Consider the following 67737-nt stretch of genomic DNA (forward strand, 5'->3'; position numbering starts at 1 on the left):
CCCCTCTATCTACACCTTGTTCGTAATATCTAATTCCCCAAAATTTTCCTACAAGCCAGAAGTCCTGACTAGGATCTTTTATGGTTATATTAATGCCTGTACATCCAATATCTTTATGATTACATGCACCATTATAGTAACTATCTGCGTAGCTCCAATTTCTCCTTTGACATATTTGTGGTGACCATTTAATTTCTAGATTTTGATCTCCAGATGCAGACCATTCAGAGGCCCATGTTTCGCATCCCCAGTATGCACAATAATAATGGTCTGGAGGATTACAGTATGATTTACCAGGGTTCGATGCTGGGCATATATAAATTGGCTTGCAATTCTTATCCGTTTCTCCATCGATTAAGTAACGCAAACTTATATTGAAACTAACTGTTCCCCCCTCCATAATTTGTGCTTGGATTGGCTTATTTGGATATTGTATGTTTGTTATTGTCCAGTTCATGGGTTCATGAGGGTTTCCTTTTCCATTTGCTTGGGCTATTATCAATAATAAAACTAACGATATACCAGGAAAAAGGGTGTCTGTCAATTTTTCCAATTTAAGTACACTTTTACCAGTCTTGGGGAAGTTCGACCATAGCTGCTGTCGCGTCCCATTGTTCTGGCTCTTTTCTCCACAGTTTGTTCCTCCTCTGCCTCGCCCGTCGACTCGGTTGCTTCGAGCCACGGGGTGTACCATCTTCTCGGCAGCAAGGGAAATCTTCAGGAGAACAGCTGTTTCGGGTTTTCTGCCTGTTTATATAGGCCTCCCACTTTGCAGCTTTGACTAATGGGACAAAGCAAGACACAGTTAGTCCTTCCCTTCTGCACTTTGTAGCCAAAATTTCAACTACAAAGGGGACTGGTTCGTTGGAATGGTAACAATAATACTGAGGGTTTATTCCTTTGGCAAAACTTTCCACCATTCATGGGATCCTCGAATAATTTCTTGTTCCAACTCTAATTGTTTTTAATTTCCACTCAGTGAGAGTTCTTTGGATTTTCCAACACTGTGTGCAAACTCTTATCGGAGGGTATCCATATTCACAGCGTGTCCACCATTTATCCTGGCATACCTTACACTTGCAACAAGCAAATGGATAACAATCGCAGTTCAAATGATTGCATCTGATTCGTATATCTAGAGTGCTTATTAGCTTTTCCTCTATATTCAATATTGTGTTACTACATAAGTTTAGCAATTTCCTTCAACACACTTTGTACGCTTCCATATATAATAGATTAAAAAAAGATAATTATAGCAAATATAAACAGCAATATACACTTTATACCAAAAGGTAATGCGGCAAAATAATCAACTAAAGTTCTTATCATTACGTTATCTTTTCAGAGTTATCTTGGTGTCACCTGGAGTACTGATTACTTTCCAGTGGGGTCTCGTCACTGGGCCTTTAATGCGACTGGCATGAGTCCATCCACGCTCAGCAGTCCGGACAGCTGTTTCTGTTGTAAGCAAAACAAGATAAGGTCCCTCCCAATTGGGTTTTAGGGTTTCTTCTTTCCACGTTTTAACCAATATCCAGTCCCCAGGTTTAAAATTGTGAATTTTTAAGTCCAACGGGGGTCGTTGCACAATCAGTCCATGTTCCCAAAGCTTGTTACGATGTTCTGCTAATTGTGAAACATATTCATTAATCACATGATCTCGAATTAAAACATTTGTTTGTGGACTTTCGACTCTATAGGGCATTCCATACACCAGTTCAAACGCTGATATCCCTACATCTGCTCGGGGCCTGGTTCTGAGAATTAATAGTGCCATGGGTAGGCACTTAACCCATGATAATTTGGTTTCTATCATTAATTTAGTCAAAATAGTTTTGATTTCTCCGTTCATCCTTTCAACTTTTCCCGAGCTTTGTGGATGCCATGGTGTATGGTATTCCCACTTAATACCCAAACTTCCTGTTAGATCTCTAACAATTTTTGACACAAAGTGTGTTCCTCTGTCCGAGTCGATTACATATCGAGGTATAATATGTTCAAGTAATACCTTAGTAACTTGGTTAGCAGTTGCCTTAGAGGTAGGAAAAGCCTCAACATAATGTGTTAAATGATCCACCATTACTAATAAATATTTGTAACGCCCTACCCTGGGCAGTTCAGTAAAATCCACTTGTATGTGTGAGAAAGGTCTGTATGCTGGGGAGCGTCCTCCAAGAGGTTTTTGTCTCGTGTTGTTTCGATTAACCTTTTGACAGGTCTCGCAGGCTGCCGTGACTGCCTTTGCTATGTTATATACGCTTATACAGGCAAACTGTTGATTGAAATGATCAACTAACGCCTGGGTTCCCCAGTGTGTTTTACTGTGTATTTTTGAAAAGATTTCGAGTGCTATGCCCTTCGGCAAGACTTCTCTCCCATCTGGCAATATGTACTTACCATCTTGTTCCTTAGCTCCCATTTGTTCTAGTTTTTCCTTTTCTGCAGACTCAAAACTCAAATTATTACTAACAGGTACTTGTTGCATAGTCAAAATCGTACTATAATTGCCTGCTACTTGTTTTGCTTCTGTATCGGCTGCATTATTTCCTCTAACTTGATAACTCGTGCCTCGCTGGTGTCCCTTTATATGTACAACTGCTATTTTATTTGGCATTTTCAATGCCCCCAGAACTCGCCGAATTAATTCTGGGTGTATCAGTTCTTTTCCCTGTGAGTTAACAAATCCTCTTTCCTCCCATATTTTCCCAAAGGTATGTACTACTCCGAACGCATAGCGTGAGTCTGTATATATAGTTCCATCCTTTCCCTTCAGTGACACTAAGGCTTTCCACAATGCGTACAGCTCACAGGCTTGAGCCGACCAGCTGGCACTCAGGGGGCCCGATTCTATTGTCTTAAATTCTCCTTTCTCCAACTTAACGATGGCATCCCCTGACAATCGTTTACCTTCCACTATTCGAGATGACCCATCTATAAAAATTATTTCTCCATGTTGTAATTCCTCTTCTTCTAGATCTGGTCAAATTCGTGTTTGTTGTTCAATCGTTTGGAGACAATCGTGTATTAACTCAGTACTTTCCCCTGGGTATAGAAATTCTGCAGGGTTAACCGCTCCGACAGTCCTTAGGGACAGTTTTGGAGATTCTATGAGTATTCCCTCATACTTTAGCAGTCGGCTATCTGTAAGCCATTTTTCTGCTTTTTGTTGAAGCACCCCCCTTATGTTATGAGGCGCATATAGGACAACTTCTCCATTGAAGGTAATACGATTCGTTTCTTCAAGTAATAAGGCAGCAGCAACAATGATTTGTAAACAACTTGGCCAACCCCTGCTCACAGGATCTAACAGCTTTGATAAGTATGCCACCGGTTTCTTTTGTCCAGCCCATTCCTGAGTTAATACTCCGAATGCTGTTCCTTCATGTATGTTAACGAATAAATGGAATGGCCGCTTTAGATCTGGGAGGCTTAAAACCGGTGCTTGACTTAACTCCCTTTTGAGGCTGGCAAACTGCTCTTGATCCTGAGGGGTCCACTTGGGTATTTTGTCTTTAGACAGTTGTTCATACAAAAATTTAACTTTAAAGCTGTAATTCTCTATCCACTGCCTACAATACCCAAATAGCCCTAATGCTTGCCGAATTTGCCTCTTAGTGACAGGCATAGGTAATTCTAGAATTCCCTTAATGCGCTCCGGATCCAATATCTTCTTGCCGTTAAACAAATAATGCCCCAAATATTTCACTTTTTCCTCCACAAATTGTAACTTTTCTTGTGATACCCGTAGTCCCTGTTGTGCAAGAAAGTTTAGAAGTCGAATGGTTTCTTTTCTTACATCCTTCTTATTATTCCCTGCTATGAGCAGATCATCTACATACTGTAACAGCACATTTCCCGTTTGTACCCGGTATTCTTTTAAGAGCTCTTCCAGGGCCTGTCCAAACAGATTAGGGGACTCAGTGAACCCTTGGGGGAGCACCGTCCATCTTAATTGCTGTCTACGGCCTGTCTCTATGTCTTCCCATTCAAAGGCAAAATAATCACGGCATTCTTCTGCCAGTGGACAGGCCCAAAAGGCATCCTTTAAATCAATCACACTATACCAGGAGTTATGGGGTCCTAGCTTGCTTAGCAGTGTGTATGGATTTGCTACTACAGGGAACCGGGTGATAGTTCTTTTGTTTATTTCCCTTAAATCATGTACGAGCCGATATTTCCCATTTGGCTTTCTCACAGGCAAAATGGGAGTGTTAAAGGGTGACATACAAGGCTCTAAGATTCCTTGTGCTAACAATCGATCAATTTCTGGCTTTAATCCTCTCCGTCCTTCTAGGGAGATGGGATATTGCCTTACCCTCACAGGTATGTGGGGTTCGGAAATTTGAATTTTAATCGGTGGGATTTCCAGTTTACTTATTGTGTCCGGAGAGTACCAGGCATCGGGGTTAATTTGTTTTTGATCATCCACGGTCAAAGGATAAGCAGACACCGTTAGCTCTTGATTTTTTACTTTAATTTCTAATTGCAATTCAACAATTAAATCCCGTCCTAACAGATTAAATTCTGCTTCAGGGACGAGCAAGAGTTCACCCATTCCAAATTTATTTTCAGTTTCGAACACTACATTTTTGATTTTGCTTACTTTAAAGGGTTCTCCTTTTGCCCCAATTACTTGTACTTTTTCAGGGGAAACTTTACATCCCTCAGGTATTTGCCTAATAGTCGATTTCTCAGCCCCAGTGTCTACTAAAAAGGTGAACTCTTGTTTATGGGGACCTATTTTTAATTTTATCAAGGGCTCATGATGACTCCGGTCCCCTAAGATATAGAGCCCCCGACTCTCCTATTCCGTTTTTAATATTTCCTCATCCCTGATCCTTTCTCTGCAATTCTTCTTTATATGTCCCTACTTTCCACAGTAAAAACAACATCTCTGTTCCTTCTTTACTACTACATTCCCTTGTTTCGCTCCAGCAGATCTGTGTTCACCAGTCTGCCCTTTGCGATCCTCTCTGACTGCTGCTACCATCATTTTTACTTGTCGCTTGCTGCTCTCTTCTTCCCGCCTTACGTAGACTTTCTGAGCTTCTCTCAATAATTCATCCAACCCTCTATTCTGCCAGTCTTCTAACTTTTCAATCTTCTTTCTGATATCTTCCCATGATTTTGCCACAAACGGAGTTTTGAGGAGCGCTTGCCCTAAAGGGTCGTCTGGATTTACCCCAGAGTACAGCTGAAGGGCTTTCCTCAGTCGTTCCAGCCACTCAGTAGGGCTCTCATTTTTCTTTTGCATTTCATTAAATGCTTTATTGATATTCTGGCCACGGGGTACTGCTTCTCTAATCCCTTGAATTACTAGAGTTCTCAGGTCCTGCATATGAGTTCTATGCACCGGATCCTGATTATCCCAATTAGGTCTTTGGAGTGGCCATTTAATATCTGCTTGGGGTCCCTGGGCATGCTGAGCATCCCACAGTTTCATTCCTGCTCGTCTGATCATATCTCTTTCCTCGGTAGTAAATAATTGACCAAGGATAGATTGCATCTCATCCCAAGTATAAAGGTTTGGTCCCAAAAATTGATCTAATCTTTCTGCCACTCCGAGTGGGTCCTCAATTAGGTTTCCCATCTCGGTTCTTTTAAAATCTCGTAGGTCAGCCGAGCTTAGGGGTACAGAAATATATCCAATCACAGGTTGGGGTCCCCCCATGGGCATTTCCCTTAGAGGATACATCTGAGCTGCCCCTTTTTGACTCCTAGTCATGCGTCTAGGAGGAGGGGGAGACCCTTGTTCCGATTCTGGTGGGGGGGTGGGCGCTCTGGGGACCTCTGGAGGGGCTGTGGGAGCAGGAGGAGGAATGTAAGGAGGGGGGGTTAGAAGGGTTTCATCTAACTCTTCCTTCTTTTTCTTTTGTTCAGTTTTTACTTCATTCAGTGGATAAAGTCTAGCTCTCGGTCTTTCTAGCCACGCTTCCGCATACTGACTCTCTTCCGGGTTAAGGGGTTTTTTATTGTTAACCCAGAGGTTTAATTGTTGTCTGACCCAATCCTCTTCTGACCCATAGACTGGCCAAACGACATCTTTAGAAATCTTCTTCCCTCCCCATATCCTAGTACAATATTCTATCATTTTCTGTTTATCTCTCCCTAGGGTTCCAGGGAAATATCTCCAATTGTCTAGGATATATGCCAGAGGGGTATTCTTAGGTACAGTGGGTACCCTTCCCATGGGAGTCGAAGGCTTGCTGCCCTTCGCCCCCATCTTCTGGAATATCCACAAACATACACTCACTCGTTCCCCTTGTTCCTGGCCCAGTCCCTCGCGGGAGATGGGAAACGCAGTACTTAAGGGTCCGCACTCGCCTGGTTCAATATAGCGAACCTCTCACTCGTTATATTCCAGGAAACCCAATCCCGCCCGAACGGCAAACCCGCGAACAAATTCGCCATATACTTACGCACCCTGCGTCTTCGTCCGGACTCCCGTGCACAGAATTTTTATGGGATTTTACCGGTTTCCCCTTTGCTCATCATTCTAGAATTTAGGTTCGTCGGTAAGGTTGAGGTAAGCTGTCGGTCGCGGGGCCGCGGATTGCCGCGGGGCGCCTCCCCGGAGGACAGAAGCTCACCGTTCCTTATCCGAGTCACGGCACCAAATTGTCATAAATTGAGACCACAATGGATCAGAATCCAATTAGAATTTTATTAATTGTAGCAAGTAGAATATGAGCAAATACAGCGCTGGACGGCAGGGGAGTCTGCGCTCCGCCAACTGCCGCACTGAGCAGTTCAAACAGTCTCTCTTTATACATCTTTACTTCCATGTTCAATGAGATAGTGGAGGTGCTCTTCGCATGCTTCAGTTGTTGTTAGGGGGTCGTTTCCTGCTTCCTGGTGAAATGGGGTTGCTTGTCCTATGTCTGTCGGTAAGTTTGGACATCTGATGGTTATCTTGCATAAGCACGCCTGGGAGGTATTCTTCGCATGCTTTACATTGAGCTTAACATAAGTCTTAATAAACAATACCTTAGTTCAGTTTCTCACACTGGGGGTGGGTCCGGGGGCGGGGGTCCGGGGGCGGGGGTCTCACCGACGCAGTCCAGCCGGGCGGGGTCCAGCCGATACCCCGCGTCGCAGTCGCAGGTGAAGCCGTCGGGCACCCGCACGCAGCGCCCGTGGTGGCACCCGCTGAGCACCCCGCACTCCTCCGCCCCCCCTGCGGCGGGGAGGGGGCGTCAGGGCGGGGGGTCGCCCCCTTCACCCCCCCCCCGCGCCCCGAAAACTCACCAGCATCCTCCTCCTCCTCCTCCTCCTCCTCCTCCTCCTCCTCCTCCTCCTCCTCCTCCTCCTCCTCCTCCTCGCTGAACCCCCCCATCCCGTGGGGTTGGTAGGACCAGGGGGAGCCGGGGTGGGGGTCGGGGGGCTCGTAGCGGGGTCCCCGGGGTCGGTGGGCGAGGGGGCGCCGGGGGTCCTCAAAATCCTCGCCTTCATAGCGGGGGGGGCGTAGAGAGCGTCCCCCCGGGGGTCGTAACCCCCCGCCAGCCCCCCGAAACCGTAAGGGTCGTAGTCGGAACGGAGAGCCGGGGGGGGCACGCGGGGCCCCCCGAAAACGTCAGGGCCGTAAGGGAGGCCGTAAGGGGGGGCGAAGTCGGGAGCGTATTCGTAGGAAGGGGGGGCGCGGGGGGGGCCGTAGCTGGGGGGGCGCAGCACGTTGCAGAGGAACTCGAAGTCATCTGGGGGGGGGGTAAAAGGAGAAGGTGGTTTTGGGGGACCCCCCCCCCGATGCAGGCTGCGGGGGGGATGGGGGTTCTCCATCACCTGGGACCCCCCCCCTCCAATAACCGGGGGGGGGCTACAAGGGAAAACTTCCCCCCCCATCCTTGTGGGGCTGTAGGGATGCAAAGGGGGCCCGTTATTGGGGGGCTACAAGGGGTCCCCCCATCACTGAGGGGCTACAAGGGGCCCCCCCCATCATTGAGGGGCTGTGGGGATACAGGGGGCCTCAATAATTGGGGGGGCTACGAGGGGTCCCCCCCATCATTGAGGGGATGTGGGGATACAGGGGGGCCTCAATAATTGGGGGGGCTACGAGGGGTCCCCCCCATCACTGAGGGGCTACAAGGGACCCCCCCCCATCATTGAGGGGCTGTGGGGATACAGGGGGGCCTCAATAATTGGGGGGGGCTACGAGGGGTCCCCCCCATCCTCACGCCCCCCATTCCCATGGGGTCAATGGGGCTGCAGGAAGGTCTCCCATCACAGAGCTGCTGGGCGGGGGGGGTCCCACACTGCAGGGAGGGGGATGCCACCCCGGCACCCACCAGTATGGGGGTGGGGGGGGTTCTGGGGTGCGGGGGGGGTCACCTGAGTGGCGGGCGGGGCAGAGGGCGCAGTCCATGCCCCAGGCCTGCCCGTACAGGCAGCAGCACTCGGTGTAGGTGACCTGCCTGTCCAGCCGGGGTCTGCCGCACACCAGGTCGACCCCCACCTCCTGCCAACACACCGCCTGCGCAGCATCTGTTTCGGGGGGGAGGGAGGGGGGCACAGTCAGGCCGGGTCCCACAGACACCCCCCCACCCCCCCCAAAGCCCACCCCGTGGGTGGCAGCCTCACCCCGGTGGGTGTCGTTGGCGACGCAGCGGCGCTGGGAGCCGTCCAGGACCAGGGGCGGGGGGCACGAGCAGTAGTAGGAGCCCACCGTGTTGACGCAGCGACCCCCCACGCAGGGCTCGGCATCCTCCGCCCCACACTCGTCGTTATCTGGGGGGCAGCGGTCAGGGGCAGGCAGGGGTCGGGGGGCAGGCAGGGGGTCGGGGGGCAGGCAGGGGTCGGGGGGCAGGCAGGGGCTCAGGGGCAGGCAGGGGCAGGCAGGGGCAGGCAGGGGCTCAGGGGCAGGCAGGGGCAGGCAGGGGCAGGCAGGGGCAGGCAGGGGCAGGCAGGGGCAGGCAGGGGCTCAGGGGCAGGCAGGGGCTCAGGGGCAGGCAGGGGCAGGCAGGGGCAGGCAGGGGCTCAGGGGCAGGCAGGGGCTCAGGGGCAGGCAGGGGCAGGCAGGGGCAGGCAGGGACAGGCAGGGGCAGGCAGGGGCTCAGGGGCAGGCAGGGGCTCAGGGGCAGGCAGGGGCTCAGGGGCAGGCAGGGACAGGCAGGGGCTCAGGGGCAGGCAGGGGCAGGCAGGGGCTCAGGGGCTCAGGGGCAGGCAGGGGCAGGCAGGGGCAGGCAGGGGCTCAGGGGCTCAGGGGCAGGCAGGGGCTCAGGGGCAGGCAGGGGCAGGCAGGGGCAGGCAGGGGCAGGCAGGGGCTCAGGGGCAGGCAGGGGCTCAGGGGCAGGCAGGGGCAGGCAGGGGCAGGCAGGGGCTCAGGGGCAGGCAGGGGCAGGCAGGGGCAGGCAGGGGCAGGCAGGGGCTCAGGGGCAGGCAGGGGCTCAGGGGCTGGCAGGGGCAGGCAGGGGCAGGCAGGGACAGGCAGGGGCAGGCAGGGACAGGCAGGGGCAGGCAGGGGCTCAGGGGCAGGCAGGGGCTCAGGGGCAGGCAGGGACAGGCAGGGGCTCAGGGGCAGGCAGGGGCAGGCAGGGGCTCAGGGGCTCAGGGGCAGGCAGGGGCAGGCAGGGGCAGGCAGGGGCAGGCAGGGGCTCAGGGGCAGGCAGGGGCTCAGGGGCAGGCAGGGGCAGGCAGGGGCAGGCAGGGGCAGGCAGGGGCAGGCAGGGGCAGGCAGGGGCAGGCAGGGGCAGGCAGGGGCTCACCCACGCACTGCAGGTGCTCCTGCTCGTAGTAGTAGCCGCTGGGGCAGTAGCAGCTGAAGCCGGGGGCGGCGTTGAGGCAAACCCCCCCCCGGCAGAGCTGGGGCCCGAAGAGCTGGCACTCGTCCACGTCTGGGGGCACGGGGGGCGTCAGGGGGGCCCCGCGGGACGGGGGGCCCCGGGGGGACCCCGGCGGGCGCGGGGGGGCCGCGGCGGGCAGCACTCACCTGCCGGCGAGCCCTGGGGACCCTCGGCGGTGCGGCCCTGCCCGTGCGGGCAGATGGCGAGGTGGGCCTCTGGGGTGGGGGGCGTCAGCGACGGGGGTCCTGCCGGGGCCCCCCCGAACCCTGCCGGCGGCCCCCGACCCCCGCCGTGCACCCCAAGCCATCAAGGGGCACCCCAAACCCTGCCGGGGCACCCTGACCCCTGCCCATGCACCCCATACCCTGCCCATGCACCCCATACCCTGCCGGGGGCCCCCGACCCCCGCCGTGCACCCCAAGCCATCAAGGGGCACCACGACCCCCGCCGTGCACCCCATACCCTTAATGGGCACCCCAAACCCTGCTGGGGCACCCTGACCCCTGCCCATGCACCCCATACCCTGCCGGGGGCCCCCGACCCCCGCCGTGCACCCCAAACCCTCTCGGGGCACCCTGACCCCCACTGTGCACCCCAATCCCCGCCCGAGCACCCCAATCCCCACCCGAGCACCCCAATCCCCGCCCAAGCACCCCAATCCCTGCCCGTGCCCCCCAATCCCTGCCCGAGCACCCTAAACCCTGCCCGTGACCCCCAACCCTGCCCGAGCACCCCAAACCCTGCCCGTACCCCCCAACCCTGCCCTAGCCCCCAACCCTGCCCGTGCCCTCCAATCCTGCCCGTGCCCCCCAACCCTGCCCAAGCACCCCCAACCCTGCCCGTGCCCCCCAATCCCGCCCGTGCCCCCCAACCCTGCCCAAGCACCCCAACCCTGCCCGTGCCCCCCAAACTCTCCCATGCACCCCCCAACCACGCCCGGGACCCCCCCCCAGCGCACCCATACATAGGGCCGAACCCCCCGGAGGCGCGGGGGCCGCCCCGCGGAGGGGCCGGCTGGGTGCGGGGCGGGGGCGCGGGGGGGTCCCGTACCGGTGCCGGGGGTCGGGCAGGGCCGCGCGGGGCAGTGGGTGCCCCACGCCCAGCCCAGGCTGCAGCAGCAGCGCTCCCGGCTGACGTTGGGTGCCAGCACCCCGCAAGCCCTGCTGAAGCAGGCGGCGCCTTCGGGGGGGGCCCGCGGCGGGCTTTGGGGGGCCGGGGGGGTCACGCATCGCCCCGGCACGGGGTCGAACTCGTCGCGGGTGTCGGGGCAGAGGCAGAGGAAGGAGCCTTCCACGTTCTCGCACCGTTCGGCCCCGCAGACGCCCCGCAGCGTCTCGCACTCGTCCACATCTCCAAAAACGCATCGGGGGTTTCTGTTAATTTTTTCTCTTTTTTGGGGGGCGGGGGCGGGATTTTGGGGGTCCCCCCCCGCCCCCCAGGACCCGCCCGCACCCACGCAGCCGTGGCCGTGGCGGGCGCTCTCGTAGCCGGGGTCGCAGACGCACTGGAAGGAGCCCGGCAGGTTGCGGCAGGCGGCGTGAGCCCCGCACAGCGTCCCGTTGGAGCGCTCGTCCGCGTCTGTGGGGCACAAACGGGGGGGGGGGTTGGGGAGGGGGGGGTCCCCCGGGGGTGACACACACGCCCCCCGCCCCCCCCGCAACACCCCAAATACCCGCAACACCCCGCCCCGGCGCGGGGCTCCGGGCTCTCTGCTCTGCTGTGCGATGGGGCAGTGGGGGTCTGCGCCCTCCGGCCCCCCCCCCGACCCACGGACACCCCGTGCCCCACGGACCCCCCGCGACCCATGGAACCCCTGCGCCCCACGGACCCCCCTGCGCCCCCCGGCCCCTCTGCGCCCCCCGGCTCCCCTGCACCCTCCAGCCCCTTTGAGCCCCCCGGCCACTCTGCGCCCCCCGGCTCCCCTGCGACCCTCGGCCCCCCGGCGACCCTTGGCCCCCTGTGCCCCAAGGATCCCCCTGCACCCCCAGGACCCCTCTGCACCCCCCAGCCCCTCTGCGCCCCCCGGCTCCCCTGCGACCCTCGGCCCCCCGGCGACCCTTGGCCCCCTGTGCCCCAAGGATCCCCCTGCACCCCCAGGACCCCCCTGCACCCCCCAGCCCCTTTGCGCCCCCCGGCTCCCCTGCGACCCTCGGCCCCCCGGCGACCCTTGGCCCCCTGTGCCCCAAGGACCCCCCTGCACCCCCCGGCCCCTCTGCGCCCCCCAGCCCCCCCTGCACCCCCCGGCCCCCCCTGCACCCCCCGGCCCCTCTGCGCCCCCCAGCCCCTCTGCGCCCCCCGGCCCCTCTGCGCCCCCCAGCCCCTTTGCGCCCCCCGGCTCCCCTGCGACCCTCGGCCCCCCGGCGACCCTTGGCCCCCTGTGCCCCCAGGACCCCCCTGCACCCCCCGGCCCCTCTGCGCCCCCCAGCCCCCCCTGCACCCCCCGGCCCCTCTGCGCCCCCCAGCCCCTCTGCGCCCCCCGGCCCCTCTGCGCCCCCCAGCCCCTTTGCGCCCCCCGGCTCCCCTGCGCCCCCCGGCCCCTCTGCGCCCCCCGGCCCCCCGGCCCCTTTGCGCACAGCGCAGGCGTGCAACCGCGGGCGTGCATCCTCGTGTGCAGGCGTGCAACGGTGTGCATGCATCATTGTGTGCAGGCGTGCAACCGCGGGCGTGCACCGTCGTGCGCAGGCGTGCAACCGCGGGCGTGCATCATTGTGTGCAACGATGTGCATGCACCTTCGTGTGCAGGTGTGCAACCGCGTGCATGCATCATTGTGTGCAGGCGTGCAACCATGTGCATGCATCGTCGTCTGCAGGCATGCACCATTGTGTGCATCGTCGTGTGCAGGTGTGCAACCGCGTGCGTGCATCGTTGCGTGCACACGTGCAATCACGTGCGTGCATCGTTGTGTGCAACTGTGTGCATGCATCATTGTGTGCAGGCGTGCAACCGCGTGCGTGCACCTTCGTGTGCAGGCGTGCAACCGCGTGCATGCACCTTCGTGTGCAGGTGTGCAACGGTGTGCGTGCACGCAACCATGTGCATGCATCATTGTGTGCAACGGTGTGCATGCACCTTTGTGTGCAGGCGTGCAACGGTGTGCGTGCACCTTCGTGTGCAGGCGTGCAACGGTGTGCATGCACCTTCGTGTGCAGGCGTGCAACGGTGTGCATGCACGCAACTGTGTGCATGCATCATTGTGTGCAGGCGTGCAACCGCGTGCGTGCACCGTCGCGTGCAGGCGTGCAACCGCGCGCGTGCATCATGGCATGCCGACACGCCGCGGCGCGTGCTTGCACCCCCACACGCACTCAGCCTTCCGTGCGACCACACGCGTGTGCACACCCCGCCCCGCCCCCACCCCCCTGCCCCAAACCCCCCCATACCTGGGCCTGGCCCCTCGCGGGGGGGCACGGTGGGGAGGGGGGCCAGCAGCCCCTGCGTGGGTCGTGGCGCCACAATGACCTCGGGGGCGGGGGGGCCTCTCGGGGACCGACGGTGGCCTCTCGGGGACCAGCGCCCCAATGGACTCTGCACCCCTAAACACAGCCGCTGTGACACTGGGGAGGGGCTCCCCGCTGTCCCACCCCCACCCCAAGTGGGGGCGTGCCCCCCCCCCAAAAAGTGGGGTAACACCCCCAAAAACGGGGTAATGCACCCCAAAAAAACAGGGTGCGGAGGCCAGGCATGCTCCCCGGGCAGCGTTTATTGAAGCAGCTGCGGGCAAAGGGAGGGTTGGGGAGGGGGGTAAAGGCGGGGGGGGTTTGGGGGGGTTTGGGGGGGGGTTTGGGGGAGCGGGGGGGGTTTGGGGGCCCCCCCTCACCTGAGCAGGTGGTAGGTGAGCCAGTACATGAGGAGGGGCTGGGCGGCGGCGATGGCCACGGTCAGGTACATCCGCAGCCGGTTTTTGGACCCTCGCACCAGCAACCCCTCGGCCACCACCTTCGAGAGCAGCTTCAGCCGCAGCGTCTTGATCTGGGGAGGGGGGACAGAAAAAAGGCGGTGAACCCCCCCCCCAAAAACCACACAGCCCCCCCCGCCCTTTTTTTCCCCCTTTTTCACTCTAGTTTTTACCATAAACACGAAAATGCTGAGGCAGCACCAGCTCAGCACCACGTAGTAAGCGCTGCGGCCGAAAACGAGCCCGGCGATGAGGCCCAGATTCATCCTGCCGGGAACAAGGGTGGGGGGATTATTGGGGTGCAAACCCCCCCCCTTTTTCTAACCCACCCCCCCTAAAAAAACCAACCCTCTCACCCCACATATTTGTAGCCAGCGAAGGCGATCAGGTCGATGGTGGTGAGGCTGGTGTTGACGGCGAGGAGGTAGAGGCTGAGGAGGATGGCCAGAACCTCCACGATGAGCCAGGCCAGCGCCGAGCTCGCCTGCAAGCCCAGGCTGTCGGGGGAGAACCTGGGGGGGGGCCGCGCCCCAAATTGGGTGGGGGGTGCCCCACAGCCTTGCCTGCACCCCCCACCCTTCGTTTTTAGGGTAGGGACCCGCCCCCCCCCCCCCGGCTGCCCCAGGGCGGGGAGAAGGGCCTGACCTGTTTTGGGTGCCCAGCACCAAGCAGGCGACGAGGATGTAGGTGATGAAGGCCATCGCTGCGGGGGGGGACACGGGGATGTCATTGGGGGGGGTCCCCCGGGGGGGAAATGGGGGGCTGGGGGGGGAAATGGGGGGCAACGGGGGCGGGACGTACTTGGGATGTAGAGATCGGGGGCGTTGACGTCGAAGCGGGGGGCGACGGGGGTGTCCTGCCGGTACCGCACCTGCCAGTCCTGGGGGGGGAGACACACTGTTAGGGACCCCCCACGCCCAACACCAGAGCCCCAGCCCCCCCAGTACTGCACCCCAAAACCCCCAAACCGGCCCCCCACGCCCCAATACTGCCCCCCCGACCCGCAATACCAGCCCCCCTACTCCAGTAGGAGCCCCCCAGGCTCCCATAGCACACCCCAAACCCCCAATACCGGCCCCCCCGACCCCCAAATCCCCAAAACCGGCCCCCCAGACCCCCACCCTCCAACCCCATAGAAGACCCCCGACACCGGACCCCCCCCCCCGCCCCCGATACCGGGGCCCCCCCTCACCTGATGCGCGAAGGGAAAGATGAGAATCCCCAGTTTCCTCCCCACGTACGCGGTGTCCACGGCGAAATAATACTTCAGCCGCCCCACGGGGATGAACCGGTCGAGCAACAGGCGGCGGAGAGTTAAAGGGCCGTGAGGGGTCCCGGTAACCGGCCACGGAGCCCCCCCGTGTCGCGTCCCCCCCCCACTCACGTTACGGTCCATGATGTCGCGGCCCTGGCTGGCCAAGCTGCTCCCGTAGGCCATGGCCAGGGACACCGGCTCGCCCAGGAAGGCCGCGGCCGGTGGGTCCCGGGAGGCGGCGGCGGCGGCCGGGGGAGCCCCGTAACCCCGGCCCGGTTGGGCCCCGCCGCCCCCCGCCGCGCTGGTATCACCGAAGAGAGGGTGCGGATCCGCCATACGAGGCGCCGTGGCCGGTAACCGGGCCCGAATGATTGGCAGGTAACGGGCAGGGGGGGGCTGCAACGGGGACGGGACGGGGCCGCTGCGCCCGCTCTTAGGCCGGCGTCGCCCGCCCGGCCTGGTGTTGCCATGGCGACGGAGGAGGCCCGGGCGGGGCCTGGTGTCATGGCCACGGGGACCGCGGTGTGCCCAGGGCCGCGGTGTGACAGCCATGGGGCTGGCTGTGGTGGCCATGGTGTCCCCAGGGTGTCCCCAGGGCCATGGTGTCACAGCCATGGGGCTGGCTGTGGTGGCCATGGTGTCCCCAGGGTGTCCCCAGGGCCGCGGTGTGACAGCCATGGGGCTGGCTGTGGTGGCCATGGTGTCCCCAGGGTGTCCCCAGGGCCATGGTGTCACAGCCATGGGTCTGGCTGTGGTGGCCATGGTGTCCCCAGGGTGTCCCCAGGGCCGCGGTGTCACAGCCATGGGCTGGCTGTGGTGGCCATGGTGTCCCCAGGGTGTCCCCAGGGCCATGGTGTCACAGCCATGGGGCTGGCTGTGGTGGCCATGGTGTCCCCAGGGTGTCCCCAGGGCCATGGTGTCACAGCCATGGGGCTGTTCGTGGTGCCCATGGTGTCCCCAGGGTGTCCCCAGGGCCATGGTGTCACAGCCATGGGGCTGGTCACGGTGGCCATGGTGTCCCCAGGGTGTCCCCAGGGCCGCGGTGTCACAGCCATGGGGCTGGCTGTGGTGGCCATGGTGTCCCCAGGGTGTCCCCAGGGCCGTGGTGTCACAGCCATGGGGCTGGCTGTGGTGGCCATGGTGTCCCCAGGGTGTCCCAGGGCCGTGGTGTCACAGCCATGGGCTGGTCACGGTGGCCATGGTGTCCCCAGGGTGTCCCCAGGGCCATGGTGTCACAGCCATGGGGCTGGCTGTGGTGGCCATGGTGTCCCCAGGGTGTCCCCAGGGCCATGGTGTCACAGCCATGGGCAGGTCACGGTGGCCATGGTGTCCCCAGGGTGTCCCCAGGGCCATGGTGTCACAGCCATGGGGCTGGTCACGGTGGCCATGGTGTCCCCAGGGTGTCCCCAGGGCCATGGTGTCACAGCCATGGACTGGTCACGGTGGCCATGGTGTCCCCAGGGTGTCCCCAGGGCCATGGTGTCACAGCCATGGGGCTGGCTGTGGTGGCCATGGTGTCCCCAGGGTGTCCCCAGGGCCGCGGTGTCACAGCCATGGGGCTGGCTGTGGTGGCCATGGTGTCCCCAGGGTGTCCCCAGGGCCGTGGTGTCATGGCCATGGGTCTGGCTGTGGTGGCCATGGTGTCCCCAGGGTGTCCCCAGGGCCGTGGTGTCACAGCCATGGGTCTGGCTGTGGTGGCCATGGTGTCCCCAGGGTGTCCCCAGGGCCATGGTGTCACAGCCATGGGGCTGGCTGTGGTGGCCATGGTGTCCCCAGGGTGTCCCCAGGGCCATGGTGTCACAGCCATGGGGCTGGCTGTGGTGGCCATGGTGTCCCCAGGGTGTCCCCAGGGCCATGGTGTCACAGCCATGGGTCTGGCTGTGGTGGCCATGGTGTCCCCAGGGTGTCCCCAGGGCCATGGTGTCACAGCCATGGGGCTGGCTGTGGTGGCCATGGTGTCCCCAGGGTGTCCCCAGATCCGCGGTGTCACAGCCATGGGGCTGGCTGTGGTGGCCATGGTGTCCCCAGGGTGTCCCCAGGGCCGCGGTGTCACAGCCATAGGGCTGGCTGTGATGGCCATGGTGTCCCCAGGGTGTCCCCAGGGCCATGGTGTCACAGCCATGGGTCTGGCTGTGGTGGCCATGGTGTCCCCAGGGTGTCCCCAGGGCCATGGTGTCACAGCCATGGGCTTGCTGTGGTGGCCATGGTGTCCCCAGGGTGTCCCCAGGGCCATGGTGTCACAGCCATGGGCTGGTCACGGTGGCCATGGTGTCCCCAGGGTGTCCCCAGGGCCATGGTGTCACAGCCATGGGGCTGGCTGTGGTGGCCATGGTGTCCCCAGGGTGTCCCCAGGGCCATGGTGTCACAGCCATGGGGCTGTTCGTGGTGCCCATGGTGTCCCCAGGGTGTCCCCAGGGCCATGGTGTCACAGCCATGGGGCTGGCTGTGGTGGCCATGGTGTCCCCAGGGTGTCCCCAGGGCCGTGGTGTCACAGCCATGGGGCTGGCTGTGGTGGCCATGGTGTCCCCAGGGTGTCTCCAGGGCCATGGTGTCACAGCCATGGGCTGGTCACGGTGGCCATGGTGTCCCCAGGGTGTCCCCAGGGCTGCGGTGTCACAGCCATGGGGCTGGCTGTGGTGGCCATGGTGTCCCCAGGGTGTCCCCAGGGCCGTGGTGTCACAGCCATGGGGCTGGTCACGGTGGCCATGGTGTCCCCAGGGTGTCCCCAGGGCCGTGGTGTCACAGCCATGGGGCTGGCTGTGGTGGCCATGGTGTCCCCAGGGTGTCCCCAGGGCCGTGGTGTCACAGCCATGGGGCTGGCTGTGGTGGCCATGGTGTCCCCAGGGTGTCCCCAGGGCCGTGGTGTCACAGCCATGGGGCTGGCTGTGGTGGCCATGGTGTCCCCAGGGTGTCCCCAGGGCCATGGTGTCACAGCCATGGGGCTGGCTGTGGTGGCCATGGTGTCCCCAGGGTGTCCCCAGGGCCATGGTGTCACAGCCATGGGTCTGGCTGTGGTGGCCATGGTGTCCCCAGGGTGTCCCCAGGGCCATGGTGTCACAGCCATGGGGCTGGCTGTGGTGGCCATGGTGTCCCCAGGGTGTCCCCAGATCCGCGGTGTCACAGCCATGGGGCTGGCTGTGGTGGCCATGGTGTCCCCAGGGTGTCCCCAGGGCCGCGGTGTCACAGCCATGGGGCTGGCTGTGGTGGCCATGGTGTCCCCAGGGTGTCCCCAGGGCCATGGTGTCACAGCCATGGGTCTGGCTGTGGTGGCCATGGTGTCCCCAGGGTGTCCCCAGGGCCATGGTGTCACAGCCATGGGCTTGCTGTGGTGGCCATGGTGTCCCCAGGGTGTCCCCAGGGCCATGGTGTCACAGCCATGGGCTGGTCACGGTGGCCATGGTGTCCCCAGGGTATCCCCAGGGCCATGGTGTCACAGCCATGGGGCTGGCTGTGGTGGCCATGGTGTCCCCAGGGTGTCCCCAGGGCCATGGTGTCACAGCCATGGGGCTGTTCGTGGTGCCCATGGTGTCCCCAGGGTGTCCCCAGGGCCATGGTGTCACAGCCATGGGGCTGGTCACGGTGGCCATGGTGTCCCCAGGGTGTCCCCAGGGCCGTGGTGTCACAGCCATGGGGCTGGCTGTGGTGGCCATGGTGTCCCCAGGGTATCCCCAGGGCCATGGTGTCACAGCCATGGGCTGGTCACGGTGGCCATGGTGTCCCCAGGGTGTCCCCAGGGCTGCGGTGTCACAGCCATGGGGCTGGCTGTGGTGGCCATGGTGTCCCCAGGGTGTCCCCAGGGCCGTGGTGTCACAGCCATGGGGCTGGTCACGGTGGCCATGGTGTCCCCAGGGTGTCCCCAGGGCCGTGGTGTCACAGCCATGGGGCTGGCTGTGGTGGCCATGGTGTCCCCAGGGTGTCCCCAGGGCCGCGGTGTCACAGCCATGGGGCTGGCTGTGATGGCCATGGTGTCCCCAGGGTGTCCCCAGGGCCATGGTGTCACAGCCATGGGGCTGGCTGTGGTGGCCATGGTGTCCCCAGGGTGTCCCCAGGGCCGCGGTGTCACAGCCATGGGGCTGGCTGTGGTGGCCATGGTGTCCCCAGGGTGTCCCCAGGGCCGTGGTGTCACAGCCATGGGGCTGTTCGTGGTGGCCATGGTGTCCCCAGGGTGTCCCCAGGGCCGTGGTGTCACAGCCATGGGGCTGGCTGTGGTGGCCATGGTGTCCCCAGGGTGTCCCCAGGGCCGTGGTGTCACAGCCATGGGGCTGGCTGTGGTGGCCATGGTGTCCCCAGGGTGTCCCCAGGGCCGTGGTATCACAGCCATGGGGCTGGCTGTGGTGGCCATGGTGTCCCCAGGGTGTCCCCAGGGCCGTGGTGTCACAGCCATGGGGCTGGCTGTGGTGGCCATGGTGTCCCCAGGGTGTCCCAGGGCCGTGGTGTCACAGCCATGGGGCTGGCTGTGGTGGCCATGGTGTCCCCAGGGTGTCCCCAGGGCCGCGGTGTCACAGCCATGGGGCTGGCTGTGGTGGCCATGGTGTCCCCAGGGTGTCCCCAGGGCCATGGTGTCACAGCCATGGGGCTGGCTGTGGTGGCCATGGTGTCCCCAGGGTGTCCCCAGGGCCATGGTGTCACAGCCATGGGCTGGTCACGGTGGCCATGGTGTCCCCAGGGTGTCCCCAGGGCCATGGTGTCACAGCCATGGGGCTGGCTGTGGTGGCCATGGTGTCCCCAGGGTGTCCCCAGGGCCATGGTGTCACAGCCATGGGCTGGTCACGGTGGCCATGGTGTCCCCAGGGTGTCCCCAGGGCCATGGTGTCACAGCCATGGGGCTGGTCACGGTGGCCATGGTGTCCCCAGGGTGTCCCCAGGGCCATGGTGTCACAGCCATGGACTGGTCACGGTGGCCATGGTGTCCCCAGGGTGTCCCCAGGGCCATGGTGTCACAGCCATGGGGCTGGCTGTGGTGGCCATGGTGTCCCCAGGGTGTCCCCAGGGCCGCGGTGTCACAGCCATGGGGCTGGCTGTGGTGGCCATGGTGTCCCCAGGGTGTCCCCAGGGCCGTGGTGTCACAGCCATGGGTCTGGCTGTGGTGGCCATGGTGTCCCCAGGGTGTCCCCAGGGCCGTGGTGTCACAGCCATGGGGCTGGCTGTGGTGGCCATGGTGTCCCCAGGGTGTCCCCAGGGCCGTGGTGTCACAGCCATGGGGCTGGCTGTGGTGGCCATGGTGTCCCCAGGGTGTCCCCAGGGCCATGGTGTCACAGCCATGGGGCTGGCTGTGGTGGCCATGGTGTCCCCAGGGTGTCCCCAGGGCCATGGTGTCACAGCCATGGGTCTGGCTGTGGTGGCCATGGTGTCCCCAGGGTGTCCCCAGGGCCATGGTGTCACAGCCATGGGGCTGGCTGTGGTGGCCATGGTGTCCCCAGGGTGTCCCCAGATCCGCGGTGTCACAGCCATGGGGCTGGCTGTGGTGGCCATGGTGTCCCCAGGGTGTCCCCAGGGCCGCGGTGTCACAGCCATGGGGCTGGCTGTGGTGGCCATGGTGTCCCCAGGGTGTCCCCAGGGCCATGGTGTCACAGCCATGGGTCTGGCTGTGGTGGCCATGGTGTCCCCAGGGTGTCCCCAGGGCCATGGTGTCACAGCCATGGGGCTGGCTGTGGTGGCCATGGTGTCCCCAGGGTGTCCCCAGGGCCATGGTGTCACAGCCATGGGCTGGTCACGGTGGCCATGGTGTCCCCAGGGTGTCCCCAGGGCCGCGGTGTCACAGCCATGGGGCTGGCTGTGGTGGCCATGGTGTCCCCAGGGTGTCCCCAGGGCCATGGTGTCACAGCCATGGGGCTGTTCGTGGTGCCCATGGTGTCCCCAGGGTGTCCCCAGGGCCATGGTGTCACAGCCATGGGGCTGGTCACGGTGGCCATGGTGTCCCCAGGGTGTCCCCAGGGCCGTGGTGTCACAGCCATGGGGCTGGCTGTGGTGGCCATGGTGTCCCCAGGGTATCCCCAGGGCCATGGTGTCACAGCCATGGGCTGGTCACGGTGGCCATGGTGTCCCCAGGGTGTCCCCAGGGCTGCGGTGTCACAGCCATGGGGCTGGCTGTGGTGGCCATGGTGTCCCCAGGGTGTCCCCAGGGCCGTGGTGTCACAGCCATGGGGCTGGTCACGGTGGCCATGGTGTCCCCAGGGTGTCCCCAGGGCCGTGGTGTCACAGCCATGGGGCTGGCTGTGGTGGCCATGGTGTCCCCAGGGTGTCCCCAGGGCCGCGGTGTCACAGCCATGGGGCTGGCTGTGATGGCCATGGTGTCCCCAGGGTGTCCCCAGGGCCATGGTGTCACAGCCATGGGTCTGGCTGTGGTGGCCATGGTGTCCCCAGGGTGTCCCCAGGGCCGCGGTGTCACAGCCATGGGGCTGGCTGTGGTGGCCATGGTGTCCCCAGGGTGTCCCCAGGGCCGTGGTGTCACAGCCATGGGGCTGTTCGTGGTGGCCATGGTGTCCCCAGGGTGTCCCCAGGGCCGTGGTGTCACAGCCATGGGGCTGGCTGTGGTGGCCATGGTGTCCCCAGGGTGTCCCCAGGGCCGTGGTGTCACAGCCATGGGGCTGGCTGTGGTGGCCATGGTGTCCCCAGGGTGTCCCCAGGGCCGTATTGTCACAGCCATGGGGCTGGCTGTGGTGGCCATGGTGTCCCCAGGGTGTCCCCAGGGCCATGGTGTCACAGCCATGGGCTGGTCGTGGTGGCCATGGTGTCCCCAGGGTGTCCCCAGGGCCATGGTGTCACAGCCATGGGGCTGGCTGTGGTGGCCATGGTGTCCCCAGGGTGTCCCCAGAGCCATGGTGTCACAGCCATGGGGCTGTTCGTGGTGCCCATGGTGTCCCCAGGGTGTCCCCAGGGTGTCCCCAGGGCCGTGGTGTCACAGCCATGGGCTGGTCACGGTGGCCATGGTGTCCCCAGGGTGTCCCCAGGGCCGCGGTGTCACAGCCATGGGGCTGGCTGTGGTGGCCATGGTGTCCCCAGGGTGTCCCCAGGGCTATGGTGTCCCAGCCATGGGGCTGGCTGTGGTGGCCATGGTGTCCCCAGGGTGTCCCCAGGGCCATGGTGTCACAGCCATGGGTCTGGCTCTGGTGGCCATGGTGTCCCCAGGGTGTCCCCAGGGCCGTGGTGTCATGGCCATGGGGCTGGCTGTGGTGGCCATGGTGTCCCCAGGGTGTCCCCAGGGCCATGGTGTCACAGCCATGGGTCTGGCTGTGGTGGCCATGGTGTCCCCAGGGTGTCCCCAGGGCCATGGTGTCACAGCCATGGGGTAGCTGTGGTGGCCATGGTGTCCCCAGGGTGTCCCCAGGGCCATGGTGTCACAGCCATGGGGCTGGCTGTGGTGGCCATGGTGTCCCCAGGGTGTCCCCAGATCCGCGGTGTCACAGCCATGGGGCTGGCTGTGGTGGCCATGGTGTCCCCAGGGTGTCCCCAGGGCCGCGGTGTCACAGCCATGGGGCTGGCTGTGGTGGCCATGGTGTCCCCAGGGTGTCCCTATGGCCATGGTGTCACAGCCATGGGGCTGGCTGTGGTGGCCATGGTGTCCCCAGGGTGTCCCCAGGGCCATGGTGTCACAGCCATGGGCTTGCTGTGGTGGCCATGGTGTCCCCAGGGTGTCCCCAGGGCCATGGTGTCACAGCCATGGGCTGGTCATGGTGGCCATGGTGTCCCGAGGGTGTCCCCAGGGCCATGGTGTCACAGCCATGGGGCTGGCTGTGGTGGCCATGGTGTCCCCAGGGTGTCCCCAGAGCCATGGTGTCAGAGCCATGGACTGTTCGTGGTGGCCAAGGTGTCCCCAGAGTGTCCCCAGGGCTACGGTGTCACAGCCATGGGCTGGTCATGGTGGCCATGGTGTCCCCAGGGTGTCCCCAGGGCCATGGTGTCACAGCCATGGGGCTGGCTGTGGTGGCCATGGTGTCCCCAGGGTGTCCCCAGGGCCATGGTGTCACAGCCATGGGGCTGTTCGTGGTGCCCATGGTGTCCCCAGGGTGTCCCCAGGGCCATGGTGTCACAGCCATGGGGCTGGTCACGGTGGCCATGGTGTCCCCAGGGTGTCCCCAGGGCCGTGGTGTCACAGCCATGGGGCTGGCTGTGGTGGCCATGGTGTCCCCAGGGTATCCCCAGGGCCATGGTGTCACAGCCATGGGCTGGTCACGGTGGCCATGGTGTCCCCAGGGTGTCCCCAGATCCGCGGTGTCACAGCCATGGGGCTGGCTGTGGTGGCCATGGTGTCCCCAGGGTGTCCCCAGGGCCGTGGTGTCACAGCCATGGGGCTGGTCACGGTGGCCATGGTGTCCCCAGGGTGTCCCCAGGGCCGTGGTGTCACAGCCATGGGGCTGGCTGTGGTGGCCATGGTGTCCCCAGGGTGTCCCCAGGGCCGCGGTGTCACAGCCATGGGGCTGGCTGTGATGGCCATGGTGTCCCCAGGGTGTCCCCAGGGCCATGGTGTCACAGCCATGGGGCTGGCTGTGGTGGCCATGGTGTCCCCAGGGTGTCCCCAGGGCCGCGGTGTCACAGCCATGGGGCTGGCTGTGGTGGCCATGGTGTCCCCAGGGTGTCCCCAGGGCCGTGGTGTCACAGCCATGGGGCTGGCTGTGGTGGCCATGGTGTCCCCAGGGTGTCCCCAGGGCCGTGGTGTCACAGCCATGGGGCTGGCTGTGGTGGCCATGGTGTCCCCAGGGTGTCCCCAGGGCCGTGGTGTCACAGCCATGGGTCTGGCTGTGGTGGCCATGGTGTCCCCAGGGTGTCCCCAGGGCCATGGTGTCACAGCCATGGGGCTGTTCGTGGTGGCCAAGGTGTCCCCAGAGTGTCCCCAGGGCTACGGTGTCACAGCCATGGGCTGGTCATGGTGGCCATGGTGTCCCCAGGGTGTCCCCAGGGCCATGGTGTCACAGCCATGGGGCTGGCTGTGGTGGCCATGGTGTCCCCAGGGTGTCCCCAGGGCCATGGTGTCACAGCCATGGGGCTGTTCGTGGTGCCCATGGTGTCCCCAGGGTGTCCCCAGGGCCATGGTGTCACAGCCATGGGGCTGGTCACGGTGGCCATGGTGTCCCCAGGGTGTCCCCAGGGCCGTGGTGTCACAGCCATGGGGCTGGCTGTGGTGGCCATGGTGTCCCCAGGGTATCCCCAGGGCCATGGTGTCACAGCCATGGGCTGGTCACGGTGGCCATGGTGTCCCCAGGGTGTCCCCAGATCCGCGGTGTCACAGCCATGGGGCTGGCTGTGGTGGCCATGGTGTCCCCAGGGTGTCCCCAGGGCCGTGGTGTCACAGCCATGGGGCTGGTCACGGTGGCCATGGTGTCCCCAGGGTGTCCCCAGGGCCGTGGTGTCACAGCCATGGGGCTGGCTGTGGTGGCCATGGTGTCCCCAGGGTGTCCCCAGGGCCGCGGTGTCACAGCCATGGGGCTGGCTGTGATGGCCATGGTGTCCCCAGGGTGTCCCCAGGGCCATGGTGTCACAGCCATGGGGCTGGCTGTGGTGGCCATGGTGTCCCCAGGGTGTCCCCAGGGCCGCGGTGTCACAGCCATGGGGCTGGCTGTGGTGGCCATGGTGTCCCCAGGGTGTCCCCAGGGCCGTGGTGTCACAGCCATGGGGCTGGCTGTGGTGGCCATGGTGTCCCCAGGGTGTCCCCAGGGCCGTGGTGTCACAGCCATGGGGCTGGCTGTGGTGGCCATGGTGTCCCCAGGGTGTCCCCAGGGCCGTGGTGTCACAGCCATGGGGCTGGCTGTGGTGGCCATGGTGTCCCCAGGGTGTCCCCAGGGCCATGGTGTCACAGCCATGGGGCTGTTCGTGGTGGCCATGGTGTCCCCAGGGTGTCCCCAGGGCCATGGTGTCACAGCCATGGGGCTGGTCACGGTGGCCATGGTGTCCCCAGGGTGTCCCCAGGGCCATGGTGTCACAGCCATGGACTGGTCACGGTGGCCATGGTGTCCCCAGGGTGTCCCCAGGGCCATGGTGTCACAGCCATGGGGCTGGCTGTGGTGGCCATGGTGTCCCCAGGGTGTCCCCAGGGCTGCGGTGTCACAGCCATGGGGCTGGCTGTGGTGGCCATGGTGTCCCCAGGGTGTCCCCTGGGCCGTGGTGTCACAGCCATGGGTCTGGCTGTGGTGGCCATGGTGTCCCCAGGGTGTCCCCAGGGCCGTGGTGTCACAGCCATGGGGCTGGCTGTGGTGGCCATGGTGTCCCCAGGGTGTCCCCAGGGCCGTGGTGTCACAGCCATGGGGCTGGCTGTGGTGGCCATGGTGTCCCCAGGGTGTCCCCAGGGCCGTGGTGTCACAGCCATGGGGCTGGCTGTGGTGGCCATGGTGTCCCCAGGGTGTCCCCAGGGCCATGGTGTCACAGCCATGGGGCTGTTCGTGGTGCCCATGGTGTCCCCAGGGTGTCCCCAGGGCCATGGTGTCACAGCCATGGGGCTGGCTGTGGTGGCCATGGTGTCCCCAGGGTGTCCCCAGGGCCGTGGTGTCACAGCCATGGGGCTGGCTGTGGTGGCCATGGTGTCCCCAGGGTGTCCCCAGGGCCGCGGTGTCACAGCCATGGGGCTGGCTGTGGTGGCCATGGTGTCCCCAGGGTGTCCCCAGGGCCATGGTGTCACAGCCATGGGGCTGGCTGTGGTGGCCATGGTGTCCCCAGGGTGTCCCCAGGGCCATGGTGTCACAGCCATGGGGCTGGTCACAGTGGCCATGGTGTCCCCAGGGTGTCCCCAGGGCTATGGTGTCACAGCCATGGGCTGGTCATGGTGGCCATGGTGTCCCCAGGGTGTCCCCAGGGCCATGGTGTCACAGCCATGGGGCTGGCTGTGGTGGCCATGGTGTCCCCAGGGTGTCCCCAGGGCCATGGTGTCACAGCCATGGGGCTGTTCGTGGTGCCCATGGTGTCCCCAGGGTGTCCCCAGGGCCATGGTGTCACAGCCATGGGGCTGGTCACGGTGGCCATGGTGTCCCCAGGGTGTCCCCAGGGCCATGGTGTCACAGCCATGGGGCTGGCTGTGGTGGCCATGGTGTCCCCAGGGTATCCCCAGGGCCATGGTGTCACAGCCATGGGCTGGTCACGGTGGCCATGGTGTCCCCAGGGTGTCCCCAGGGCTGCGGTGTCACAGCCATGGGGCTGGCTGTGGTGGCCATGGTGTCCCCAGCGTGTCCCCAGGGCCGTGGTGTCACAGCCATGGGGCTGGCTGTGGTGGCCATGGTGTCCCCAGGGTGTCCCCAGGGCCGTGGTGTCACAGCCATGGGGCTGGCTGTGGTGGCCATGGTGTCCCCAGGGTGTCCCCAGGGCCGCGGTGTCACAGCCATGGGGCTGGCTGTGATGGCCATGGTGTCCCCAGGGTGTCCCCAGGGCCATGGTGTCACAGCCATGGGGCTGGCTGTGGTGGCCATGGTGTCCCCAGGGTGTCCCCAGGGCCGCGGTGTCACAGCCATGGGTCTGGCTGTGGTGGCCATGGTGTCCCCAGGGTGTCCCCAGGGCCGTTGTGTCACAGCCATGGGGCTGGCTGTGGTGGCCATGGTGTCCCCAGGGTGTCCCCAGGGCCGTGGTGTCACAGCCTTGGGGCTGGCTGTGGTGGCCATGGTGTCCCCAGGGTGTCCCCAGGGCCGTGGTGTCACAGCCATGGGGCTGGCTGTGGTGGTCATGGTGTCCCCAGGGTGTCCCCAGGGCCGCGGTGTCACAGCCATGGGGCTGGCTGTGATGGCCATGGTGTCCCCAGGGTGTCCCCAGATCCGCGGTGTCACAGCCATGGGGCTGGCTGTGGTGGCCATGGTGTCCCCAGGGTGTCCCCAGGGCCGCGGTGTCACAGCCATGGGGCTGGCTGTGGTGGCCATGGTGTCCCCAGGGTGTCCCCAGAGCCATGGTGTCACAGCCATGGGGCTGTTCGTGGTGCCCATGGTGTCCCCAGGGTGTCCCCAGGGTGTCCCCAGGGCCGTGGTGTCACAGCCATGGGCTGGTCACGGTGGCCATGGTGTGCCCAGGGTGTCCCCAGGGCCGCGGTGTCACAGCCATGGGGCTGGCTGTGGTGGCCATGGTGTCCCCAGGGTGTCCCCAGGGCTATGGTGTCCCAGCCATGGGGCTGGCTGTCGTGGCCATGGTGTCCCCAGGGTGTCCCCAGGGCCATGGTGTCACAGCCATGGGGCTGGCTCTGGTGGCCATGGTGTCCCCAGGGTGTCCCCAGGGCCGTGGTGTCATGGCCATGGGGCTGGCTGTGGTGGCCATGGTGTCCCCAGGGTGTCCCCAGGGCCATGGTGTCACAGCCATGGGGCTGGCTGTGGTGGCCATGGTGTCCCCAGGGTGTCCCCAGGGCCATGGTGTCACAGCCATGGGGCTAGCTGTGGTGGCCATGGTGTCCCCAGGGTGTCCTCAGGGCCATGGTGTCACAGCCATGGGGCTGGCTGTGGTGGCCATGGTGTCCCCAGGGTGTCCCCAGGGCCATGGTGTCACAGCCATGGGCTGGTCATGGTGGCCATGGTGTCCCCAGGGTGTCCCCAGGGCCGTGGTGTCACAGCCATGGGGCTGGCTGTGGTGGCCATGGTGTCCCCAGGGTGTCCCCAGGGCCGCGGTGTCACAGCCATGGGGCTGGCTGTGATGGCCATGGTGTCCCCAGGGTGTCCCCAGGGCCATGGTGTCACAGCCATGGGGCTGGCTGTGGTGGCCATGGTGTCCCCAGGGTGTCCCCAGGGCCGCGGTGTCACAGCCATGGGGCTGGCTGTGGTGGCCATGGTGTCCCCAGGGTGTCCCCAGGGCCGTGGTGTCACAGCCATGGGGCTGGCTGTGGTGGCCATGGTGTCCCCAGGGTGTCCCCAGGGCCGTGGTGTCACAGCCATGGGGCTGGCTGTGGTGGCCATGGTGTCCCCAGGGTGTCCCCAGGGCCGTGGTGTCACAGCCATGGGGCTGGCTGTGGTGGCCATGGTGTCCCCAGGGTGTCCCCAGGGCCGTGGTGTCACAGCCATGGGGCTGGCTGTGGTGGCCATGGTGTCCCCAGGGTGTCCCCAGGGCCATGGTGTCACAGCCATGGGCTGGTCGTGGTGGCCATGGTGTCCCCAGGGTGTCCCCAGGGCCATGGTATCACAGCCATGGGGCTGGCTGTGGTGGCCATGGTGTCCCCAGGGTGTCCCCAGGGCCATGGTGTCACAGCCATGGGGCTGTTCGTGGTGCCCATGGTGTCCCCAGGGTGTCCCCAGGGTGTCCCCAGGGCCGTGGTGTCACAGCCATGGGCTGGTCACGGTGGCCGTGGTGTCCCCAGGGTGTCCCCAGGGCCGCGGTGTCACAGCCATGGGGCTGGTTGTGGTGGCCATGGTGTCCCCAGGGTGTCCCCAGGGCTATGGTGTCACAGCCATGGGGCTGGCTGTGGTGGCCATGGTGTCCCCAGGGTGTCCCCAGGGCCATGGTGTCACAGCCATGGGGCTGGCTCTGGTGGCCATGGTGTCCCCAGGGTGTCCCCAGGGCCGTGGTGTCATGGCCATGGGTCTGGCTGTGGTGGCCATGGTGTCCCCAGGGTGTCCCCAGGGCCATGGTGTCACAGCCATGGGTCTGGCTGTGGTGGCCATGGTGTCCCCAGGGTGTCCCCAGGGCCATGGTGTCACAGCCATGGGGCTGGCTGTGGTGGCCATGGTGTCCCCAGGGTGTCCCCAGGGCCATGGTGTCACAGCCATGGGGCTGGCTGTGGTGGCCATGGTGTCCCCAGGGTGTCCCCAGGGCCATGGTGTCACAGCCATGGGGCTGGCTGTGGTGGCCATGGTGTCCCCAGGGTGTCCCCAGGGCCATGGTGTCACAGCCATGGGGCTGGCTGTGGTGGCCATGGTGTCCCCAGGGTGTCCCCAGGGCCGTGGTGTCATGGCCATGGGGCTGGCTGTGGTGGCCATGGTGTCCCCAGGGTGTCCCCAGGGCCATGGTGTCACAGCCATGGGGCTGGCTGTGGTGGCCATGGTGTCCCCAGGGTGTCCCCAGGGCCATGGTGTCACAGCCATGGGGCTGGCTGTGGTGGCCATGGTGTCCCCAGGGTGTCCCCAGGGCCATGGTGTCACAGCCATGGGGCTGGCTGTGGTGGCCATGGTGTCCCCAGGGTGTCCCCAGGGCCATGGTGTCACAGCCATGGGGCTGGCTGTGGTGGCCATGGTGTCCCCAGGGTGTCCCCAGGGCCGCGGTGTCACAGCCATGGGCTGGCTGTGGTGGCCATGGTGTCCCCAGGGTGTCCCCAGGGCCATGGTGTCACAGCCATGGGTCTGGCTGTGGTGGCCATGGTGTCCCCAGGGTGTCCCCAGGGCCATGGTGTCACAGCCATGGGCTTGCTGTGGTGGCCATGGTGTCCCCAGGGTGTCCCCAGGGCCATGGTGTCACAGCCATGGGTCTGGCTGTGGTGGCCATGGTGTCCCCAGGGTGTCCCCAGGGCCATGGTGTCACAGCCATGGGGCTGGCTGTGGTGGCCATGGTGTCCCCAGGGTGTCCCCAGAGCCATGGTGTCACAGCCATGGACTGTTCGTGGTGGCCATGGTGTCCCCAGAGTGTCCCCAGGGCTATGGTGTCACAGCCATGGGCTGGTCATGGTGGCCATGGTGTCCCCAGGGTGTCCCCAGGGCCGTGGTGTCACAGCCATGGGCTGGTCACGGTGGCCATGGTGTCCCCAGGGCCATGGTGTCACAGCCATGGGGCTGGCTGTGGTGGCCATGGTGTCCCCAGGGTGTCCCCAGGGCCATGGTGTCACAGCCATGGGGCTGTTCGTGGTGCCCATGGTGTCCCCAGGGTGTCCCCAGGGCCATGGTGTCACAGCCATGGGGCTGGTCACGGTGGCCATGGTGTCCCCAGGGTGTCCCCAGGGCCGTGGTGTCACAGCCATGGGGCTGGCTGTGGTGGCCATGGTGTCCCCAGGGTGTCTCCAGGGCCATGGTGTCACAGCCATGGGCTGGTCACGGTGGCCATGGTGTCCCCAGGGTGTCCCCAGGGCCATGGTGTCACAGCCATGGGGCTGACTGTGGTGGCCATGGTGTCCCCAGGGTGTCCCCAGGGCCGTGGTGTCCCAGCCATGGGGCTGGTCACGGTGGCCATGGTGTCCCCAGGGTGTCCCCAGGGCCGTGGTATCACAGCCATGGGGCTGGCTGTGGTGGCCATGGTGTCCCCAGGGTGTCCCCAGGGCCGCGGTGTCACAGCCATGGGGCTGGCTGTGATGGCCATGGTGTCCCCAGGGTGTCCCCAGGGCCATGGTGTCACAGCCATGGGGCTGGCTGTGGTGGCCATGGTGTCCCCAGGGTGTCCCCAGGGCCGTGGTGTCACAGCCATGGGGCTGGCTGTGGTGGCCATGGTGTCCCCAGGGTGTCCCCAGGGCCGTGGTGTCACAGCCATGGGGCTGGCTGTGGTGGCCATGGTGTCCCCAGGGTGTCCCCAGGGCCGTGGTGTCATGGCCATGGGGCTGGCTGTGGTGGCCATGGTGTCCCCCAGGGTGTCCCCAGGGCCATGGTGTCACAGCCATGGGGCTGGCTGTGGTGGCCATGGTGTCCCCAGGGTGTCCCCAGGGCCATGGTGTCACAGCCATGGGGCTAGCTGTGGTGGCCATGGTGTCCCCAGGGTGTCCTCAGGGCCATGGTGTCACAGCCATGGGGCTGGCTGTGGTGGCCATGGTGTCCCCAGGGTGTCCCCAGGGCCATGGTGTCACAGCCATGGGCTGGTCATGGTGGCCATGGTGTCCCCAGGGTGTCCCCAGGGCCGTGGTGTCACAGCCATGGGGCTGGCTGTGGTGGCCATGGTGTCCCCAGGGTGTCCCCAGGGCCGCGGTGTCACAGCCATGGGGCTGGCTGTGATGGCCATGGTGTCCCCAGGGTGTCCCCAGGGCCATGGTGTCACAGCCATGGGGCTGGCTGTGGTGGCCATGGTGTCCCCAGGGTGTCCCCAGGGCCGCGGTGTCACAGCCATGGGGCTGGCTGTGGTGGCCATGGTGTCCCCAGGGTGTCCCCAGGGCCGTGGTGTCACAGCCATGGGGCTGGCTGTGGTGGCCATGGTGTCCCCAGGGTGTCCCCAGGGCCGTGGTGTCACAGCCATGGGGTTGGCTGTGGTGGCCATGGTGTCCCCAGGGTGTCCCCAGGGCCGTGGTGTCACAGCCATGGGGCTGGCTGTGGTGGCCATGGTGTCCCCAGGGTGTCCCCAGGGCCGTGGTGTCACAGCCATGGGGCTGGCTGTGGTGGCCATGGTGTCCCCAGGGTGTCCCCAGGGCCGTGGTGTCACAGCCATGGGGCTGGCTCTGGTGGCCATGGTGTCCCCAGGGTGTCCCCAGGGCCGTGGTGTCATGGCCATGGGCTGGTCACGGTGGCCATGGTGTCCCCAGGGTGTCCCCAGGGCCGTGGTGTCACAGCCATGGGCTGGTCACGGTGGCCATGGTGTCCCCAGGGTGTCCCCAGGGCCGTGGTGTCACAGCCATGGGGCTGGCTGTGGTGGCCATGGTGTCCCCAGGGTGTCCCCAGGGCCGTGGTGTCACAGCCATGGGCTGGTCACGGTGGCCATGGTGTCCCCAGGGTGTCCCCAGGGCCGTGGTGTCACAGCCATGGGTCTGGCTGTGGTGGCCATGGTGTCCCCAGGGTGTCCCCAGGGCCATGGTGTCACAGCCATGGGGCTGGCTGTGGTGGCCATGGTGTCCCCAGGGTGTCCCCAGGGCCATGGTGTCACAGCCATGGGGCTGGCTGTGGTGGCCATGGTGTCCCCAGGGTGTCCCCAGGGCCATGGTGTCACAGCCATGGGGCTGGCTGTGGTGGCCATGGTGTCCCCAGGGTGTCCCCAGGGCCATGGTGTCACAGCCATGGGGCTGGCTGTGGTGGCCATGGTGTCCCCAGGGTGTCCCCAGGGCCGTGGTGTCATGGCCATGGGGCTGGCTGTGGTGGCCATGGTGTCCCCAGGGTGTCCCCAGGGCCATGGTGTCACAGCCATGGGGCTGGCTGTGGTGGCCATGGTGTCCCCAGGGTGTCCCCAGGGCCATGGTGTCACAGCCATGGGGCTGGCTGTGGTGGCCATGGTGTCCCCAGGGTGTCCCCAGGGCCATGGTGTCACAGCCATGGGGCTGGCTGTGGTGGCCATGGTGTCCCCAGGGTGTCCCCAGGGCCATGGTGTCACAGCCATGGGGCTGGCTGTGGTGGCCATGGTGTCCCCAGGGTGTCCCCAGGGCCATGGTGTCACAGCCATGGGCTGGCTGTGGTGGCCATGGTGTCCCCAGGGTGTCCCCAGGGCCATGGTGTCACAGCCATGGGTCTGGCTGTGGTGGCCATGGTGTCCCCAGGGTGTCCCCAGGGCCATGGTGTCACAGCCATGGGCTTGCTGTGGTGGCCATGGTGTCCCCAGGGTGTCCCCAGGGCCATGGTGTCACAGCCATGGGCTGGTCATGGTGGCCATGGTGTCCCCAGGGTGTCCCCAGGGCCATGGTGTCACAGCCATGGGGCTGGCTGTGGTGGCCATGGTGTCCCCAGGGTGTCCCCAGAGCCATGGTGTCACAGCCATGGACTGTTCGTGGTGGCCATGGTGTCCCCAGAGTGTCCCCAGGGCTATGGTGTCACAGCCATGGGCTGGTCATGGTGGCCATGGTGTCCCCAGGGTGTCCCCAGGGCCGTGGTGTCACAGCCATGGGCTGGTCACGGTGGCCATGGTGTCCCCAGGGTGTCCCCAGGGCCATGGTGTCACAGCCATGGGGCTGGCTGTGGTGGCCATGGTGTCCCCAGGGTGTCCCCAGGGCCATGGTGTCACAGCCATGGGGCTGTTCGTGGTGCCCATGGTGTCCCCAGGGTGTCCCCAGGGCCATGGTGTCACAGCCATGGGGCTGGCTGTGGTGGCCATGGTGTCCCCAGGGTGTCCCCAGGGCCGCGGTGTCACAGCCATGGGGCTGGCTGTGATGGCCATGGTGTCCCCAGGGTGTCCCCAGGGCCATGGTGTCACAGCCATGGGGCTGGCTGTGGTGGCCATGGTGTCCCCAGGGTGTCCCCAGGGCCACGGTGTCACAGCCATGGGGCTGGCTGTGGTGGCCATGGTGTCCCCAGGGTGTCCCCAGGGCTGTGGTGTCACAGCCATGGGGCTGGCTGTGGTGGCCATGGTGTCCCCAGGGTGTCCCCAGGGCCGTGGTGTCACAGCCATGGGGCTGGCTGTGGTGGCCATGGTGTCCCCAGGGTGTCCCCAGGGCCGTGGTGTCACAGCCATGGGGCTGGCTGTGGTGGCCATGGTGTCCCCAGGGTGTCCCCAGGGCCGTGGTGTCACAGCCATGGGGCTGGCTGTGGTGGCCATGGTGTCCCCAGGGTGTCCCCAGGGCCATGGTGTCACAGCCATGGGCTGGTCGTGGTGGCCATGGTGTCCCCAGGGTGTCCCCAGGGCCATGGTGTCACAGCCATGGGGCTGGCTGTGGTGGCCATGGTGTCCCCAGGGTGTCCCCAGGGCCATGGTGTCACAGCCATGGGGCTGTTCGTGGTGCCCATGGTGTCCCCAGGGTGTCCCCAGGGTGTCCCCAGGGCCGTGGTGTCACAGCCATGGGCTGGTCACGGTGGCCCTGGTGTCCCCAGGGTGTCCCCAGGGCCGCGGTGTCACAGCCATGGGGCTGGCTGTGGTGGCCATGGTGTCCCCAGGGTGTCCCCAGGGCTATGGTGTCCCAGCTATGGGGCTGGCTGTGGTGGCCATGGTGTCCCCAGGGTGTCCCCAGGGCCATGGTGTCACAGCCATGGGGCTGGCTCTGGTGGCCATGGTGTCCCCAGGGTGTCCCCAGGGCCGTGGTGTCATGGCCATGGGGCTGGCTGTGGTGGCCATGGTGTCCCCAGGGTGTCCCCAGGGCCATGGTGTCACAGCCATGGGGCTGGCTGTGGTGGCCATGGTGTCCCCAGGGTGTCCCCAGGGCCATGGTGTCACAGCCATGGGGCTAGCTGTGGTGGCCATGGTGTCCCCAGGGTGTCCCCAGGGCCATGGTGTCACAGCCATGGGGCTGGCTGTGGTGGCCATGGTGTCCCCAGGGTGTCCCCAGGGCCATGGTGTCACAGCCATGGGGCTGGCTGTGGTGGCCATGGTGTTTCCAGGGTGTCCCCAGGGCCATGGTGTCACAGCCATGGGGCTGGCTCTGGTGGCCATGGTGTCCCCAGGGTGTCCCCAGTGCCGTGGTGTCATGGCCATGGGGCTGGCTGTGGTGGCCATGGTGTCCCCAGGGTGTCCCCAGGGCCATGGTGTCACAGCCATGGGGCTGGCTGTGGTGGCCATGGTGTCCCCAGGGTGTCCCCAGGGCCATGGTGTCACAGCCATGGGGCTAGCTGTGGTGGCCATGGTGTCCCCAGGGTGTCCCCAGGGCCATGGTGTCACAGCCATGGGGCTGGCTGTGGTGGCCATGTTGTCCCCAGGGTGTCCCCAGGGCCATGGTGTCACAGCCATGGGGCTGGCTGTGGTGGCCATGGTGTCCCCAGGGTGTCCCCAGGGCCATGGTGTCACAGCCATGGGGCTGGCTGTGGTGGCCATGGTGTCCCCAGGGTGTCCCCAGGGCCATGGTGTCACAGCCATGGGCTGGTCACGGTGGCCATGGTGTCCCCAGGGTGTCCCCAGACTAATGGTGTCACGGCCATGGGCTGGTCACGGTGGCCATGTTGTCCCCAGGGTGTCCCCAGGGCCGTGGTGTAACAGCCATAGGCTGGCTGTGGTGGCCATGGTGTCCCCAGGGTGTCCCCAGGGCCGTGGTGTCACAGCCATGGGCTGGTCACGGTGGCGATGGTGTCCCCAGGGTGTCCCCAGGGCCATGGTGTCACAGCCATGGGGCTGGTCGTGGTGGCCATGGTGTCCCCAGGGTGTCCCCACGGCCATGGTGTCAGAGCCATGGGCTGGTCATGGTGGCTGCGGTGTCCCCAGGGGTGTCCCCATGGCCATGGTGTCCCCAGGGTGTCCCCAGGGCCATGGTGTCACAGCCATGGGCTGGTCACGGTGGCCATGGTGTCCCCAGGGTGTCCCCAGGGCCATGGTGTCACAGCCATGGGGCTGGCTGTGGTGGCCAGGGAGTCCCCAGGGTGTCCCCAGGGCCATGGTGTCACAGCCATGGGCTGGTCACGGTGGCCATGGTGTCCCCAGGGTGTCCCCAGGGCCGTGGTGTCACAGCCATGGGGCTGGCTGTGGTGGCCATGGTGTCCCCAGGGTGTCCCCAGGGCCATGGTGTCACAGCCATGGGCTGGTCACGGTGGCGATGTTGTCCCCAGGGTGTCCCTAGGGTCGTGGTGTCACAGCCATGGGGCTGGCTGTGGTGGCCATGGTGTCCCCAGGGTGTCCCCAGGGCCGTGGTGTCACAGCCATGGGGCTGGCTGTGGTGGCCATGGTGTCCCCAGGGTGTCCCCAGGGCCGTGGTGTCACAGCCATGGGCTGGTCACGGTGGCCATGGTGTCCCCAGGGTGTCCCCAGGGCCATGGTGTCACAGATAAGGGCTGGTCGTGGTGGCCATGGTGTCCCCAGGGTGTCCCCAGGGCCATGGTGTCACAGCCATGGGGCTGGCTGTGGTGGCCATGGTGTCCCCAGGGTGTCCCCAGGGCCATGGTGTCACAGCCATGGGGCTGGCTGTGGTGCCCATGGTGTCCCCAGGGTGTCCCCAGGGTGTCCCCAGGGCCATGGTGTCACAGCCATGGGGCTGGTCACGGTGGCCATGGTGTGCCCAGGGTGTCCCCAGGGCCATGGTGTCACAGCCATGGGGCTAGCTGTGGTGGCCATGGTGTCCCCAGGGTGTCCCCAGGGCCGTGGTGTCACAGCCATGGGCTGGCTGTGGTGGCCATGGTGTCCCCAGGGTGTCCCCAGGGCCATGGTGTCACAGACATGGGCTGGTCGTGGTGGCCATGGTGTCCCCAGGGTGTCCCCAGGGCCGTGGTGTCACAGCCATGGGGCTGGCTGTGGTGGCCATGGTGTCCCCAGGGTGTCCCCAGGGCCATGGTGTCACAGCCATGGGCTGGTCACGGTGGCCATGGTGTCCCCAGGGTGTCCCCAGGGCCATGGTGTCACAGCCATGGGGCTGGCTGTGGAGGCCATGGTGTCCCCAGGGTGTCCCTATGGCCATGGTGTCACAGCCATGGGGCTGGCTGTGGTGGCCATGGTGTCCCCAGGGTGTCCCCAGGGCCATGGTGTCACAGCCATGGGGCTGGCTGTGGTGGCCATGGTGTCCCCAGGGTGTCCCCAGGGCCATGGTGTCACAGCCATGGGGCTGGCTGTGGTGGCCATGGTGTCCCCAGGGTGTCACCAGGACCATGGTGTCACAGCCATGGGGCTGGCTGTGGTGGCCATGGTGTCCCCAGGGTGTCCCCAGGGCCATGGTGTCACAGCCATGGGTCTGGCTGTGGTGGCCATGGTGTCCCCAGGGTGTCCCCAGGGCCATGGTGTCACAGCCATGGGGCTGGCTGTGGTGGCGATGGTGTCCCCAGGGTGTCCCCAGGGCCGTGGTGTCACAGCCATGGGCTGGTCACGGTGGCCATGGTGTCCCCAGGGTGTCCCCAGGGCCATGGTGTCACAGCCATGGGCTAGTCATGGTGTCCCCAGGGTGTTTCCAGGGTGTCCCCAGGGCCATGGTGTCACAGCCATGGGGCTGGCTGTGGTGGCCATGGTGTCCCCAGGGTGTCCCCAGGGCCATGGTGTCACAGCCATGGGGCTGGCTGTGGTGGCCATGGTGTCCCCAGGGTGTCCCCAGGGCCATGGTGTCACAGCCATGGGCTGGTCACGGTGGCCATGGTGTCCCCAGGGTGTCCCCAGGGCTATGGTGTCACAGCCATGGGCTGGTCATGGTGTCCCCAGGGTGTTTCCAGGGTGTCCCCAGGGCCATGGTGTCACAGCCATGGGCTTGCTGTGGTGGCCATGGTGTCCCCAGGGTGTCCCCAGGGCCATGGTGTCACAGCCATGGGGCTGGTCGTGGTGGCCATGGTGTCCCCAGGGTGTCCCCAGGGCCATGGTGTCACAGCCATGGGCTGGTCACGGTGGCCATGGTGTCCCCAGGGTGTCTCCAGGGTGTCCCCAGGGCCATGGTGTCACAGCAATGGGGCTGGCTGTGGTGGCCATGGTGTCCCCAGGGTGTTTCCAGGGTGTCCCCAGGGCCATGGTGTCACAGCCATGGGCTGGCTGTGGTGGCCGTGGTGTCCCCAGGGTGTCCCCAGGGCCATGGTGTCACAGCCATGGGCTGGTCACAGTGGCCATGGTGTCCCCAGGGTGTCCCCAGGGCCATGGTGTCACAGCCATGGGCTGGTCGTGGTGGCCATGGTGTCCCCAGGGTGTCCCCAGGGCCGTGGTGTCACAGCCATGGGCTGGTCACGGTGGCCATGGTGTCCCCAGGGTGTCCCCAGGGCCATGGTGTCACAGCCATGGGGCTGGCTGTGGTGGCCATGGTGTCCCCAGGGTGTCCCCAGGGCCATGGTGTCACAGCCATGGGCTGGTCACGGTGGCCATGGTGTCCCCAGGGTGTCCCCAGGGCCATGGTGTCACAACCATGGGCTGATCACGGTGCCCATGGTGTCCCCAGGGTGTCCCCAGTGCCGTGGTGTCACAGCCATGGGCTGGTCGTGGTGGCCATGGTGTCCCCAGGGTGTCCCCAGGGCCATGGTGTCACAGCCATGGGCTGGTCACGGTGGCCATGGTGTCCCCAGGGTGTCCCCAGGGCCATGGTGTCACAGCCATGGGGCTGGTCGTGGTGGCCATGGTGTCTCCAGGGTGTCCCCAGGGCCATGGTGTCACAGCCATGGGGCTGGCTGTGGTGGCCATGGTGTCCCCAGGGTGTCCCCAGGGCCATGGTGTCACAGCCATGGGCTGGCTGTGGTGGCCATGGTGTCCCCAGGGTGTCCCCAGGGCCATGGTGTCACAGCCATGGGCTGGTCACGGTGGCCATGGTGTCCCCAGGGTGTCCCCAGGGTGTCCCCAGGGCCATGGTGTCACAGCCATGGTTCTGGCTGTGGTGGCCATGGTGTCCCCAGGGTGTCCCCAGGGCCATGGTGTCACAGCCATGGGGCTGGCTGTGGTGGCCATGGTGTCCCCAGGGTGTCCCCAGGGCCGTGGTGTCACAGCCATGGGCTGGTCACGGTGGCCATGGTCTCCCCAGGGTGTCCCCAGGGCCGTGGTGTCACAGCAATGGGGCTGGCTGTGGTGGCCATGGTGTCCCCAGGGTGTCCCCAGGGCCGTGGTGTCACAGCCATGGGGCTGGCTGTGGTGGCCATGGTGTCCCCAGGGTGTCCCCAGGGCCATGGTGTCACAGCCATGGGCTGGTCACGGTGGCCATGGTGTCCCCAGGGTGTCCCCAGGGCCGTGGTGTCACAGCCACGGGGCTGGTCACTGTGGCCATGGTGTCCCCAGGGTGTCCCCAGGGCCGTGGTGTCACAGCCATGGGGCTGGCTGTGGTGGCCATGGTGTGCCCAGGGTGTCCCCTGGGCCGCGGTGTCACAGCCATGGGCTGGTCACGGTGGCCATGGTGTCCCCAGGGTGTCCCCAGGGCCGTGGTGTCACAGCCACGGGGCTCGTCACGGTGGCCATGGTGTCCCCAGGGTGTCCCCAGGGCCATGGTGTCACAGCCATGGGGCTGGCTGTGGTGGCCATGGTGTCCCCAGGGTGTCCCCAGGGCCATGGTGTCACAGCCATGGGCTGGTCACGGTGGCCATGGTGTCCCCAGGGTGTCCACAGGGCCGTGGTGTCACAGCCATGGGGCTGGCTGTGGTGGCCATTGTGTCCCCAGGGTGTCCCCAGGGCCATGGTGTCACAGCCACAGGACTGGTCACGGTGGCCATGGTGTCCCCAGGGTGTCCCCAGGGCCGTGGTGCCACAGCCATGGGGCTGGCTGTGGTGGCCATGGTGTCCCCAGGGTGTCCCCAGGGCCATGGTGTCACAGCCATGGGCTGGTTGTGGTGGCCATGGTGTCCCCAGTGTGTCCCAAGGGCTATGCTGTCACAACCATGGGCTGGTCATGGTGGCCATGGTGTCCCCAGGGTGTCCCCAGGGCCATGGTGTCACAGCCACGGGTTGGCTGTGGTGGCCATGATGTCCCCAGGGTGTCCCCAGGGCCATGGTGTCACAGCCATGGACTGTTCGTGGTGGCCATGGTGTCCCCAGGGTGTCCCCAGGGCCATGGTGTCACAGCCATGGGCTGGTCACGGTGGCCATGGTGTCCCCAGGGTGTCCCCAGGGCCGTGGTGTCACAGCCATGGGCTGGTCACGGTGGCCATGGTGTCCCCAGGGCCGTGGTGTCACAGCCATGGGCTGTTCACGGTGGCCATGGTGTCCCCAGGGTGTCTCCAGGGCCATGGTGTCACAGCCATGGGGCTGGCTGTGGTGGCCATGGTGTCCCCAGGGTGTCCCCAGGGCCATGGTGTCACAGCCATGGGGCTGGCTGTGGTGGCCATGGTGTCCCCAGGGTGTCCCCAGGGCCGTGGTGTCACAGCCATGGGCTGGTCATGGTGGCCATGGTGTCCCCAGGGTGTCCCCAGGGCCATGGTGTCACAGCCATGGGCTGGTCGTGGTGGCCATGGTGTCCCCAGGGTGTCCCCAGGGCCGTGGTGTCACAGCCATGGGGCTGGCTGTGGTGGCCATGGTGTCCCCAGGGTGTCCCCAGGGCCGTGGTGTCACAGCCATGGGCTGGTCACGGTGGCCATGGTGTCCCCAGGGTGTCCCCAGGGCCGTGGTGTCACAGCCATGGGCTGGTCACAGTGGCCATGGTGTCCCCAGGGTGTCCCCAGGGCCATGGTGTCACAGCCATGGGCTGGTCACGGTGGCCATGGTGTCCCCAGGGTGTCCCCAGGGCCGTGGTGTCACAGCCATGGGCTGGTCACGGTGGCCATGGTGTCCCCAGGGCCGTGGTGTCACAGCCATGGGCTGTTCACGGTGGCCATGGTGTCCCCAGGGTGTCCCCAGGGCCATGGTGTCACAGCCATGGGGCTGGCTGTGGTGGCCATGGTGTCCCCAGGGTGTCCCCAGGGCCATGGTGTCACAGCCATGGGCTGGCTGTGGTGGCCATGGTGTCCCCAGGGTGTCCCCAGGGCCATGGTGTCACAGCCATGGGGCTGGCTGTGGTGGCCATGGTGTCCCCAGGGTGTCCCCAGGGCCGTGGTGTCACAGCCATGGGGCTGGCTGTGGTGGCCATGGTGTCCCCAGGGTGTCCCCAGGGCCGTGGTGTCACAGCCATGGGCTGGTCACGGTGGCCATGGTGTCCCCAGGGTGTCCCCAGGGCCATGGTGTCACAGCCATGGGGCTGGCTGTGGTGGCCATGGTATCACCAGGGTGTCCCCAGGGCCATGGTGTCACAGCCATGGGGCTGGCTGTGGTGGCCATGGTGTCCCCAGGGTGTCCCCAGGGCCATGGTGTCACAGCCATGGGGCTGGCTGTGGTGGCCATGGTGTCCCCAGGGTGTCCCCAGGGCCGTGGTGTCACAGCCATGGGCTGGTCATGGTGGCCATGGTGTCCCCAGGGTGTCCCCAGGGCCGTGGTGTCACAGCCATGGGCTAGTCGTGGTGGCCATGGTGTCCCCAGGGTGTCCCCAGGGCCATGGTGTCACAGCCATGGGGCTGGCTGTGGTGGCCATGGTATCACCAGGGTGTCCCCAGGGCCATGGTGTCACAGCCATGGGGCTGGCTGTGGTGGCCATGGTGTCCCCAGGGTGTCCCCAGGGCCATGGTGTCACAGCCATGGGGCTGGCTGTGGTGGCCATGGTGTCCCCAGGGTGTCCCCAGGGCCGTGGTGTCACAGCCATGGGCTGGTCATGGTGGCCATGGTGTCCCCAGGGTGTCCCCAGGGCCATGGTGTCACAGCCATGGGCTGGTCACAGTGGCCATGGTGTCCCCAGGGTGTCCCCAGGGCCGTGATGTCACAGCCATGGGGCTGGCTGTGGTGGCCATGGTGTCCCCAGGGTGTCCCCAGGGCCGTGGTGTCACAGCCATGGGCTGGTCACGGTGGCCATGGTGTCCCCAGGGTGTCCCCAGGGCCGTGGTGTCACAGCCATGGGCTGGTCACAGTGGCCATGGTGTCCCCAGGGTGTCCCCAGGGCCATGGTGTCACAGCCATGGGCTGGTCACGGTGGCCATGGTGTCCCCAGGGTGTCCCCAGGTCCGTGGTGTCACAGCCATGGGCTGGTCACGGTGGCCATGGTGTCCCCAGGGCCGTGGTGTCACAGCCATGGGCTGTTCACGGTGGCCATGGTGTCCCCAGGGTGTCCCCAGGGCCATGGTGTCACAGCCATGGGGCTGGTCACGGTGGCCATGGTGTCCCCAGGGTGTCCCCAGGGCCATGGTGTCACAGCCATGGGTCTGGCTGTGGTGGCCATGGTGTCCCCAGGGTGTCCCCAGGGCCGTGGTGTCACAGCCATGGGCTGGTCACGGTGGCCATGGTGTCCCCAGGGTGTCCCCAGGGCCATGGTGTCACAGCTATGGGCTGGTCGTGGTGGCCATGGTGTCCCCAGGGTGTCCCCAGGGCCGTGGTGTCACAGCCATGGGGCTGGCTGTGGTGGCCATGGTGTCCCCAGGGTGTCCCCAGGGCCGTGGTGTCACAGCCATGGGCTGGTCACGGTGGCCATGGTGTCCCCAGGGTGTCCCCAGGGCCATGGTGTCACAGCCATGGGTTGGTCACGGTGGCCATGGTGGCCCCAGGGTGTCCCCAGGGCCATGGTGTCACAGCCATGGGCTGGTCACGGTGGCCATGGTGTCCCCAGGGTGTCCCCAGGGCCGTGGTGTCACAGCCATGGGCTGGTCACGGTGGCCATGGTGTCCCCAGGGTGTCCCCAGGGCCATGGTGTCACAGCCATGGGGCTGGCTGTGGTGGCCATGGTGTCTCCAGGGTGTCCCCAGGGCCGTGGTGTCACAGCCATGGGCTGGTCACGGTGGCCATGGTGTCCCCAGGGTGTCCCCAGGGCCATGGTGTCACAGCCATGGGCTGGTCGTGGTGGCCATGGTGTCCCCAGGGTGTCCCCAGGGCCGTGGTGTCACAGCCATGGGGCTGGCTGTGGTGGCCATGGTGTCCCCAGGGTGTCCCCAGGGCCATAGTGTCACAGCCATGGGCTGGTCACGGTGGCCATGGTGTCCCCAGGGTGTCCCCAGGGCCGTGGTGTCCCAGCCATGGGCTGGTCACGGTGGCCATGGTGTCCCCAGGGTGTCCCCAGGGCCGTGGTGTCACAGCCATGGGGCTGGCTGTGGTGGCCATGGTGTCCCCAGGGTGTCCCCAGGGCCGTGGTGTCACAGCCATGGGCTGGTCACGGTGGCCATGGTGTCCCCAGGGTGTCCCCAGGGCCATGGTGTCACAGCCATGGGGCTGGCTGTGGTGGCCATGGTATCACCAGGGTGTCCCCAGGGCCATGGTGTCACAGCCATGGGTCTGGCTGTGGTGGCCATGGTGTCCCCAGGGTGTCCCCAGGGCCATGGTGTCACAGCCATGGGGTTGGCTGTGGTGGCCATGGTGTCCCCAGGGTGTCCCCAGGGCCGTGGTGTCACAGCCATGGGCTGGTCATGGTGGCCATGGTGTCCCCAGGGTGTCCCCAGGGCCATGGTGTCACAGCCATGGGCTGGTCGTGGTGGCCATGGTGTCCCCAGGGTGTCCCCAGGGCCGTGGTGTCACAGCCATGGGGCTGGCTGTGGTGGCCATGGTGTCCCCAGGGTGTCCCCAGGGCCGTGGTGTCACAGCCATGGGCTGTTCACGGTGGCCATGGTGTCCCCAGGGTGTCCCCAGGTCCGTGGTGTCACAGCCATGGGCTGGTCACAGTGGCCATGGTGTCCCCAGGGTGTCCCCAGGGCCATGGTGTCACAGCCATGGGCTGGTCACGGTGGCCATGGTGTCCCCAGGGTGTCCCCAGGGCCGTGGTGTCACAGCCATGGGCTGGTCACGGTGGCCATGGTGTCCCCAGGGCCATGGTGTCACAGCCATGGGCTGTTCACGGTGGCCATGGTGTCCCCAGGGTGTCCCCAGGGCCATGGTGTCACAGCCATGGGGCTGGTCACGGTGGCCATGGTGTCCCCAGGGTGTCCCCAGGGCCATGGTGTCACAGCCATGGGTCTGGCTGTGGTGGCCATGGTGTCCCCAGGGTGTCCCCAGGGCCGTGGTGTCACAGCCATGGGCTGGTCATGGTGGCCATGGTGTCCCCAGGGTGTCCCCAGGGCCATGGTGTCACAGCCATGGGCTGGTCGTGGTGGCCATGGTGTCCCCAGGGTGTCCCCAGGGCCGTGGTGTCACAGCCATGGGGCTGGCTGTGGTGGCCATGGTGTCCCCAGGGTGTCCCCAGGGCCGTGGTGTCACAGCCATGGGCTGGTCACGGTGGCCATGGTGTCCCCAGGGTGTCCCCAGGGCCGTGGTGTCACAGCCATGGGCTGGTCACAGTGGCCATGGTGTCCCCAGGGTGTCCCCAGGGCCATGGTGTTACAGCCATGGGATGGCTGTGGTAGCCATGGTGTCCCCAGGACCATGGTGTCACAGCCATGGGTCTGGCTGTGGTGGCCATGGTGTCCCCAGGGCCATGGTGTCACAGCCATGGGCTGGTCACGGTGGCCATGGTGTCCCCAGGGTGTCCCCAGGGCCATGGTGTCACAGCCATGGGCTGGTCGTGGTGGCCATGGTGTCCCCAGGGTGTCCCCAGGGCCGTGGTGTCACAGCCATGGGGCTGGCTGTGGTGGCCATGGTGTCCCCAGGGTGTCCCCAGGGTCATGGTGTCACAGCCATGGGCTGGTCACGGTGGCCATGGTGTCCCCAGGGTGTCCCCAGGGCCATGGTGTGACAGCCATGGGCTGGTCACGGTGGCCATGGTGTCCCCAGGGCCGTGGTGTCACAGCCATGGGCTGTTCATGGTGGCCATGGTGTCCCCAGGGTGTCCCCAGGGCCATGGTGTCACAGCCATGGGGCTGGCTGTGGTGGCCATGGTGTCCCCAGGGTGTCCCCAGGGCCATGGTGTCACAGCCATGGGGCTGGCTGTGGTGGCCATGGTGTCCCCAGGGTGTCCCCAGGGCCGTGGTGTCACAGCCATGGGCTGGTCATGGTGGCCATGGTGTCCCCAGGGTGTCCCCAGGGCCATGGTGTCACAGCCATGTGCTGGTCGTGGTGGCCATGGTGTCCCCAGGGTGTCCCCAGGGCCGTGGTGTCACAGCAATGGGGCTGGCTGTGGTGGCCATGGTGTCCCCAGGGTGTCCCCAGGGCCGTGGTGTCACAGACATGGGCTGGTCACGGTGGCCATGGTGTCCCCAGGGTGTCCCCAGGGCCATGGTGTCACAGCCATGGGCTGGTCACGGTGGCCATGGTGTCCCCAGGGTGTCGCCAGGGCCATGGTGTCACAGCCATGGGCTGGCTGTGGTGGCCATGGTGTCCCCAGGGTGTCCCCAGGGCCATGGTGTCACAGCCATGGGGCTGGCTGTGGTGGCCATGGTGTCCCCAGGGTGTCCCCAGGGCCATGGTCTCACAACCATGGGCTGGTCGTGGTGCCCATGGTGTCCCCAGAGTGTCCCCAGGGCCATGGTGTCACAGCCATGGGGCTGTTCGTGATGGCCATGGTGTCCCCAGGGTGTCCCCAGGGCCGTGGTGTCACAGCCATGGGGCTGGCTGTGGTGGCCATGGTGTCCCCAGGGTGTCCCCAGGGCCGTGGTGTCACAGCCATGGGGCTGTTCGTGGTGGCCATGGTGTCCCCAGGGTGTCCCCAGGGCCATGGTGTCACAGCCATGGGGCTGGCTGTGGTGGCCATGGTGTCCCCAGGGTGTCCCCAGGGCCATGGTGTCACAGCCATGGGCTGGTCGTGGTGGCCATGGTGTCCCCAGGGTGTCCCCAGGGCCATGGTGTCACGGCCATGGGCTGGTCACGGTGGCCATGGTGTCCCCAGGGTGTCCCCAGGGCCATGGTGTTACAATAATCGGCTGGTCACGGTGGCCATGGTGTCCCCAGGGTGTCCCCAGGGCCATGGTGTCACAGCCATGGGCTGGTCACGGTGGCCATGGTGTCCCCAGGGTGTCCCCAGGGCCGTGGTGTCACAGCCATGGGCTGGTCACGGTGGCCATGGTGTCCCCAGGGTGTCCCCAGGGCCGTGGTGTCACAGCCGTGGGCTGGTCACGGTGGCCATGGTGTCCCCAGGGTGTCCCCAGGGCCATGGTGTCACAGCCATGGGCTGGTCGTGGTGGCCATGGTGTCCCCAGGGTGTCCCCAGGGCCGTGGTGTCACAGCCATGGGGCTGGCTGTGGTGGCCATGGTGTCCCCAGGGTGTCCCCAGGGCCGTGGTGTCACAGCCATGGGCTGGTCACGGTGGCCATGGTGTCCCCAGGGTGTCCCCAGGGCCGTGGTGTCACAGCCATGGGCTGGTCACGGTGGCCATGGTGTCCCCAGGGTGTCCCCAGGGCCATGGTGTCACAGCCATGGGCTGGTCACGGTGGCCATGGTGTCCCCAGGGTGTCCCCAGGGCCGTGGTGTCACAGCCATGGGGCTGTTCGTGGTGGCCATGGTGTCCCCAGGGTGTCCCCAGGGCCATGGTGTCACAGCCATGGGCTCGCTGTGGTGGCCATGGTGTCCCCAGGGTGTCCCCATGGCCATGGTGTCACAGCCATGGGCTGTTCACGGTGGCCATGGTGTCCCCAGGGTGTCCCCAGGGCCGTGGTGTTACAATAATCGGCTGGTCACGGTGGCCATGGTGTCCCCAGGGTGTCCCCAGGGCCGTGGTGTCACAGCCATGGGGCTGTTCGTGGTGGCCATGGTGTCCCCAGGGTGTCCACAGGGCCGTGGTGTCACAGCCATGGGGCTGGCTGTGGTGGCCATGGTGTCCCCAGGGTGTCCCCAGGGCCATGGTGTCACAGCCATGGGGCTGGCTGTGGTGGCCATGGTGTCCCCAGGGTGTCCCCATGGCCGTGGTGTCACAGCCATGGGTTGGTCACGGTGGCCATGGTGTCCCCAGGGTGTCCCCAGGGCCATGGTGTCACAGCCATGGGCTGGTCACGGTGGCCATGGTGTCCCCAGGGTGTCCCCAGGGCCGTGGTGTCACAGCCATGGGCTGGTCACGGTGGCCATGGTGTCCCCAGGGTGTCCCCAGGACCATGGTGTCACAGCCATGGGGCTGGCTGTGGTGGCCATGGTGTCCCCAGTGTGTCCCCTGGGCCGTGGTGTCACAGCCATGGGCTGGTCACGGTGGCCATGGTGTCCCCAGGGTGTCCCCAGGGCCATGGTGTCACAGCCATGGGCTGGTCGTGGTGGCGATGGTGTCCCCAGGGTGTCCCCAGGGCCATGGTGTCACAGCCATGGGGCTGGCTGTGGTGGCCATGGTGTCCCCAGGGTGTCCCCAGGGCCATGGTGTCACAGCCATGGGCTGGTCACGGTGGCCATGGTGTCCCCAGGGTGTCCCCAGGGCCGTGGTGTCACAGCCATGGGCTGGTCACGGTGGCCATGGTGTCCCCAGGGTGTCCCCAGGGCCATGGTGTCACAGCCATGGGGCTGTTCGTGGTGGCCATGGTGTCCCCAGGGTGTCCCCAGGGCCGTGGTGTCACAGCCATGGGCTGGTCATGGTGGCCATGGTGTCCCCAGGGTGTCCCCAGGGCCATGGTGTCACAGCCATGGGGCTGGTCGTGGTGGCCATGGTGTCCCCAGGGTGTCCCCAGGGCCGTGGTGTCACAGCCATGGGGCTGGCTGTGGTGGCCATGGTGTCCCCAGGGTGTCCCCAGGGCCGTGGTGTCACAGCCATGGGGCTGGCTGTGGTGGCCATGGTGTCCCCAGGGTGTCCCCAGGGCCATGGTGTCACAGCCATGGGGCTGGCTGTGGTGGCCATGGTGTCCCCAGGGTGTCCCCAGGGCCATGGTGTCACAGCCATGGGCTGGTCGTGGTGGCCATAGTGTCCCCAGGGTGTCCCCAGGGCCATGGTGTCACAGCCATGGGGCTGGCTGTGGTGGCCATGGTGTCCCCAGGGTGTCCCCAGGGCCATGGTGTTACAATAATCGGCTGGTCACGGTGGCCATGGTGTCCCCAGGGTGTCCCCAGGGCCATGGTGTCACAGCCATGGGCTGGTCACGGTGGCCATGGTGTCCCCAGGGTGTCCCCAGGGCCGTGGTGTCCCAGCCATGGGCTGGTCACGGTGGCCATGGTGTCCCCAGGGTGTCCCCAGGGCCGTGGTGTCACAGCCATGGGCTGGTCACGGTGGCCATGGTGTCCCCAGGGTGTCCCCAGGGCCATGGTGTCACAGCCATGGGTCTGGCTTTGGTAGCCATGGTGTCCCCAGGGTGTCCCCAGGGCCGTGGTGTCACAGCCATGGGGCTGGCTGTGGTGGCCATGGTGTCCCCAGGGTGTCCCCAGGGCCGTGGTGTCACAGCCATGGGCTGGTCGTGGTGGCCATGTTGTCCCCAGGGTGTCCCCAGTGCCGTGGTGTCACAGCCGTGGGCTGGTCACGGTGGCCATGGTGTCCCCAGGGTGTCCCCAGGGCCATGGTGTCACAGCCATGGGCTGGCTGTGGTGGCCATGGTGTCCCCAGGGTGTCCCCAGGGCCGTGGTGTCACAGCCATGGGCTGGCTGTGGTGGCCATGGTGTCCCCAGGGTGTCCCCAGGGCCATGGTGTCACAGCCATGGGCTGGTCGTGGTGGCCATGGTGTCCCCAGGGTGTCCCCAGGGCCGTGGTGTCACAGCCATGGGGCTGGCTGTGGTGGCCTTGGTGTCCCCAGGGTGTCCCCAGGGCCATGGTGTCACAGCCATGGGCTGGTCACGGTGGCCATGGTGTCCCCAGGGTGTCCCCAGAGCCATGGTCTCACAACCATGGGCTGGTCGTGGTGCCCATGGTGTCCCCAGAGTGTCCCCAGGGCCATGGTGTCACAGCCATGGGGCTGGTCGTGATGGCCATGGTGTCCCCAGGGTGTCCCCAGGGCCGTGGTGTCACAGCCATGGGGCTGGCTGTGGTGGCCATGGTGTCCCCAGGGTGTCCCCAGGGCCGTGGTGTCACAGCCATGGGGCTGTTCGTGGTGGCCATGGTGTCCCCAGGGTGTCCCCAGGGCCATGGTGTCACAGCCATGGGGCTGGCTGTGGTGGCCATGGTGTCCCCAGGGTGTCCCCAGGGCCATGGTGTCACAGCCATGGGCTGGTCGTGGTGGCCATGGTGTCCCCAGGGTGTCCCCAGGGCCATGGTGTCACGGCCATGGGCTGGTCACGGTGGCCATGGTGTCCCCAGGGTGTCCCCAGGGCCGTGGTGTTACAATAATCGGCTGGTCACGGTGGCCATGGTGTCCCCAGGGTGTCCCCAGGGCCATGGTGTCACAGCCATGGGCTGGTCACGGTGGCCATGGTGTCCCCAGGGTGTCCCCAGGGCCGTGGTGTCACAGCCATGGGCTGGTCACGGTGGCCATGGTGTCCCCAGGGTGTCCCCAGGGCCATGGTGTCACAGCCGTGGGCTGGTCACGGTGGCCATGGTGTCCCCAGGGTGTCCCCAGGGCCATGGTGTCACAGCCATGGGGCTGGTCGTGGTGGCCATGGTGTCCCCAGGGTGTCCCCAGGGCCGTGGTGTCACAGCCATGGGGCTGGCTGTGGTGGCCATGGTGTCCCCAGGGTGTCCCCAGGGCCGTGGTGTCACAGCCATGGGCTGGTCACGGTGGCCATGGTGTCCCCAGGGTGTCCCCAGGGCCGTGGTGTCACAGCCATGGGCTGGTCACGGTGGCCATGGTGTCCCCAGGGTGTCCCCAGGGCCATGGTGTCACAGCCATGGGCTGGTCACGGTGGCCATGGTGTCCCCAGGGTGTCCCCAGGGCCGTGGTGTCACAGCCATGGGGCTGTTCGTGGTGGCCATGGTGTCCCCAGGGTGTCCCCAGGGCCATGGTGTCACAGCCATGGGCTGGCTGTGGTGGCCATGGTGTCCCCAGGGTGTCCCCAGGGCCATGGTGTCACAGCCATGGGCTGGTCACGGTGGCCATGGTGTCCCCAGGGTGTCCCCAGGGCCGTGGTGTTACAATAATCGGCTGGTCACGGTGGCCATGGTGTCCCCAGGGTGTCCATAGGGCCGTGGTGTCACAGCCATGGGGCTGGCTGTGGTGGCCATGGTGTCCCCAGGGTGTCCCCAGGGCCATGGTGTCACAGCCATGGGGCTGGCTGTGGTGGCCATGGTGTCCCCAGGGTGTCCCCATGGCCGTGGTGTCACAGCCATGGGTTGGTCACGGTGGCCATGGTGTCCCCAGGGTGTCCCCAGGGCCATGGTGTCACAGCCATGGGCTGGTCACGGTGGCCATGGTGTCCCCAGGGTGTCCCCAGGGCCGTGGTGTCACAGCCATGGGCTGGTCACGGTGGCCATGGTGTCCCCAGGGTGTCCCCAGGACCATGGTGTCACAGCCATGGGGCTGGCTGTGGTGGCCATGGTGTCCCCAGTGTGTCCCCAGGGCCGTGGTGTCACAGCCATGGGCTGGTCACGGTGGCCATGGTGTCCCCAGGGTGTCCCCAGGGCCATGGTGTCACAGCCATGGGCTGGTCGTGGTGGCGATGGTGTCCCCAGGGTGTCCCCAGGGCCATGGTGTCACAGCCATGGGGCTGGCTGTGGTGGCCATGGTGTCCCCAGGGTGTCCCCAGGGCCATGGTGTCACAGCCATGGGCTGGTCACGGTGGCCATGGTGTCCCCAGGGTGTCCCCAGGGCCGTGGTGTCACAGCCATGGGCTGGTCACGGTGGCCATGGTGTCCCCAGGGTGTCCCCAGGGCCGTGGTGTCACAGCCATGGGGCTGGCTGTGGTGGCCATGGTGTCCCCAGGGTGTCCCCAGGGCCGTGGTGTTACAGCCATGGGCTGGTCACGGTGGCCATGGTGTCCCCAGGGTGTCCCCAGGGCCATGGTGTCACAGCCATGGGGCTGGCTGTGGTGGCCATGGTGTCCCCAGGGTGTCCCCAGGGCCATGGTGTCACAGCCATGGGGCTTGCTGTGGTGGCCATGGTGTCCCCAGGGTGTCCCCAGGGCCATGGTGTCACAGCCATGGGCTGGTCACGGTGGCCATGGTGTCCCCAGGGTGTCCCCAGGTCCGTGGTGTCACAGCCATGGGCTGGTCACGGTGGCCATGGTGTCCCCAGGGTGTCCCCAGGGCCATGGTGTTACAGCCATGGGCTGGCTGTGGTGGCCATGGTGTCCCCAGGGTGTCCCCAGGGCCGTGGTGTCACAGCCGTGGGCTGGTCGTGGTGGCCATGGTGTCCCCAGAGTGTCCCCAGGGCCATGGTGTCACAGCCATGGGGCTGGTCGTGGTGGCCATGGTGTCCCCAGGGTGTCCCCAGGGCCGTGGTGTCACAGCCATGGGGCTGGCTGTGGTGGCCATGGTGTCCCCAGGATGTCCCCAGGGCCGTGGTGTCACAGCCATGGGGCTGGCTGTGGTGGCCATGGTGTCCCCAGGGTGTCCCCAGGGCCATGGTGTCACAGCCATGGGGCTGGCTGTGGTGGCCATGGTGTCCCCAGGGTGTCCCCAGGGCCATGGTGTCACAGCCATGGGCTGGTCGTGGTGGCCATAGTGTCCCCAGGGTGTCCCCAGGGCCATGGTGTCATGGCCATGGGCTGGTCACGGTGGCCATGGTGTCCCCAGGGTGTCCCCAGGGCCATGGTGTTACAATAATCGGCTGGTCACGGTGGCCATGGTGTCCCCAGGGTGTCCCCAGGGCCATGGTGTCAGAGCCATGGGCTGGTCACGGTGGCCATGGTGTCCCCAGGGTGTCCCCAGGGCCGTGGTGTCCCAGCCATGGGCTGGTCACGGTGGCCATGGTGTCCCCAGGGTGTCCCCAGGGCCGTGGTGTCACAGCCATGGGCTGGTCACGGTGGCCATGGTGTCCCCAGGGTGTCCCCAGGGCCATGGTGTCACAGCCATGGGGCTGGCTGTGGTAGCCATGGTGTCCCCAGGGTGTCCCCAGGGCCGTGGTGTCACAGCCATGGGGCTGGCTGTGGTGGCCATGGTGTCCCCAGGGTGTCCCCAGGGCCGTGGTGTCACAGCCATGGGCTGGTCACGGTGGCCATGGTGTCCCCAGGGTGTCCCCAGGGCCGTGGTGTCACAGCCGTGGGCTGGTCACGGTGGCCATGGTGTCCCCAGGGTGTCCCCAGGGCCATGGTGTCACAGCCATGGGCTGGCTGTGGTGGCCATGGTGTCCCCAGGGTGTCCCCAGGGCCGTGGTGTCACAGCCATGGGCTGGCTGTGGTGGCCATGGTGTCCCCAGGGTGTCCCCAGGGCCATGGTGTCACAGCCATGGGCTGGTCGTGGTGGCCATGGTGTCCCCAGGGTGTCCCCAGGGCCGTGGTGTCACAGCCATGGGGCTGGCTGTGGTGGCCATGGTGTCCCCAGGGTGTCCCCAGGGCCATGGTGTCATAGCCATGGGCTGGTCACGGTGGCCATGGTGTCCCCAGGGTGTCCCCAGGGCCATGGTGTCACAGCCATGGGCTGGTCACGGTGGCCATGTTGTCCCCAGGGTGTCCCCAGGGCCGTGGTGTCACAGCCATGGGGCTGGCTGTGGTGGCCATGGTGTCCCCAGGGTGTCCCAAGGGCCGTGGTGTCACAGCCATGGGCTGGTCACGGTGGCCATGGTGTCCCCAGGGTGTCCCCAGGGCCATGGTGTCACAGCCATGGGGCTGGCTGTGGTGGCCATGGTGTCCCCAGGGTGTCCCCAGGGCCATGGTGTCACAGCCATGGGGCTGGTCATGGTGGCCATGGTGTCCCCAGGGTGTCCCCAGGGCCATGGTGTCACAGCCATGGGCTGGTCACGGTGGCCATGGTGTCCCCAGGGTGTCCCCAGGGCCGTGGTGTCACAACCATTGGCTGGTTACAGTGGCCATGGTGTCCCCAGGGTGTCCCCAGGGCCATGGTGTCACAGCCATGGGCTGGCTGTGGTAGCCATGGTGTCCCCAGGGTGTCCCCAGGGCCATGGTGTCACAGCCATGGGGCTGGCTGTGGTGGCCATGGTGTCCCCAGGGTGTCCCCAGGGCCATGGTGTCACAGCCATGGGCTGGTCACGGTGGCCATGGTGTCCCCAGGGTGTCCCCAGGGCCATGGTGTCACAGCCATGGGGCTGGCTGTGGTGGCCATGGTGTCCCCAGGGTGTCCCCAGGGCCGTGGTGTCACAGCCATGGGGCTGGCTGTGGTAGCCATGGTGTCCCCAGGGTGTCCCCAGGGCCATGGTGTCACAGCCATGGGCTGGCTGTGGTGGCCATGGTGTCCCCAGGGTGTCCCCAGGGCCATGGTGTTACAGCAATGGGCCGGTCACGGTGGCCATGGTGTCCCCAGGGTGTCCCCATGGCCATGGTGTCACAGCCATGGGCTGGTCACGGTGGCCATGGTGTCCCCAGGGTGTCCCCAGGGCCGTGGTGCCACAGCCATGGGGCTGGCTGTGGTGGCCATGGTGTCCCCAGAGTGTCCCCAGGGCCATGGTGTCACAGCCATGGGCTGGTCACGGTGGCCATGGTGTCCCCAGGGTGTCCCCAGGGCCATGGTGTCACAGCCATGGGCTGGTCACGGTGGCCATGGTGTCCCCAGGGTGTCCCCAGGTCCGTGGTGTCACAGCCATGGGCTGTTCACGGTGGCCATGGTGTCCCCAGGGTGTCCCCAGGGCCATGGTGTTACAGCCATGGGATGGTCACGGTGGCCATGGTGTCCCCAGGGTGTCCCCAGGGCCATGGTCTCACAACCATGGGCTGGTCGTGGTGGCCATGGTGCCCCCGAGTGTCCCCAGGGCCATGGTGTCACAGCCATGGGGCTGGTCGTGGTGGCCATGGTGTCCCCAGGGTGTCCCCAGGGCCGTGGTGTCACAGCCATGGGGCTGGCTGTGGTGGCCATGGTGTCCCCAGGGTGTCCCCAGGGCCGTGGTGTCACAGCCATGGGGCTGGCTGTGGTGGCCATGGTGTCCCCAGGGTGTCCCCAGGGCCATGGTGTCACAGCCATGGGGCTGGCTGTGGTGGCCATGGTGTCCCCAGGGTGTCCCCAGGGCCATGGTGTCACAGCCATGGGCTGGTCGTGGTGGCCATGGTGTCCCCAGGGTGTCCCCAGGGCCATGGTGTCACGGCCATGGGCTGGTCACGGTGGCCATGGTGTCCCCAGGGTGTCCCCAGGGCCATGGTGTTACAATAATCGGCTGGTCACGGTGGCCATGGTGTCCCCAGGGTGTCCCCAGGGCCATGGTGTCACAACCATGGGCTGGTCACGGTGGCCAGGGTGTCCCCAGGGTGTCCCCAGGGCCGTGGTGTCACAGCGATGGGCTGGTCATGGTGGCCATGGTTTCCCCAGGGTGTCTCCAGGGTGTCCCCAGGGCCGTGGTGTCACAGCCGTGGGCTGGTCACGGTGGCCATGGTGTCCCCAGGGTGTCCCCAGGGCCATGGTGTCACAGCCATGGGGCTGGCTGTGGTAGCCATGGTGTCCCCAGGGTGTCCCCAGGGCCGTGGTGTCACAGCCATGGGGCTGGCTGTGGTGGCCATGGTGTCCCCAGGGTGTCCCCAGGGCCGTGGTGGAACAGCCATGGGCTGGTCACGGTGGCCATGGTGTCCCCAGGGTGTCCCCAGGGCCGTGGTGTCACAGCCATGGGCTGTTCACGGTGGCCATGGTGTCCCCAGGGTGTCCCCAGGGCCGTGGTGTCACAGCCATGGGCTGGTCACGGTGGCCATGGTGTCCCCAGGGTGTCCCCAGGGCCGTGGTGTCACAGCCATGGGGCTGTTCGTGGTGGCCATGGTGTCCCCAGGGTGTCCCCAGGGCCATGGTGTCACAGCCATGGGGCTGGCTGTGGTGGCCATGGTGTCCCCAGGGTGTCCCCAGGGCCATGGTGTCACAGCCATGGGGCTGTTCGTGGTGCCCATGGTGTCCCCAGGGTGTCCCCAGGGCCATGGTGTCACAGCCATGGGCTGGCTGTGGTGGCCATGGTGTCCCCAGGGTGTCCCCAGGGCCATGGTGTCACAGCCATGGGGCTGGTCACGGTGGCCATGGTGTCCCCAGGGTGTCCCCAGGGCCATGGTGTCACAGCCATGGGGCTGGCTGTGGTGGCCATGGTGTCCCCAGGGTGTCCCCAGGGCCATGGTGTCACAGCCATGGGCTGGTCACGGTGGCCATGGTGTTCCCAGGGTGTCCCCAGGGCCGTGGTGTCACAGCCATGGGGCTGGCTGTGGTGGCCATGGTGTCCCCAGGGTGTCCCCAGGGTCATGGTGTCACAGCCATGGGCTGGTCACGGTGGCCATGGTGTCCCCAGGGTGTCCCCAGGGCCGTGGTGTCACAGCCATGGGCTGGTCACGGTGGCCATGGTGTCCCCAGGGTGTCCCCAGGGCCGTGGTGTCACAGCCATGGGCTGGTCACGGTGGCCATGGTGTCCCCAGGGTGTCCCCAGGGCCGTGGTGTCACAGCCATGGGGCTGGCTGTGGTGGCCATGGTGTCCCCAGGGTGTCCCCAGGGCCGTGGTGTCACAGCCATGGGGCTGTTCGTGGTGGCCATGGTGTCCCCAGGGTGTCCCCAGGGCCATGGTGTCACAGCCATGGGGCTGGCTGTGGTGGCCATGGTGTCCCCAGGGTGTCCCCAGGGCCATGGTGTCACAGCCATGGGCTGGTCGTGGTGGCCATGGTGTCCCCAGGGTGTCCCCAGGGCCATGGTGTCACGGCCATGGGCTGGTCACGGTGGCCATGGTGTCCCCAGGGTGTCCCCAGGGCCGTGGTGTTACAATAATCGGCTGGTCACGGTGGCCATGGTGTCCCCAGGGTGTCCCCAGGGCCATGGTGTCACAGCCATGGGCTGGTCACGGTGGCCATGGTGTCCCCAGGGTGTCCCCAGGGCCGTGGTGTCACAGCCATGGGCTGGTCACGGTGGCCATGGTGTCCCCAGGGTGTCCCCAGGGCCATGGTGTCACAGCCGTGGGCTGGTCACGGTGGCCATGGTGTCCCCAGGGTGTCCCCAGGGCCATGGTGTCACAGCCATGGGGCTGGTCGTGGTGGCCATGGTGTCCCCAGGGTGTCCCCAGGGCCGTGGTGTCACAGCCATGGGGCTGGCTGTGGTGGCCATGGTGTCCCCAGGGTGTCCCCAGGGCCGTGGTGTCACAGCCATGGGCTGGTCACGGTGGCCATGGTGTCCCCAGGGTGTCCCCAGGGCCGTGGTGTCACAGCCATGGGCTGGTCACGGTGGCCATGGTGTCCCCAGGGTGTCCCCAGGGCCATGGTGTCACAGCCATGGGCTGGTCACGGTGGCCATGGTGTCCCCAGGGTGTCCCCAGGGCCGTGGTGTCACAGCCATGGGGCTGTTCGTGGTGGCCATGGTGTCCCCAGGGTGTCCCCAGGGCCATGGTGTCACAGCCATGGGCTGGCTGTGGTGGCCATGGTGTCCCCAGGGTGTCCCCAGGGCCATGGTGTCACAGCCATGGGCTGGTCACGGTGGCCATGGTGTCCCCAGGGTGTCCCCAGGGCCGTGGTGTTACAATAATCGGCTGGTCACGGTGGCCATGGTGTCCCCAGGGTGTCCATAGGGCCGTGGTGTCACAGCCATGGGGCTGGCTGTGGTGGCCATGGTGTCCCCAGGGTGTCCCCAGGGCCATGGTGTCACAGCCATGGGGCTGGCTGTGGTGGCCATGGTGTCCCCAGGGTGTCCCCATGGCCGTGGTGTCACAGCCATGGGTTGGTCACGGTGGCCATGGTGTCCCCAGGGTGTCCCCAGGGCCATGGTGTCACAGCCATGGGCTGGTCACGGTGGCCATGGTGTCCCCAGGGTGTCCCCAGGGCCGTGGTGTCACAGCCATGGGCTGGTCACGGTGGCCATGGTGTCCCCAGGGTGTCCCCAGGACCATGGTGTCACAGCCATGGGGCTGGCTGTGGTGGCCATGGTGTCCCCAGTGTGTCCCCAGGGCCGTGGTGTCACAGCCATGGGCTGGTCACGGTGGCCATGGTGTCCCCAGGGTGTCCCCAGGGCCATGGTGTCACAGCCATGGGCTGGTCGTGGTGGCGATGGTGTCCCCAGGGTGTCCCCAGGGCCATGGTGTCACAGCCATGGGGCTGGCTGTGGTGGCCATGGTGTCCCCAGGGTGTCCCCAGGGCCATGGTGTCACAGCCATGGGCTGGTCACGGTGGCCATGGTGTCCCCAGGGTGTCCCCAGGGCCGTGGTGTCACAGCCATGGGCTGGTCACGGTGGCCATGGTGTCCCCAGGGTGTCCCCAGGGCCGTGGTGTCACAGCCATGGGGCTGGCTGTGGTGGCCATGGTGTCCCCAGGGTGTCCCCAGGGCCGTGGTGTTACAGCCATGGGCTGGTCACGGTGGCCATGGTGTCCCCAGGGTGTCCCCAGGGCCATGGTGTCACAGCCATGGGGCTGGCTGTGGTGGCCATGGTGTCCCCAGGGTGTCCCCAGGGCCATGGTGTCACAGCCATGGGGCTTGCTGTGGTGGCCATGGTGTCCCCAGGGTGTCCCCAGGGCCATGGTGTCACAGCCATGGGCTGGTCACGGTGGCCATGGTGTCCCCAGGGTGTCCCCAGGTCCGTGGTGTCACAGCCATGGGCTGGTCACGGTGGCCATGGTGTCCCCAGGGTGTCCCCAGGGCCATGGTGTTACAGCCATGGGCTGGCTGTGGTGGCCATGGTGTCCCCAGGGTGTCCCCAGGGCCGTGGTGTCACAGCCGTGGGCTGGTCGTGGTGGCCATGGTGTCCCCAGAGTGTCCCCAGGGCCATGGTGTCACAGCCATGGGGCTGGTCGTGGTGGCCATGGTGTCCCCAGGGTGTCCCCAGGGCCGTGGTGTCACAGCCATGGGGCTGGCTGTGGTGGCCATGGTGTCCCCAGGATGTCCCCAGGGCCGTGGTGTCACAGCCATGGGGCTGGCTGTGGTGGCCATGGTGTCCCCAGGGTGTCCCCAGGGCCATGGTGTCACAGCCATGGGGCTGGCTGTGGTGGCCATGGTGTCCCCAGGGTGTCCCCAGGGCCATGGTGTCACAGCCATGGGCTGGTCGTGGTGGCCATAGTGTCCCCAGGGTGTCCCCAGGGCCATGGTGTCATGGCCATGGGCTGGTCACGGTGGCCATGGTGTCCCCAGGGTGTCCCCAGGGCCATGGTGTTACAATAATCGGCTGGTCACGGTGGCCATGGTGTCCCCAGGGTGTCCCCAGGGCCATGGTGTCAGAGCCATGGGCTGGTCACGGTGGCCATGGTGTCCCCAGGGTGTCCCCAGGGCCGTGGTGTCCCAGCCATGGGCTGGTCACGGTGGCCATGGTGTCCCCAGGGTGTCCCCAGGGCCGTGGTGTCACAGCCATGGGCTGGTCACGGTGGCCATGGTGTCCCCAGGGTGTCCCCAGGGCCATGGTGTCACAGCCATGGGGCTGGCTGTGGTAGCCATGGTGTCCCCAGGGTGTCCCCAGGGCCGTGGTGTCACAGCCATGGGGCTGGCTGTGGTGGCCATGGTGTCCCCAGGGTGTCCCCAGGGCCGTGGTGTCACAGCCATGGGCTGGTCACGGTGGCCATGGTGTCCCCAGGGTGTCCCCAGGGCCGTGGTGTCACAGCCGTGGGCTGGTCACGGTGGCCATGGTGTCCCCAGGGTGTCCCCAGGGCCATGGTGTCACAGCCATGGGCTGGCTGTGGTGGCCATGGTGTCCCCAGGGTGTCCCCAGGGCCGTGGTGTCACAGCCATGGGCTGGCTGTGGTGGCCATGGTGTCCCCAGGGTGTCCCCAGGGCCATGGTGTCACAGCCATGGGCTGGTCGTGGTGGCCATGGTGTCCCCAGGGTGTCCCCAGGGCCGTGGTGTCACAGCCATGGGGCTGGCTGTGGTGGCCATGGTGTCCCCAGGGTGTCCCCAGGGCCATGGTGTCATAGCCATGGGCTGGTCACGGTGGCCATGGTGTCCCCAGGGTGTCCCCAGGGCCATGGTGTCACAGCCATGGGCTGGTCACGGTGGCCATGTTGTCCCCAGGGTGTCCCCAGGGCCGTGGTGTCACAGCCATGGGGCTGGCTGTGGTGGCCATGGTGTCCCCAGGGTGTCCCAAGGGCCGTGGTGTCACAGCCATGGGCTGGTCACGGTGGCCATGGTGTCCCCAGGGTGTCCCCAGGGCCATGGTGTCACAGCCATGGGGCTGGCTGTGGTGGCCATGGTGTCCCCAGGGTGTCCCCAGGGCCATGGTGTCACAGCCATGGGGCTGGTCATGGTGGCCATGGTGTCCCCAGGGTGTCCCCAGGGCCATGGTGTCACAGCCATGGGCTGGTCACGGTGGCCATGGTGTCCCCAGGGTGTCCCCAGGGCCGTGGTGTCACAACCATTGGCTGGTTACAGTGGCCATGGTGTCCCCAGGGTGTCCCCAGGGCCATGGTGTCACAGCCATGGGCTGGCTGTGGTAGCCATGGTGTCCCCAGGGTGTCCCCAGGGCCATGGTGTCACAGCCATGGGGCTGGCTGTGGTGGCCATGGTGTCCCCAGGGTGTCCCCAGGGCCATGGTGTCACAGCCATGGGCTGGTCACGGTGGCCATGGTGTCCCCAGGGTGTCCCCAGGGCCATGGTGTCACAGCCATGGGGCTGGCTGTGGTGGCCATGGTGTCCCCAGGGTGTCCCCAGGGCCGTGGTGTCACAGCCATGGGGCTGGCTGTGGTAGCCATGGTGTCCCCAGGGTGTCCCCAGGGCCATGGTGTCACAGCCATGGGCTGGCTGTGGTGGCCATGGTGTCCCCAGGGTGTCCCCAGGGCCATGGTGTTACAGCAATGGGCCGGTCACGGTGGCCATGGTGTCCCCAGGGTGTCCCCATGGCCATGGTGTCACAGCCATGGGCTGGTCACGGTGGCCATGGTGTCCCCAGGGTGTCCCCAGGGCCGTGGTGCCACAGCCATGGGGCTGGCTGTGGTGGCCATGGTGTCCCCAGAGTGTCCCCAGGGCCATGGTGTCACAGCCATGGGCTGGTCACGGTGGCCATGGTGTCCCCAGGGTGTCCCCAGGGCCATGGTGTCACAGCCATGGGCTGGTCACGGTGGCCATGGTGTCCCCAGGGTGTCCCCAGGTCCGTGGTGTCACAGCCATGGGCTGTTCACGGTGGCCATGGTGTCCCCAGGGTGTCCCCAGGGCCATGGTGTTACAGCCATGGGATGGTCACGGTGGCCATGGTGTCCCCAGGGTGTCCCCAGGGCCATGGTCTCACAACCATGGGCTGGTCGTGGTGGCCATGGTGCCCCCGAGTGTCCCCAGGGCCATGGTGTCACAGCCATGGGGCTGGTCGTGGTGGCCATGGTGTCCCCAGGGTGTCCCCAGGGCCGTGGTGTCACAGCCATGGGGCTGGCTGTGGTGGCCATGGTGTCCCCAGGGTGTCCCCAGGGCCGTGGTGTCACAGCCATGGGGCTGGCTGTGGTGGCCATGGTGTCCCCAGGGTGTCCCCAGGGCCATGGTGTCACAGCCATGGGGCTGGCTGTGGTGGCCATGGTGTCCCCAGGGTGTCCCCAGGGCCATGGTGTCACAGCCATGGGCTGGTCGTGGTGGCCATGGTGTCCCCAGGGTGTCCCCAGGGCCATGGTGTCACGGCCATGGGCTGGTCACGGTGGCCATGGTGTCCCCAGGGTGTCCCCAGGGCCATGGTGTTACAATAATCGGCTGGTCACGGTGGCCATGGTGTCCCCAGGGTGTCCCCAGGGCCATGGTGTCACAACCATGGGCTGGTCACGGTGGCCAGGGTGTCCCCAGGGTGTCCCCAGGGCCGTGGTGTCACAGCGATGGGCTGGTCATGGTGGCCATGGTTTCCCCAGGGTGTCTCCAGGGTGTCCCCAGGGCCGTGGTGTCACAGCCGTGGGCTGGTCACGGTGGCCATGGTGTCCCCAGGGTGTCCCCAGGGCCATGGTGTCACAGCCATGGGGCTGGCTGTGGTAGCCATGGTGTCCCCAGGGTGTCCCCAGGGCCGTGGTGTCACAGCCATGGGGCTGGCTGTGGTGGCCATGGTGTCCCCAGGGTGTCCCCAGGGCCGTGGTGGAACAGCCATGGGCTGGTCACGGTGGCCATGGTGTCCCCAGGGTGTCCCCAGGGCCGTGGTGTCACAGCCATGGGCTGTTCACGGTGGCCATGGTGTCCCCAGGGTGTCCCCAGGGCCGTGGTGTCACAGCCATGGGCTGGTCACGGTGGCCATGGTGTCCCCAGGGTGTCCCCAGGGCCGTGGTGTCACAGCCATGGGGCTGTTCGTGGTGGCCATGGTGTCCCCAGGGTGTCCCCAGGGCCATGGTGTCACAGCCATGGGGCTGGCTGTGGTGGCCATGGTGTCCCCAGGGTGTCCCCAGGGCCATGGTGTCACAGCCATGGGGCTGTTCGTGGTGCCCATGGTGTCCCCAGGGTGTCCCCAGGGCCATGGTGTCACAGCCATGGGCTGGCTGTGGTGGCCATGGTGTCCCCAGGGTGTCCCCAGGGCCATGGTGTCACAGCCATGGGGCTGGTCACGGTGGCCATGGTGTCCCCAGGGTGTCCCCAGGGCCATGGTGTCACAGCCATGGGGCTGGCTGTGGTGGCCATGGTGTCCCCAGGGTGTCCCCAGGGCCATGGTGTCACAGCCATGGGCTGGTCACGGTGGCCATGGTGTTCCCAGGGTGTCCCCAGGGCCGTGGTGTCACAGCCATGGGGCTGGCTGTGGTGGCCATGGTGTCCCCAGGGTGTCCCCAGGGTCATGGTGTCACAGCCATGGGCTGGTCACGGTGGCCATGGTGTCCCCAGGGTGTCCCCAGGGCCGTGGTGTCACAGCCATGGGCTGGTCACGGTGGCCATGGTGTCCCCAGGGTGTCCCCAGGGCCGTGGTGTCACAGCCATGGGCTGGTCACGGTGGCCATGGTGTCCCCAGGGTGTCCCCAGGGCCGTGGTGTCACAGCCATGGGGCTGGCTGTGGTGGCCATGGTGTCCCCAGGGTGTCCCCAGGGCCGTGGTGTCACAGCCATGGGGCTGGCTGTGGTGGCCATGGTGTCCCCAGGGTGTCCCCAGGGCCATGGTGTCACAGCCATGGGGCTGGCTGTGGTGGCCATGGTGTCCCCAGGGTGTCCCCAGGTCCGTGGTGTCACAGCCATGGGGCTGGCTGTGGTGGCCATGGTGTCCCCAGGGTGTCCCCAGGGCCGTGGTGTCACAGCCATGGGGCTGGCTGTGGTGGCCATGGTGTCCCCAGGGTGTCCCCAGGGCCATGGTGTCACAGCCATGGGGCTGGCTGTGGTGGCCATGGTGTCCCCAGGGTGTCCCCAGGGCCATGGTGTCACAGCCATGGGCTGGTCGTGGTGGCCATAGTGTCCCCAGGGTGTCCCCAGGGCCATGGTGTCACAGCCATGGGGCTGGCTGTGGTGGCCATGGTGTCCCCAGGGTGTCCCCAGGGCCATGGTGTTACAATAATCGGCTGGTCACGGTGGCCATGGTGTCCCCAGGGTGTCCCCAGGGCCATGGTGTCAGAGCCATGGGCTGGTCACGGTGGCCATGGTGTCCCCAGGGTGTCCCCAGGGCCGTGGTGTCCCAGCCATGGGCTGGTCACGGTGGCCATGGTGTCCCCAGGGTGTCCCCAGGGCCGTGGTGTCACAGCCATGGGCTGGTCACGGTGGCCATGGTGTCCCCAGGGTGTCCCCAGGGCCATGGTGTCACAGCCATGGGTCTGGCTTTGGTAGCCATGGTGTCCCCAGCGTGTCCCCAGGGCCGTGGTGTCACAGCCATGGGGCTGGCTGTGGTGGCCATGGTGTCCCCAGGGTGTCCCCAGGGCCGTGGTGTCACAGCCATGGGCTGGTCACGGTGGCCATGGTGTCCCCAGGGTGTCCCCAGGGCCGTGGTGTCACAGCCGTGGGCTGGTCACGGTGGCCATGGTGTCCCCAGGGTGTCCCCAGGGCCATGGTGTCACAGCCATGGGCTGGCTGTGGTGGCCATGGTGTCCCCAGGGTGTCCCCAGGGCCGTGGTGTCACAGCCATGGGCTGGCTGTGGTGGCCATGGTGTCCCCAGGGTGTCCCCAGGGCCATGGTGTCACAGCCATGGGCTGGTCGTGGTGGCCATGGTGTCCCCAGGGTGTCCCCAGGGCCGTGGTGTCACAGCCATGGGGCTGGCTGTGGTGGCCATGGTGTCCCCAGGGTGTCCCCAGGGCCATGGTGTCACAGCCATGGGCTGGTCACGGTGGCCATGGTGTCCCCAGGGTGTCCCCAGAGCCATGGTCTCACAACCATGGGCTGGTCGTGGTGCCCATGGTGTCCCCAGAGTGTCCCCAGGGCCATGGTGTCACAGCCATGGGGCTGGCTGTGGTGGCCATGGTGTCCCCAGGGTGTCCCCAGGGCCGTGGTGTCACAGCCATGGGGCTGGCTGTGGTGGCCATGGTGTCCCCAGGGTGTCCCCAGGGCCGTGGTGTCACAGCCATGGGGCTGTTCGTGGTGGCCATGGTGTCCCCAGGGTGTCCCCAGGGCCATGGTGTCACAGCCATGGGGCTGGCTGTGGTGGCCATGGTGTCCCCAGGGTGTCCCCAGGGCCATGGTGTCACAGCCATGGGCTGGTCGTGGTGGCCATGGTGTCCCCAGGGTGTCCCCAGGGCCATGGTGTCACGGCCATGGGCTGGTCACGGTGGCCATGGTGTCCCCAGGGTGTCCCCAGGGCCATGGTGTTACAATAATCGGCTGGTCACGGTGGCCATGGTGTCCCCAGGGTGTCCCCAGGGCCATGGTGTCACAGCCATGGGCTGGTCACGGTGGCCATGGTGTCCCCAGGGTGTCCCCAGGGCCATGGTGTCACAGCCATGGGCTGGTCACGGTGGCCATGGTGTCCCCAGGGTGTCCCCAGGGCCGTGGTGTCACAGCCGTGGGCTGGTCACGGTGGCCATGGTGTCCCCAGGGTGTCCCCAGGGCCATGGTGTCACAGCCATGGGGCTGGTCGTGGTGGCCATGGTGTCCCCAGGGTGTCCCCAGGGCCGTGGTGTCACAGCCATGGGGCTGGCTGTGGTGGCCATGGTGTCCCCAGGGTGTCCCCAGGGCCGTGGTGTCACAGCCATGGGCTGGTCACGGTGGCCATGGTGTCCCCAGGGTGTCCCCAGGGCCGTGGTGTCACAGCCATGGGCTGGTCACGGTGGCCATGGTGTCCCCAGGGTGTCCCCAGGGCCATGGTGTCACAGCCATGGGCTGGTCACGGTGGCCATGGTGTCCCCAGGGTGTCCCCAGGGCCGTGGTGTCACAGCCATGGGGCTGTTCGTGGTGGCCATGGTGTCCCCAGGGTGTCCCCAGGGCCATGGTGTCACAGCCATGGGCTGGCTGTGGTGGCCATGGTGTCCCCAGGGTGTCCCCAGGGCCATGGTGTCACAGCCATGGGCTGGTCACGGTGGCCATGGTGTCCCCAGGGTGTCCCCAGGGCCGTGGTGTTACAATAATCGGCTGGTCACGGTGGCCATGGTGTCCCCAGGGTGTCCATAGGGCCGTGGTGTCACAGCCATGGGGCTGGCTGTGGTGGCCATGGTGTCCCCAGGGTGTCCCCAGGGCCATGGTGTCACAGCCATGGGGCTGGCTGTGGTGGCCATGGTGTCCCCAGGGTGTCCCCATGGCCGTGGTGTCACAGCCATGGGTTGGTCACGGTGGCCATGGTGTCCCCAGGGTGTCCCCAGGGCCATGGTGTCACAGCCATGGGCTGGTCACGGTGGCCATGGTGTCCCCAGGGTGTCCCCAGGGCCGTGGTGTCACAGCCATGGGCTGGCTGTGGTGGCCATGGTGTCCCCAGGGTGTCCCCAGGGCCATGGTGTCACAGCCATGGGGCTGGCTGTGGTGGCCATGGTGTCCCCAGTGTGTCCTCAGGGCCGTGGTGTCACAGCCATGGGCTGGTCACGGTGGCCATGGTGTCCCCAGGGTGTCCCCAGGGCCATGGTGTCACAGCCATGGGCTGGTCGTGGTGGCGATGGTGTCCCCAGGGTGTCCCCAGGGCCATGGTGTCACAGCCATGGGGCTGGCTGTGGTGGCCATGGTGTCCCCAGGGTGTCCCCAGGGCCATGGTGTCACAGCCATGGGCTGGTCACGGTGGCCATGGTGTCCCCAGGGTGTCCCCAGGGCCGTGGTGTCACAGCCATGGGCTGGTCACGTTGGCCATGGTGTCCCCAGGGTGTCCCCAGGGCCGTGGTGTCACAGCCATGGGGCTGGCTGTGGTGGCCATGGTGTCCCCAGGGTGTCCCCAGGGCCGTGGTGTCACAGCCATGGGCTGGTCACGGTGGCCATGGTGTCCCCAGGGTGTCCCCAGGGCCATGGTGTCACAGCCATGGGGCTGGCTGTGGTGGCCATGGTGTCCCCAGGGTGTCCCCAGGGCCATGGTGTCACAGCCATGGGGCTGGCTGTGGTGGCCATGGTGTCCCCAGGGTGTCCCCAGGGCCATGGTGTCACAGCCATGGGCTGGCTGTGGTGGCCATGGTGTCCCCAGGGTGTCCCCAGGGCCGTGGTGTCACAGCCGTGGGCTGGTCGTGGTGGCCATGGTGTCCCCAGAGTGTCCCCAGGGCCGTGGTGTCACAGCCATGGGGCTGGTCGTGGTGGCCATGGTGTCCCCAGGGTGTCCCCAGGGCCGTGGTGTCACAGCCATGGGGCTGGCTGTGGTGGCCATGGTGTCCCCAGGATGTCCCCAGGGCCGTGGTGTCACAGCCATGGGGCTGGCTGTGGTGGCCATGGTGTCCCCAGGGTGTCCCCAGGGCCATGGTGTCACAGCCATGGGGCTGGCTGTGGTGGCCATGGTGTCCCCAGGGTGTCCCCAGGGCCATGGTGTCACAGCCATGGGCTGGTCGTGGTGGCCATAGTGTCCCCAGGGTGTCCCCAGGGCCATGGTGTCATGGCCATGGGCTGGTCACGGTGGCCATGGTGTCCCCAGGGTGTCCCCAGGGCCATGGTGTTACAATAATCGGCTGGTCACGGTGGCCATGGTGTCCCCAGGGTGTCCCCAGGGCCATGGTGTCACAGCCATGGGCTGGTCACGGTGGCCATGGTGTCCCCAGGGTGTCCCCAGGGCCGTGGTGTCCCAGCCATGGGCTGGTCACGGTGGCCATGGTGTCCCCAGGGTGTCCCCAGGGCCGTGGTGTCACAGCCATGGGCTGGTCACGGTGGCCATGGTGTCCCCAGGGTGTCCCCAGGGCCATGGTGTCACAGCCATGGGTCTGGCTTTGGTAGCCATGGTGTCCCCAGGGTGTCCCCAGGGCCGTGGTGTCACAGCCATGGGGCTGGCTGTGGTGGCCATGGTGTCCCCAGGGTGTCCCCAGGGCCGTGGTGTCACAGCCATGGGCTGGTCACGGTGGCCATGGTGTCCCCAGGGTGTCCCCAGGGCCGTGGTGTCACAGCCGTGGGCTGGTCACGGTGGCCATGGTGTCCCCAGGGTGTCCCCAGGGCCATGGTGTCACAGCCATGGGCTGGCTGTGGTGGCCATGGTGTCCCCAGGGTGTCCCCAGGGCCATGGTGTCACAGCCATGGGCTGGTCGTGGTGGCCATGGTGTCCCCAGGGTGTCCCCAGGGCCGTGGTGTCACAGCCATGGGGCTGGCTGTGGTGGCCATGGTGTCCCCAGGGTGTCCCCAGGGCCATGGTGTCATAGCCATGGGCTGGTCACGGTGGCCATGGTGTCCCCAGGGTGTCCCCAGGGCCATGGTGTCACAGCCATGGGCTGGTCACGGTGGCCATGTTGTCCCCAGGGTGTCCCCAGGGCCGTGGTGTCACAGCCATGGGGCTGGCTGTGGTGGCCATGGTGTCCCCAGGGTGTCCCAAGGGCCGTGGTGTCACAGCCATGGGCTGGTCACGGTGGCCATGGTGTCCCCAGGGTGTCCCCAGGGCCATGGTGTCACAGCCATGGGGCTGGCTGTGGTGGCCATGGTGTCCCCAGGGTGTCCCCAGGGCCATGGTGTCACAGCCATGGGGCTGGTCATGGTGGCCATGGTGTCCCCAGGGTGTCCCCAGGGCCATGGTGTCACAGCCATGGGCTGGTCACGGTGGCCATGGTGTCCCCAGGGTGTCCCCAGGGCCGTGGTGTCACAACCATTGGCTGGTCACAGTGGCCATGGTGTCCCCAGGGTGTCCCCAGGGCCATGGTGTCACAGCCATGGGCTGGCTGTGGTAGCCATGGTGTCCCCAGGGTGTCCCCAGGGCCATGGTGTCACAGCCATGGGGCTGGCTGTGGTGGCCATGGTGTCCCCAGGGTGTCCCCAGGGCCATGGTGTCACAGCCATGGGCTGGTCACGGTGGCCATGGTGTCCCCAGGGTGTCCCCAGGTCCGTGGTGTCACAGCCATGGGCTGGTCGTGGTGGCCATGGTGTCCCCAGGGTGTCCCCAGGGCCGTGGTGTCACAGCCATGGGGCTGGCTGTGGTAGCCATGGTGTCCCCAGGGTGTCCCCAGGGCCGTGGTGTCACAGCCATGGGGCTGGCTGTGGTGGCCATGGTGTCCCCAGGGTGTCCCCAGGGCCATGGTGTCACAGCCATGGGCTGGTCACGGTGGCCATGGTGTCCCCAGGGTGTCCCCAGGGCCGTGGTGTCACAGCCATGGGCTGTTCACGGTGGCCATGGTGTCCCCAGGGTGTCCCCAGGGCCATGGTGTCACAGCCATGGGTCTGGCTGTGGTGGCCATGGTGTCCCCAGGGTGTCCCCAGGGCCATGGTGTCACAGCCATGGGGCTGGCTGTGGTGGCCATGGTGTCCCCAGGGTGTCCCCAGGGCCATGGTGTCACAGCCATGGGCTGGTCATGGTGGCCATGGTGTCCCCAGGGTGTCCCCAGGGCCATGGTGTCACAGCCATGGGGCTGGCTGTGGTGGCCATGGTGTCCCCAGGGTGTCCCCAGGGCCGTGGTGTCACAGCCATGGGGCTGGCTGTGGTAGCCATGGTGTCCCCAGGGTGTCCCCAGGGCCATGGTGTCACAGCCATGGGCTGGCTGTGGTGGCCATGGTGTCCCCAGGGTGTCCCCAGGGCCATGGTGTTACAGCAATGGGCCGGTCACGGTGGCCATGGTGTCCCCAGGGTGTCCCCATGGCCATGGTGTCACAGCCATGGGCTGGTCACGGTGGCCATGGTGTCCCCAGGGTGTCCCCAGGGCCGTGGTGCCACAGCCATGGGGCTGGCTGTGGTGGCCATGGTGTCCCCAGAGTGTCCCCAGGGCCATGGTGTCACAGCCATGGGCTGGTCACGGTGGCCATGGTGTCCCCAGGGTGTCCCCAGGGCCATGGTGTCACAGCCATGGGCTGGTCACGGTGGCCATGGTGTCCCCAGGGTGTCCCCAGGTCCGTGGTGTCACAGCCATGGGCTGTTCACGGTGGCCATGGTGTCCCCAGGGTGTCCCCAGGGCCATGGTGTTACAGCCATGGGCTGGTCACGGTGGCCATGGTGTCCCCAGGGTGTCCCCAGGGCCATGGTCTCACAACCATGGGCTGGTCGTGGTGGCCATGGTGTCCCCAGAGTGTCCCCAGGGCCATGGTGTCACAGCCATGGGGCTGGTCACGGTGGCCATGGTGTCCCCAGGGTGTCCCCAGGGCCGTGGTGTCACAGCCATGGGGCTGGCTGTGGTGGCCATGGTGTCCCCAGGGTGTCCCCAGGGCCGTGGTGTCACAGCCATGGGGCTGGCTGTGGTGGCCATGGTGTCCCCAGGGTGTCCCCAGGGCCATGGTGTCACAGCCATGGGGCTGGCTGTGGTGGCCATGGTGTCCCCAGGGTGTCCCCAGGGCCATGGTGTCACAGCCATGGGCTGGTCGTGGTGGCCATGGTGTCCCCAGGGTGTCCCCAGGGCCATGGTGTCACGGCCATGGGCTGGTCACGGTGGCCATGGTGTCCCCAGGGTGTCCCCAGGGCCATGGTGTTACAATAATCGGCTGGTCACGGTGGCCATGGTGTCCCCAGGGTGTCCCCAGGGCCATGGTGTCACAACCATGGGCTGGTCACGGTGGCCATGGTGTCCCCAGGGTGTCCCCAGGGCCGTGGTGTCACAGCGATGGGCTGGTCATGGTGGCCATGGTGTCCCCAGGGTGTCTCCAGGGTGTCCCCAGGGCCGTGGTGTCACAGCCGTGGGCTGGTCACGGTGGCCATGGTG

The 67737-nt window shown here is 66.0% G+C and overlaps 2 protein-coding genes and 1 long non-coding RNA gene across 3 annotated transcripts; all 3 read right to left on the reverse strand.

The window, feature by feature from the left end:
- Positions 1-7218: 7218 nt before the first annotated feature.
- Positions 7219-8720, reverse strand: LOC135310771 (latent-transforming growth factor beta-binding protein 4-like). The gene is made up of 3 exons (XM_064439732.1): positions 8575-8720; positions 8326-8478; positions 7219-7694 (listed from the first exon to the last, which is right to left on the reverse strand). The coding sequence occupies exons 2-3, from the start codon at positions 8357-8359 to the stop codon at positions 7219-7221; spliced, it is 510 nt and encodes a 169-aa protein (XP_064295802.1). The 5' UTR covers positions 8360-8478; positions 8575-8720.
- A 983-nt stretch (positions 8721-9703) lies between these two features.
- Positions 9704-11336, reverse strand: LOC135310777 (uncharacterized). Its single transcript, XR_010370803.1, has 4 exons — positions 11229-11336; positions 10827-11126; positions 9923-9991; positions 9704-9827 (listed from the first exon to the last, which is right to left on the reverse strand). It is a non-coding gene; the product is annotated as an uncharacterized LOC135310777 (long non-coding RNA).
- Positions 11337-13463: 2127 nt separating this feature from the next.
- Positions 13464-15263, reverse strand: LOC135310772 (protein YIF1B-B-like). The gene is made up of 6 exons (XM_064439734.1): positions 14865-15263; positions 14474-14552; positions 14318-14375; positions 14029-14184; positions 13846-13939; positions 13464-13746 (listed from the first exon to the last, which is right to left on the reverse strand). The coding sequence occupies exons 1-6, from the start codon at positions 15261-15263 to the stop codon at positions 13591-13593; spliced, it is 942 nt and encodes a 313-aa protein (XP_064295804.1). The 3' UTR covers positions 13464-13590.
- Positions 15264-67737: the final 52474 nt, after the last annotated feature.

Source organism: Phalacrocorax carbo (assembly GCF_963921805.1).
Source record: "Phalacrocorax carbo chromosome 31 unlocalized genomic scaffold, bPhaCar2.1 SUPER_31_unloc_1, whole genome shotgun sequence".
NCBI lineage: Eukaryota > Metazoa > Chordata > Aves > Suliformes > Phalacrocoracidae > Phalacrocorax > Phalacrocorax carbo.

What these genes read in the sequence shown, in the direction of transcription:
- LOC135310772 (XM_064439734.1), bottom strand. Translation starts at nt 15,263, where the DNA reads ATGGCGGATCCGCACCCTCTCTTCGGTGATACCAGCGCGGCGGGGGGC. An exon ending in TCTTTCCCTTCGCGCATCAG is followed by an intron (nt 14,553 to 14,864) that starts GTGAGGGGGGGC and finishes CTCCCCCCCCAG; the next exon opens with GACTGGCAGGTGCGGTACCG. An exon ending in CCCCGATCTCTACATCCCAA is followed by an intron (nt 14,376 to 14,473) that starts GTACGTCCCGCC and finishes CCCCCCCCGCAG; the next exon opens with CGATGGCCTTCATCACCTAC.
- LOC135310771 (XM_064439732.1), bottom strand. Translation starts at nt 8,359, where the DNA reads ATGGACTGCGCCCTCTGCCCCGCCCGCCACTCAG. An exon ending in CTGCCCCGCCCGCCACTCAG is followed by an intron (nt 7,695 to 8,325) that starts GTGACCCCCCCC and finishes CCCCCCCCCCAG; the next exon opens with ATGACTTCGAGTTCCTCTGC.